Source organism: Mirounga angustirostris, unplaced genomic scaffold (genome assembly GCF_029215605.1).
Source record: "Mirounga angustirostris isolate CCGP_5_RB_7025 unplaced genomic scaffold, mMirAng1.0.hap1 SCAF_3, whole genome shotgun sequence".
Classification (NCBI taxonomy): Eukaryota; Metazoa; Chordata; class Mammalia; order Carnivora; family Phocidae; genus Mirounga; species Mirounga angustirostris.
In genome coordinates this window covers 191,612,128-191,684,216 of record NW_026991711.1, presented here as the reverse complement: position 1 = coordinate 191,684,216, position 72,089 = coordinate 191,612,128, and the positions used below count along the sequence as shown (strand labels likewise).

General features: G+C 44.3%; 3 long non-coding RNA genes across 4 annotated transcripts; all 3 read left to right on the top strand.

Annotated features, from left to right (window-relative positions):
- The first annotated feature begins 2,186 nt into the window (after window positions 1-2,186).
- Window positions 2,187-4,430, top strand: LOC123838270 (uncharacterized). Of its 2 annotated transcripts, XR_006789438.3 has the most exons (3): window positions 2,187-2,832; window positions 2,958-3,122; window positions 3,559-4,430. It is a non-coding gene; the product is annotated as an uncharacterized LOC123838270 (long non-coding RNA). The 2 variants fall into 2 exon arrangements; XR_010410359.1 differs by having other exon boundaries at window positions 2,187-3,122.
- An 8,507-nt stretch (window positions 4,431-12,937) lies between these two features.
- On the top strand, window positions 12,938-14,528 carry LOC135363932 (uncharacterized). Its single transcript, XR_010410360.1, has 3 exons — window positions 12,938-13,019; window positions 13,129-13,259; window positions 13,460-14,528. It is a non-coding gene; the product is annotated as an uncharacterized LOC135363932 (long non-coding RNA).
- A 41,007-nt stretch (window positions 14,529-55,535) lies between these two features.
- Window positions 55,536-70,669, top strand: LOC135363931 (uncharacterized). Its single transcript, XR_010410358.1, has 4 exons — window positions 55,536-57,398; window positions 58,325-58,394; window positions 58,669-58,752; window positions 69,737-70,669. It is a non-coding gene; the product is annotated as an uncharacterized LOC135363931 (long non-coding RNA).
- Window positions 70,670-72,089: the final 1,420 nt, after the last annotated feature.

The window sequence follows — 72,089 nt, the reverse complement described above, 5'->3', positions numbered from 1 at the left end:
AGAGGGGTCTCCCGCTCCAAAGTAAAAAATGCCCTAGCAGAGGGAGCAGGACCCTGTATGCAGAGACAGATTACAAACGCAGTATATGCAACGAGGAAAGGTCCCTTCGGTATTTAAATACACTGCAAAGCAACCGGAAAGCAACGTCACCAGGTTATAGTCAAAGATGGTGCAACAGCAATTTCTGTTCCTTTAACTTGTGCTCTTGAGGGCAGGGGACAAAATCAGTCCTGGCCAGCGTTTGCGCGGTCACCAGGCGCCGCACTGCTGGGCAGCAGGGAGCAGCAGCTTCCTGTGGAGACCACAGTCAACGTGGCTACAACCGGGGGCCCCGCCAGCAGGTGCGATGCAGCGCCGAAAGATCCATCTCCTATCCATCAGCTCGTCTCGCTCCTGGTGGTCAAGCAGGAGCTGAGAACAAAGTGAAGGAATCAAAAATCAAAGGCTAAGCTTTGTAATTTAGTTCAGTAAATAAGCTGGCGGGGTGGGGGGGGCAGTGAATCCGTTTCAACAGAGATGATGAATTTGTCAAATTTGTATTAGTATCCCAACCTCACCTCTAACAACAATTATCTTCTACTTCATACTAAAAATGCATGGAGAAGAGATTCTAGATTCCATTCAGTGTCAGGGCTGATGAGGGTGAGATGCATAGCACCAATCAGTTATTAAAATAATACGGGTAGCAAGCTACTGTTTCCCTAAATACAGAGCAACAACGTGACAGTTTTCCTATTTTTTATTGTACTGAATAGTTGCAGGGAATGAAGGGTGAGTCAAAGGTGTACATTTTCAGATATCTATTTAACCTATAGAATTTTCATGTTCCACTATAAGTTCCTGAAAAAAAATAGGCATTTATTCCATGCATCCAGCTTAATTTAAGTATAAGGGTTTATAACCATGCCCCAATCACCCTGTGGAGGTCAACATTCCAGCTCCCAGAAACAGCCAGGTAAGTCCTGAACAATTTTTAAGTCATCCCATTCTGCACTGTGACTTAGGAAAGCAAATGTGCAGAGTCCCGTCTTCGAAACCGGAGCAGTTCCCCAAGTCCTGCTGTATTCCGGTCCCGAGCCTCACGATACAGGTCACTGTCATTCCCATTGCGGGTGCGGGTGGAGCTGGTGTTTCTGCTCAGGTCACAGCTCTGCTGGGGATGTTAGAGTTCCCAAGGTGAAAGGATGTAAATAGAGGAGTTTCTGTATACTGAGCAGAACTGAACATTCTCTGTGAAAGTGGGAAGCGTGGTGAATAGGTAACAAGAGATCTAGGTAGATGATAGAAGATAATAGGCAGATGGATAGATGATAGACAGGCAGAGGATTGACAGACAGCCCGGGGTCAATTGCAGGAGGAAAGCCAGGTGTCATCACACTTCTGCGAAAATGACTTGTCCCTCGCCTGCCTCCTCAGGGACCTTCGGACTCATGCGCCTGATCAAGTCTCCCCTCCTGCTCCCGGAAAGCCCAGAACCACATCGAATCTCTCCTCCGGCAGGTGTAAGGACCCTCATAGGCTGCATCTCGGGTGCTGACTTCAGTCCTGGATCCCCTCATTTTATTGTTTTTCTTTTCCCTATAGTTTTTGTTTTAATTTAGTCTGCTGTTTATCTTTATGACCTGTGTTTTTAAAAAGGGGGATGGAGTTGGGAGGTGCGGGCGGCAGGTGGGCTAGAACACGGGGCCAAGGAAGATGACAGGGTGAGAGAAAGGTCCCTGTCCAACAGATGTCCCATTTTGCCCAAATCCACACAATCTGTGTTGGAGCTCACCAAATCACGGCAAGTCTGTCACCAGGCCTCTGAGGTGAGCTCAGCGCTCCCCCAGCACATTGCGAGGGATAAAAGGAGTCTCCCTGGCTCTGGCAGGCAGTAAGATCTGAAGGAAAAAGGAACACTCCTTTCTGAGCCTGTTGCTCCCACGGAGCCTTCCATATCCTCTCCATCTCCTCCCAGACATGGGCGAAGCGGGGGTCACAAGCCCAGGCCTGTCAGAGCCCGAGTAGAGGGCCGAGCGTGCTCTCTGCTCTCCCCAGACAGCACACGGTGGCCTCCGGGGAGTCTTCCAGTCGACATCAGGAGGCTAAGTCCTTCCCCCACTTGGAAGCCAACTGCCCAGTATGGAAAAAGAATTCAAACTGTAATTTAGAGTTTTGCAACCAGGCTTTTACAAACAAAAGGGTGATGCACAAGCCACTGGGAACTTAGGAGCCCCCTTCGCCTCTGCTCTTAAGAAAGAAATACTAATATTTACTGAATCCTTTCAAACATAATCCCACGCCATGTTTCCTCAGTGGCTGCATTTGCAGATGCATTAACTAGGATTCTTTCTACATAGATGTGATATTTATTTATTTACTTATTTATTTTTTAAGATTTTTTATTTATTTATTGAGAGAGATAGTGATAGAGAGAGAGCATGAGATGGGGGAGGGTCAGAGAGAGAGGCAGACTCCCCGCTGAGCAGGGAGCCCGATGCGGGACTCGATCCCGGGACTCCAGGATCATGACCTGAGCCGAAGGCAGTCGCTTAACCGACTGAGCCACCCAGGCGCCCCTAGATGTGATATTTATTAGCCATGTGGATAAACGCTACAGTTCAAAGCACCTCATCACACAGTAATTGTGCCCAACCAATTGGTGTTTTTTTATGTATTTATATCCCGCTGCTTGGGGCAGCTGTTCAGTCCAGGCAGCTGGCTTTATTGTTTGACCTGAGGGGCAGGGAGAAGCAGGGAAGAGTGCGGTTTTGGAGCTGACTACATGGGACACCACTGGTTGTCGTCGTCGGAAGCGTGGACATGTTGCCCAACTTCTCTGAGCCTCATCGTGTGAGTAATATGCTGATGGTGCACATTTCAGAGGATTTTTGCAAGAACGAAGAAGGAGTCTGTGAAATGTCTGTGAGTAGGTGCTCAGTGAATGACAGCATCTTTGTTCCTTTCAATGGGTGCAGATTCTGTGCTCAGTGTCCCCTTATCCAGAGAAGTGGTGGGACTTCCCCAGGATTCCATGGCCAGGGAGAGACTGAGGCCTGAGCTGGGCTCCGTGGACCCTGCCCTGCGGACCCAGAATCTGAGCTCTTTGCTTCTTGAGGAGCCCATGCAAACAAGGGGTCTTGGTGAGTTGTGGACTCTCCCCTACAATGTGCTGGGGGAGGGAGACACAGTGTGCCAAGTGCAACGGACAGGGAGGGGATAGAGACCGTGCCCGGAAAGGGAGGCAGGCCTGCCTGTGAGGGTGCCGGGGGTGACGTGGTCCCAGAGGGGCTGAGGAGCGTGGGGAGAGGGGTGGGGAGGCGCGCCCAAGAGTCTGGGGCGTCCACAGCATCCCCCAGGCTCGGCTGCAGGAGCTTCTGGGAGCCAACTGCGTAGTGTGCAAGACCCGTGTGCTCCCTGCACACGCAACAGGCTGTCGGGCCAAAGCTGGATGGCCGGGACAGAGTTGAAGCTATTTCAAGAACTGTCTTTGATATATAAGAGCTGAGGTCTGGAAACTTCTAGAAGAGGCAAACGCCTTGCCCGGTGTGACAGCTTCTGAGTTATTTTCTTTGGCAGCCGATCCTCTGTAGTTGATCCAAACACGCCACCACCCAGCCCTAATGGCTTCCAACCCGAGCACCGACCCAGTGGAGGAATGACGCTGCACTTGGGCAGCCTGAGGGTTCCGTGGAAAAGCCATTCCCATGGCAACAGACCCTTTACCAAAGAAACGGTGTGAGGTCACTTGGGACAGAAATAGAACCGTTTTCACCTTCTTTGCTCCAGGATAAAGGGACTTGGTGTTTCTGTCAGTCGGCAGAAAAATAAGAAAGACTCTCTGCATTTATGAATGAGGATAATTATGTAAAATTCTCACTGCACTTACGTAGCTGAACGTCTTTCCAGAGAAAGTTGTTAATTGTTTATTGCAGAGGAAGTGCAACGACTGAGCATCAAAGAAAAACAGGATTTCTGATCTATCAGCTGAAAAACAATTTAATTGATGGAAATAAAATCTGCAAATCTGAGAACAGCATAATTTGTTTGCCGTAATTATGCAAATGTTGTCTGTCCCTGCCCAAGCTAGTCACTCTGTTTATAAAGCAGTGGAGGCAAAGACTATTTTTAACAATGTTTTTCTTATACAAATAGTAAATATTCTCTGAGGAACTCTGGAAGAACAGAAGAGAGCATAAAGAGAAAATAAACTCTGGCCCAGAGTCCACGGCTGATCCTCAACTCCAGGTGTCATCGTGATATCCCTCCTTTTATTCTGCATTCTGTGTTCTTGGAAAAGTGTAGCCATTTATATGATTCTTCATTTTTCTTCTCTTAAGATGATACCCTGGATATTAATATTATGACTACTCTTCATTCTGTGTTTAAACAAAACTGTAAGAGTTTATACTTCTGAACAAAATTAAAATATGATCATTCTATTACAGTAATTTATAAATTGTGTGCTTTTCTTCAGATAGCATTTCATTAAACTGCTTATAGCCTATCACCCAACCACAGCCAGCATCCATATGTGGTATAAAGTCTTCTAGCGTGTGTCCATGTAAGGATGTGTGGGAAGCACACTGCAACATGACTCATATCATGGTTGCATGCACTTTCATTGCTTGGCTCTGCAGTTATATATTTACTTTGGGGGGCATTCCAGCTTCTCATTATTATAACAGGGAGGTGAGTAAGAACTACATCTGTGTGATGACTGCCCCTTCCCATAATTTCCCGGAAGCCTTCAGAGAGGCCACCGGGCATGTGATCAGATTTTCTACAGACTGAAACCTTGTTACTCTCTCCCAGCAACAGAGATACTTCTCCTCTACATCTCTGCCCACCAGGGGGTTCATGAATCTTCTTTTCATGTTTCACCTAGTAGTTCGGAAATTCTAATCTTAATTATTCTAAATTCAGTCTTTGGTAAATTAAGTTCAAACACTTCTTAATACATTTATTGGCCCCTTGAATTTCTTCTTTGTAATTCCTTAAATATTTCCCCTTTTCTTTATATTTATCCTTTTCTTTATATTTATCCTTATCTTAGTGATTTGTGAATGTTTCAAAACATTAAGAGTATCAAACCTTTGCTGTGTACTTTGGACAATTTCTTCCCACTTGTTATTTGTCTTTAAACTTGATTATGGTGTTTCTAGATATGCAAAGCGTTTTTACTTGATGTAGCAGATTATTCCCTTGATGGTTTTTGCTTCAGGTTTTGCTTAGAGAAGTCTTTGCTACCCTCGGATATTATAAGTCAACGAATTCTTCCTTAGTGATTTATGCTTGTATTTTAATCCATTTAATTTAATTTATTTTAAGGCAGATACAGAAGCAAGGACCTGATCTGTAGGTCTAGCGTGAATGTGGCACCTTTTTTGGCAAACAGTTTTCCTGGTAGTGTCCTTTACTTGTCAGTTCCAAGGACCGCATTTCTCTCTTTTCTGTTTATATGGGAAAAGAATTCGCCCCCAAATCACGGAGCCCGTGTGAACAGAGAGGTGCTGAAGACATGCTGTCTGGTCCCTGCAACCCTGCACGTACATCTTCTGGGGTGCAGGGCGGGAGGCGGAGGCCGATTCGGGGACCCGTGCCAACTCTCGCAGAGATTCGACTCTCACTGCACCTCTGACAAGCTGTGTGGCTTTGGGCAAACTGCCTACTTTTCTCAAGTCCAGTCTCATGGACAAAGACGAGGCGCAGACCACAAAGTTCTCAGGTTCCCCGGGGCCCTATAGACCCTGGACGCTGGACACAGCGGCGCTGCTTTTGTGGGCGAGTGGGGCCTGGCTCTGCATGTGCCAGGCCCCAGGGAGTTAGTTGGTGGATCCTCTGCCCTGTGAGTCAGCTCTGTGGTGTGGACGCCAAAACCAGTAGCTGCAAAAGGCTGGTGTGAAAGTCTGCTCAGAGGATGCGCTGACGGCTGGGCGGGTCCCGCAGGGGAGCGCCACCCCGCTCCAGGGACCCGAGCCTTTGCTTGACCCCAGGCCTTATTCTTCCAGGAAAGGGTCTCAAACAGGGGCCTTCAGGTCCCATCTTGCTCTAAGTTGTATTTATTCTGCCTAGACTTGGTCTGCATGATGGGGAGTTTTGTTGGTTTGGTTTATCATTAAATTAGTTGCCAAGGTTTAAAAATCACAAAAATCTTGATGTCATGTTTCTCTTTAAAAACTCGCAAAGTCCTACACTGAGCCAAGGTTCCAGCACATCCCCAAGGGTTTGGTTAGTGGGACATGGGTGTTCTTTTGCCACAGTCCCCACCATGCTCTACCGCTTCCCAAAGTGCTCAGCTGTCACTGATTGTCATTCATATGCCGCTTCTCTTGTAGTAAAAGGGGGAATGAGGTATTTCTTATATCCTTCCTGTGCCCTATTGAAAATGCAAAAATAAAAACAAGAAGACTGTAGTTTCCAAGAGGAAAAATTAGAGCAAACCAATGGATGTGCAAAGGTGGAAAAAAAATGCTATATGGTTACTTTGCAAACAAAGCACGTCGGTTCCAAATGAATTCAAACTAAGACATTATTATGAAACATAAATATACATAGTAATAAGATCTATGAGCAATATAAGGAAGAGAGGCATGGTGGAAAATTTAGTAAATTATAAAAAGGAAACATTCCCATAGGCCTTTTTTTTCTTTTTAAAAATTTTATTTATTTGACAGAGAGAGACACAGCTGGAGAGGGAACCCAACGGGGGGAGTGGGAGAGGGAGAAGCAGGCTTCCCGCCGAGTAGGGAGCCCGATGTGGGGCTCGATCCCAGGACCCCGGGATCACGACCTGAGCTGAAGGCAGACGCTTAACTGACTGAGCCACCCAGGCACCCTCCCATAGGCCTTTTTAATTTTAATTCAGTAACTGATGTGGCTGAGGAATGCATCTATGAATTAAGTGACAAAATTGACGAGACATGACAGCTCGTCGCTTGTGAGCCATAGAGAATGATACGCTCTGATGGAGAAGGGTCTTTAAAAATGTACGTCTAGGGCGCCTGGGTGGCTCAGTTGGTTGAGCGACTGCCTTCGGCTCAGGTCATGATCCTGGAGTCCCGGGATCGAGTCCCACATCGGGCTCCCTGCCCGGCGGGGAGTCTGCTTCTCCCTCTGCCCCTCCCCCCTCTCATGTGCTCTCTCTCATTCTCTTTCTCTGAAATAAATAAATAAAATCTTAAAAAAAAAAAAATGTACGTCTAACTAGACTTACTGCTCTTCAGCCTATAGCTGTCATAGCCAAGAACTTACAGGCCAAGTTCTAAGGAAAAGTAAAACCAGTTAATCATAGGCAGCATTATCTCCCTGTAAGTGATGAGAGTCCAGGGAGAAATAATGCTCCAGGTGTCTGAGAGAGTCTTTGGGAGGACCAGACTTTTGTCCCTGTTTTGCGAGAAAGCCCAGATATCTGAGAAGTGACTTACTCTGAAATAGTCCGTGAAGTCATCAGGCCTGACATAGACTAGTCAAAATAACATGAGACCACAAGCTAGGTTCCTTCGACAGTTGCTTTAAACGCTAGGCCTGTTGTCCAATCCAAGATGTTCACTCCAAAGTGGCAGCGCATCTCCAGCACGGGACGTGGGTTGTCCGTCGCGTCGCTCTGCAGGATGCACTGTGCTGAAGCAGGACGTGTCGGGAATGAAGAGCTGACTCTGCAAAACTCCCATTCTCCTTTGCTGAGCCTGCTCGCAGCTCCCCCGGGGCCCATGCACTTGGATGTGCTGTGGGAAAAGGTCAGGTGCTCTAGGCTGGGTGTGGTACCAAAAAAAGGTGTTTTAAACGGAAAAGGTAAAGGTCTTACACGGAAAAATCCCTCCTCAGTAACAAACTTGGAATCAAGACAGCTTTCTCATAAATTCAACAATCTCTCTCAGGCTTGGGTTTTTTTTTTTTTTTTCTTTGTCTGCCAAGTTGGTATATTAGTTCATGATTCAGCTCATGTCCAAAATTGTCTTTGGGGAAACTCAGCATGATATGGCCCATTTTCCTGGCTCAGCCTGAATGACAGCCCTCACATTGCAGAGCTGAAAGCTGATATTTATTTATTTATTTTAAAGATTTTATTTATTTATTTGAGAGAGAGAGAATGAGAGACAGAGAGCATGAGAGGGAGGAGGGTCAGAGGGAGAAGCAGACTCCCCGCCCAGCAGGGAGCCCGATGCGGGACTCGATCCCGGGACTCCAGGATCATGACCTGAGCCGAAGGCAGTCGCTTAACCAACTGAGCCACCCAGGCGCCCCTGAAAGCTGATATTTAAAAGAAGATTTTCTGTTGTCAAGCTTTATGAATATTACCTGCCATTCCTCGTTTTGCCTTGCTCTCATTTATATGGCCGTGGGAGTAAGCGCTGTTAATACAAGTTATTGAATTGCCATCCCATTTAGCACAGAGAATCATAGAAAACCTAACCAAACCTAAGATCCCAAAGGATAACTTTGGAGTACCAGAATTCTGTCATTATACTGGTAGAAAAACCACCCTCCATAGGTTACTCCCATGCTCAGAAGCAATGCTAAACACAAGACTGTTATCGACACTTCAGTACAAAAGAAATTCAAGATTTTTATTCCAAATCAAGAAAGGAATACATTTCCAATAAACAATCGGATCAAAGAATGTTCCTCTCTTTCCTTTGGATTTTGTCAATTTCGACTTTAGAATAAAGTCCTTACTGGGAGGTCATTCAGTAACATTAAAGTTTCAATTTGTTCTTCCGCAGTTGGCCTTCCTTCTTCTCAGGTCCCGTTATTTATTTATGTTCCCGTCTGGCCCCTGACACTGGGGGTTATGGCTGCTGGTACGAAGGTTCCTGGAGGAGTGGGGTCGGGGGGCGTTGGTCCTGAGCAGACAGGCTGTGTACTCAGGAGCCCACTATGCTGCTCTGGGCTGGTGTGGTGCCTTGGGAAACCATGGCGGAAGGAATGAGTGTGACCCACGTTTAAACCTAGGGCCCAAGTGAGCATACCCCCAGGGGCCTGGGAAGGGATATGGATGGGCAAGAACATCCCGACCAGCAAAAGCATCACTGAGTGATGCCTGCCAACATCCACCAGCAAAACCTAGGACAGTGAGTGCATTCCAGATACTCACAGACTCTCCAGCTCTTTCCACCTGGGATTTGGAAGCAGGGCTAGGACGGAGCTGACCTCCAGAATCTTGGTCAGTTTGGGGGTGGGGCTCATAAGGGCAAGCACTGATTTTCTGACACTAGGAGTAAAGGTTTGGCAAACAGCTAATTGGAAAGACAAGAGTTATGACCATCCTTGGACCCCTGTCAGATAAAAAAATAGTGTTGATTAGTTTATATTTTTTAAAAGATAAACTTCAATTTTTAGAACAGTCTTAAATTTATAGAGAAGTTGTGAAGATAGTTGTATAAGTCAGTTCAGGCTACCATAACAAACACCACAGACCAGGGGTCTTAAAGGACAAACATTGATTTTCTCACGATTTTGGAGGCTGTAGCCTGAGATCAAGGTGCCACGATTGGATCCAGTGAGAGTTCTTTCTCTAGCTTTTAGATGGCCACCATCTTGCTGTGTCCTTGTGTAGCAGGGAGAGAGAGCAGGAGTTTACCCTCTTCTTCTAAGTCCACAGTCCTTTTGGATTTGGGCCCCAGCTCTGTGACCTCATTTAACTTTAATTATTACCTCCTACAGATACAGTGATACAGGTTAGGGCTCCAACATACAGACTTTAAGGAGATCAGTTCACGGCGACAGCACAGGAGGTCCTGTGTACCTTGTGCCCTATTCCTCCTCAGGTCGGCCTCTTCCATTGGTCTGGGACACTTGTTACAGCTGATGAGCTAATATTACTACCCAGGTATTAACGGAGGTCCACACTTTATTCAGATCTCCTCTGTCTTTCCCTAAAGCCCCTTTTCCCTGTCAGGTTCCCACAGGACATGGGCTCCTCGGGTCTCCCTAGGCTCCTCCTAGCTATGACAGCTTCTCAGACTTCGTCTGTTTTCTTTTGATTCTTTTTGAGGGCCTTGTCAGTTTTGAGGAGTATTGATCAAGTACTTTGTAGGATGTCCCTTGTTTGGAGTTTGTCTGATGTTCTTCTCTTGATTTGACTGGGTTTAACTTGATTTGTTCTGTGTTTTTGAGAAGAAGCAGACAGGAGAACAGTGTGGTCTCATCATATCACATCAAGGGTGTGCACCCTGAACATGACTGATTATTGTTGAAGTTGACCTTGATCACATGGCCGAGGTCGTGTGTGTCAGTAACTGCAAAGTTACTCTTTCCCACCCCCCACCCTTGGCATACTGCCCTCTTTGGAAGGAAGCGACTCTTGCTCATTTATTTGTCCCCCCCCTTTTTTAAAAGATTTTATTTATTTATTTGATAGAGAGAGTGCATGAGACAGGGGAGGGTCAGAGGGAGAAGCAGACTCCCCGCTGAGCAGGGAGCCCGATGTGGGACTCGATCCAGGGACTCCAGGATCATGACCTGAGCCGAAGGCAGTCGCTTAACCAACTGAGCCACCCAGGTGCCCTGTTTTCCCCTTTTTTATTTTTTGGGCATTTCTTTATTTCCTGTCACTACAAGATGATCTAGGCTCATTTTGTGTACTTCCTGCCCCAGTCCTAGAATCTCTCATTTCTCCAAGGAACACTGGTTCCTTTTACTGAAAGGTATATTAAAAACCAAGATTTGGGTACCAGGTGTAAATGTTATGCTTTTAAACTATGGTTTCAAATTTCTGTCCAATATTCTACTCTAGAGATGATAATTCATTTAAACATGTTGAGTCTTCTCCATTTTTCACTGTTATAAACTATGTTCAGTGAATCTCGTAAGCATATGTAATGGAGGAATTTAAGAAGAACTCTCTTTAATCCTTTATTTCACAATAATAACCTCTAAAATGAGTTGCTCTGTCACCTTCCATCTTAGAAACACAGGTGTGTGCAAGTGGGCATCGAATCTGTTGGCCAGGGAAGAGTTCCTCAGCTCCTCCTGTTCCACTCTCCCACCAGAACTACTCACCCTTCCAGGGTTGGAGGGAGATTGCGCCCAGGCGGTTGAATGGCTGTGGTCTGCAGCCACAAGGTGCCCCCTGCCTCTGCTCTTCCTGTCCTCACGTGGTATATATCCGTGTTCACTCAATGGGCAATAAGTAAATCCCGAATTCTCCCTGCCTCCTCCAGCTGGCCTCAGCTTCAAAGGATCCTTGCCCAGAGTAGGAGCAGGTGCCCCATTTGGTCATTGTGTGAAAGATTAAGGGCTCCGTTTATCACTGTGGGACAGAACGGGGAGGGCGCTTATCAGCAAGGTGGGCTCCGCTAACAGGTTGGGTTTGCATCTGTTCTATCCTCTGTCCCTCTGCTGCTGTGTCTCCCCAAACATGGTTTTGGAACAAACTATTGGTGGTTTTCCTTTTTTCTTGCTTTCAAATTCTACAGCACCCCAAACCATACATTTTTTTAAACGTGTTAACCTGTAAGCCATTTCTCTTGGTCCCCAACTTAACCTTATGTTCACTTTTAGTCATTTTATTTCAAGTCCTCCTGGAAGAGCCAGCCATGCTGAACTCTATACCACGTCCATGGAAAGTACGGTGCGGACAGCTGGGTGTGGAGTGGGAGCACCAAGCAAGCAAGCGACCAGCAGACTCATGTGGGCTCTGGTCTCCAGCGGGCCCAAAGCTAGGACTCTACAGCCCCACGGTTCTTAGGAAGTGATCCAGTGTCCTCTGAGAGCAGAGTCTCAGAGGCCTGTGAGCAGATGTGTCTGACAGAGCAAACATGCCTTCCTTCTTCCTCTCTTCCCCCCTCATGACTTCCTCCTCCTTCACCTCTTGGAGAAAATAGAATGAAAAACACTTTTCTCTGGGGGAATTATCAGGCTTTGGAGATCAGATGTCTAAAGGGTCCATGGTGGCTGTGGGAGACTGGCCCACATATGTTTTACCCTAATCCTTGCCAGAAAAACCACTCCCGTGGAAGACAGCTCAGAGACATGGTTGTCAGGAGCACTTGCATGAATCATAAAAAAAAAAATGCTTCCCGAAGTCTGGAGTTGTTAAACTGCATACTAAAATTTGACCTCATTTTTCCTTTGCTTATTTTTTTTTTCAGGTTGTAACATAAATTATGCTTGCAGAAATAGTAAGTTAATTTCAAAGCCTTTAGGATTTCTGCAAACTATGGATGTTAACACTTACCTGCCAGGTGGGATTATGATGATAGAAAAGGATAATAAATGTAGCCTGGCACAGAGTTTCTTTCATCTTTTCCTTTTATAGGCAGTAGTGCTCGGGGCGGCGGGGGGGCATGTTTGAAAATAAATCAACAGTGAGTAAACAACATTATGAATTGGAATCATTCTTGGCTGGTTTATATTCAGTTCCTGGGCATCTTGTTCTGCTTGCAATCCTAAAAGAGCTCCATAACATATTGTTTAAAGGCAGGGCTCTTTCTTACGGGATGCACCACACACTTTGAATCAGAGACCTTATAGCCAAAATGCATGGTCCAAGATCACGTTGCCATCCTGGCACTTGGGTTCCTGCTGGCTTGGAGGTCTTAGATTCCCAGGTGAGAATGGTTCCATCAAGCGACATTACAATTACTTCACTAAACTGGAGGAGATGTCCACTTCCATATGGCCACTGTGAGGGCCTGGCACCACTGGACCCACAGGCAAAAAATCAAGGAAGTCTATTGGCTGCGTTATTGCCTCTGATGACTGAGAGGATATGGGGTTGCTGCTAAACATTGGGGGCACAGAGGACCATGGGGCAGGGACCCAGGGCATTCTCTGAGTGCCTCTTAGCACTTCTATGGAAGAACTAACTAATAGTAGAGTTTAATGGAAAACTAAAGAAATGCACTCCCTGCCCCCCCAAAAAGCAGGATGACAAAGAACTCAGATCCTTTGGGAATGAAGGCGTGGGCTCCTCCACTATATAGAGAACACAGAGTACCCAGGTTCTGGCTGAGGACAAGGGAAACATGAAACAGTGGAAGAAAGAAGCCATAGACACCATCATGACTTCATGACAAATTACAGAAATAAGGATTGTAGGCACTTTGCGTACACTTGGCATATTTTTATTTGCTTATATGTACATAATTTTTCTGTATGCTAACTGTTCTGCACTCTCTTCCCCATGTTTCTTTTATGTATAAGTTGTTGGAAATTAATTTCGAAATCTATGCAAGAAGCTCCAGTGAGACAGTGAATGAATGTAAAGAATGATTAATCCAGCCAACAACCCATGCAGCTGGTGAAGTGCTATGTCTCCTCATCTTGGGGAAAAGGTAAGGACTTTCTCACCTCTAAGACACATGGCTGTATTTTGGTAGGAAGAAGTATAGAGATGTTTTGTTGTTATAGGGTTGTTGGAATTGTGTAGGAGAGTATGTGTACAAAAGGGGTGGACTGTGTCAGCCATTGATTTACGGCCTCTGAGCTCCACATTGACCCTTCATGGTCCCTTTATATATTTCTCCCTTGCCAGCTGCCACAATATTTGTCAGTGAGGCTGCTGGAGAGACGTTGCCAGAGGAGGGGATTTTCCCTCCTGGCCCTGGGGTGTCCTGCTGGCAGGCTCCTGCAGTGGCCAGTATTTACCCAGCACCCCAGCATATCTTCTTAAGAACCACCTTCTCAAGAACCACCTTCTCATGAACCACCTTCTCAAGAACCACCTTCTCATGAACCACCTTCTCAAGAACCATCTTCTCATGAACCACCTTCTCAAGAACCACCTTCTCATGAACCACTCCTGAGAACACATTTCCAGCAAGTTCTAGAGGGCTGACTTCTAGCAAGTTCTATTGATGTGACACCATGGCAACTTGTCTGCCACCTGGTGAGATGTGGCTGTGACGTGTCCCACTGGGCTGAACCCCTCAGCCCTTGGCAGTGGGAGGGGGACTTCCGGGAGTGCTCTATCTCGGTCCTGGGGAGGGGGCTAGGAGAGTGGCTGCTGCTCCATCTCTGCTATGCCACACTCTTGGGAGGTCTTTCATTTCTTCTTAGCCAATCCCATGTAACTCTAACCACCCCCCCATTTTACTCAATTCTGTATAGTAAACTTTCCCTGTCTAAATTACTCTGTGGTTTCTGTCTCCTGATGGATCTGTAATTGAGACAAGACTATAAACTCTTGAGGAGGAAAAAATACAAGTTTGAAAATTTTAAAAATCCATGCTGGAACATATTCTTCATGGGTTTATCCATTTGATTTGTGTGTGTCCTTTGTTCTACCCCTCTTGCTAAAACAGCTTCATAAAATATTATTTAAAGACAGTCCGCATGCTTCATTTTCTCCAGTGTTGATCAGCTTGATGCATAAAATGCCTCCATTTGAGAAAAACCTGCGAGCTGAATCCCTCCAATGCTTGCCAGCCTCAGCTTGGTCAAGCTGGAAACCATCTGGGCCTTTGTGAAATTTAAAATGGGAACATGGAGAATGGAATTTTACCAAATCTAATGCGTGCATGTTTGTGAATTCTTTGTGTCTCTCTCGCTCTCTTTTTTTTTTTTATCTCAAACTGTAATCTCAAATGAAGAAAAAAAAATCCCCAGGACTTCAAAGGAAAATTGCTTTTTAATTTCTTAGTGGAATGGCAGTTAAGAGCAAAGCTCTCACAGCTGTACCGGATATAGATTTGGAAAGTCATTTCTCCTCATGATATCAGGCCTCTTCCATAGAAGCAATCAGAACCAGCCGAGGTTAGGATATCCCCTCTCCAGGGCAGCCAGACTAGGCATGACTGTCTGATTTGGATTTCTGGGACCCGTTTTTCCTCTCAGTAAGGATGGCTCTACTCACCACCCCCCATCTGCTAAATAAAATATTATCTGGCTCACGGGGTTTTAAAATTATTATTTTTAGAGGTAGCTGTGTTTCTTGTTGGAGATACAGAGATTCTGGATTCATGTGCCTGAACCACCCCCGGGTCCTGTCCGTACCTTCAGCTAAAGCCCCTTCCACGCGTGCACCTGAGCGGCAGGAGCAGAAAGCACCACGTGTGGGCACCACGTCTGCCGCCGAGGCTCCTGGGCGGTGCGGGTGGAACTGGAAGTGACCATAATGGAAGGAGACAACATCTTCCCAGGTGAAGGTCAGAAAGCAGCAGCTCCATGTGCATTTCTGCGGTGTTGACGTTCTTCCAAATGAGTCTGGGATTTTTCTGGGAAGAAGAGGGTGTGGTGTTTAAGGAGGAAAATATGAATTTCCGCCCTGGTTAACTCACTGGCCGATCTTGGGAAGCTGCCTCCCCTGCTTTGGGCTGCTTTCATGCTGGCAATGACAGGGGTTTGGGAATCCTTCAAGCTCAGGAATGTCCTTACCTGAAATTTTCTCCTAAATTCCTCGTAAGGAAACCCACCCTGGAAAGACGGTGGCAGCAATAAGGTGCAGACCCCCTGCAGAGGGTGTGCATGGCTCTGCGACATGTGGACCACCCCGTTCACCCACTGTGGCCATGAGAATAAAGAGGACAGAGGCTTTCAAAGAATACTCCACAGATTTAAGTCCCAAGATGGTCTGGAAAAAAGGGGGGCTGTGGTCAAGGTTTTGGAAGCTAAATTGGCAGAAGGCTCCAGGCAGGTCAGGGTGGGGAAAGAAGGAAGCGGATGCGCAGGTGTGAGCCCAGCGTGGGCTGTGCAGGAGGAGGGTGGCAGGTGGGTGGGCGGGTGAATCTCTGCAGCGGCCATGTGGCCAGGCTCAGTTCGCTTGGGATTTGGAGCGTTTAGGGGGTGACCTTGTTGTGCCTCTTTCCTTAGACCCTAAGTGGATATCTTGGAAGCAGTCAGCCTCCTTAGGAGATGGTGAGAGTCCAGTCCCTGGGGAACCCTCACAATTTGGCCAGATCCTGCCATTTTCCAAAAGAAACCCAAACAGGTTATACCACAGGGGGTTGGGGAGATTGGTCTCCTGTCTCCCAGTCACCCAGTCATGCTGGGAGAGCCTGCCCCTCTCTCTGATAGCCCTCCCCATACTCCCCCTTCCAAGCTCTGGACCTAATGAGTGGGAAACACCAGTGTACCCGGAGAGGTGTGGTCCTGGCCAGAGAGCTCCGTTCACTTCAACAAAGCTTTCTCGATCATCTACCCTGTCGCGGGCTCTGTGACTGTGTTTTGTGCTTGTTAGCTCTGTGATCTAGGGTGATCTACTTGCCTTCTTGAACCTTAGCTTGACCATTCGTAAGATGGAGATGCTGCCAGCTTCCCTTATGGCGCTGTAAATATTAACGAAGCGATGCATAGGAGACTGAAGGAATGGCCTTAAAACCCTGAATTATAACATATACCACCAGAGGAACATCATCTATTGATTTCTCCACTGCTTACTGAGCGTTCACTACGGGCCTGATACTGTCCACACGCTGAAGACACAGCAGTGAGAAAAGGAGGACAGGAGACCCACCCTCAAAATCCCACCACACCAGTGACAGGTCACAGAGCAAATGTATCCAAATTCCAGGGTTGCTTGCATGACTTCAAATGGTTTTTAGAGGCAGCACTTTCAGCGCTGGCTCCAGGACTAACCTTCGGGAAAGCAGGATGCTAGAACCCTCAGTATTCTCTTTGTGATTATATGGCTCCTCTCTAGACCAAGAGTTACCAGGCTTACCTCCCTCACTCACAAGGATGTAAGTAGTAGAGAATTTTTAGATGGAAAAGCTTTCTGAAATCCTTGGTGTGCACGCTACTCACAAGGATATTTAATCCTACAGGAATCTACTGTTTTTAAATGTTCGAACACTTAGAAACACAGACCAACCACTTAAGGTCGATTTAGATTCAAACTAAATATAAGGCTTTTTTTTCTCCTACTCTCTGGGGCTCCTGAGGCAATGAGTAGTTTTTGATGTGAAAGGAAAAGGCATCACAGCACAGTTAACAAAACAGACTCAACAGCCAAAATACCAAAGTGACTCACTGGCATCCTGTAAATGTTCCTTCTGTCTGGGACTGTCAGGGCCTCTGACGATCTTGGGACTCCAAGATAACTTAATATATGGCTTAGTCTTTCAATTAAAAGAAAAAAAAAGGTAGATTCAAGAATGCAGTTGGTTTGAAATTTCTTTGGAAGAAAAAAGCCAAAACGTCTTGTTTTGGTGTTTGTGTCTTAGAACCAAGAGCTAGTTTCTAGTCTTAGGGATTCATGGGAATCTTTTTGTAAAAATGGCATGGCAACTCCCATTTAAAGACATAACGCTTCTATATTATTAATCACCAACCCAGTCATGGCATGTGGTTTAAAAACAGTAATGAATGTAATGTGGGTACCTTGGCAACAGACAAGCAGGGCACCCATTAAAAAACATTAAATAAAGATAACAGAATAAATTATTTCTAGTACATTTAGTTCTTTACAAGCAGAGTTCTTGGCACTTGGTCAATAACAATCTGTGAGTTATTCAAATTACAAGATGGTGTGTTTCCAGAGATTCAATTAAGCTAATGTTGGGTGTGGATTTCCAGTGTGGCAAGCTCCAGGACTATTCAGTCTCTTCTAGCGGTCTGCACCCGGGGATGATTTTAGTGGTGGTTGAGGGTCTCATGCCCCTAAGGATAGTGCCTGCCTGTGCCCATGCAGATATTTTTCCTTAAACAATTCTGTCATCCCAATTTGTAATTGGGGAAAATAAGGGAATTTGAATTGTTATTCATAATTTTGTTGCTTCAGTTTTAGTTTGCTCAGAATTGAAATAATGATTTTAAATGGGGCAATAATGAACCCAGCCCGCATCTGTGGGCGCACAGTGAGTGTCTTACGTACTGTCTCATCAGATTCTCACAGCCACCCTGGGACACGCATTCCTAACCTATCCCAGTGGACAATATCCTCAGTGTCCCAGAAAAATTTCCCAGTGTCCCCAGAACAAGAGAACTAGCAAACAGTTTTCAGTAGTTAGGTCTCACCAACACAAGAGTTGTAGCTCTGTGGTAGACACCTGTTGGACTAGACCCTCAAGAGTTCATCATGGGCTCATGCCGTATCTGATAGACATCTCTGTGAATCTTGGAATCCGTCGGTGTCCTTGTGAGTTTGCTGGGGTACCCTGGGGTGGCTTGGTGCATGATTTGGGAACCATGGCCTCATGAGGTAAGTCCTATTAACATCTCAGTTTTACAGATGGGACAACTGAGTTTGAGGAAGGGGAGGTACTTAGCCAAGATGACACACTTGGTAAGAAGCCTTGGGGCCAGGAGTCAAACGTGGGGCCGTTGACTGCAGAGCATATGCCGTTTGCCTCCATACTTGTCACCAAACTTCGGATTATGGGAGAATTTCAGGACTCCAGAGCTGGATGGCATAAGGACAAAGGGCAATTTGGGGTGGATGTCAGAGGCTTGTGTGGCAAAAGGAAGATCTAGAACCAATTCATTCATTTTCTCGTTATCATTTTTCCATATACTTCATTTGTTTGAAAAGCACACATGGCTGGTCCCTGAGCTGTGCCCCACAGAGCTTCCAATCCGGTGGAAGGAATGAGATGATGGGAGCCATACCCATCAGCCGTCTCCGGGGCTGGGAGCACAGAGCGGGGGTCTGTGCCAGGCTGGGTGGGAGGCGGAAGGGCAGGCAGGGTTATGGGGGGCAAGGACAGAATGAGTTGTACAGAGCAAAGCCAGAAAATAACAGAACAGCTTCTGGAAACAGGTGCAGCCCTGCCAAGACTGTCCTTATATTTCAGTACAAACAGCTTGCGCCCGGCTGACTCATCCACATTGTCTTACCTTCATCATGTTGTTGTAATTACACATTTATTAATCGTGAACGTGCATGATCAGCAGCCTTTGGGATGTAAAACTTCCTTGTGTTTAATGGTGGTGAAATTCACACTTGGCTCCATATGAAATTTGAAAATAGAAATTCAGTGCCTTAGCAACTTCGACTTACATTTGCTTGTGTGTGTTTTTCCTTTTTAAAACTAGTAAGTATGTACGACTCCACCCTTTGATCAAATAATGCATGATTTTTCCCTTCATGCCAGGTCACTTTTTCCTTGGAGGAGGCCACATTTTAGAAACGCAGCCATTCCAGGAGCATTTCCTGAGCACCTGTGTGTTAAGAGGACTCAGAAGCAGTCATTTCCTCACCCCAGGCTCAGCCTGGTGGGTGGGTGGAGGGAGCCAAGGGACCCACCCGTACCGAGGACATGCCCAGGGGCTGTGGGCTTGAGCAGACTCTAGGAATAAGTAAGATCAGGGAAGAAGAGGGGCAGGATGCAGCCAGAGGGAGCATCAGGTGCAAGGCTGGAGGCCTGTGGTAGGTGGCCGTCCAGCACACCGTGGCCACCGGGTCATGGAGCAGCAGGTACCCGGAATAGCTGGCTGGCAGGAGCCAATGAGCAAGCACTTGCAAAAAAGGCAGAGGCAGACGGGGGTCTGATTATCAGGAGCTGAGTTACTTTGCTGGGAGACTGGAGTTTTCCTGAAGCCACAGAAGGATTTTAAGCAGATGAGCGTGGTAACCCCAATGACCGGACCCATCAAAGGAGCCACAGCTAAGCAAAGGCAACCCTTAGGACATATCATACAATTTAAAATAAATTTTTACAGTCCTGCTATTTTCCATCATCACTCAACAAATAGTAACGAGGCTTTGACTGTATGCCGGGCACCATGCTGAGGATGGCTTGCGAGGGCGACCTTCTTTCCAGACAGGAGTACCTGAGGAGCACTAGCACTCATACAAGAACCCCATTTGTCCCTCTCATGTCCTGATTGCCCTCTGCCTCCCCTTCCATCTCATTGCAGAGTAGAAAGAAGGAAAAGTAAACTGCCTCAGGATGCTGGATGGTTTTTGTCCAAACTGAAGAGGGTTTCTGTTTGCTTCAGTTGAGAGGGAATCGTCCCCGAGTCACCGGGTCATGCAGGCTGCCTATCTCTGTCCTTGGGCTTTAAGAAGAAAAAGCCCATCTGCTGTATATCATTTTGCAGGGAATAAGAACATTTTTCCTTTTTCCTAAGAAGGGAATAAAGTGATGTCTTTATGCTGCCAGACTCCAGCAGAAAACCATTCTGCTGACACTGGCTTTTCTGCCTTTTTTCTTTAACCTTTTCCTAATTCAAAAGTTCTGATAAGATAGATATCTGTTGTATGCATATGTATGTGTGAGTGCCTGTGTGTGTGTGAGAGAGAGAGAGAAAGAGAGAGAGAGAAAGTTCTAGAGAGTTCTAGAAGCTCAAGAACCTCTTGCTGGCTGTGTGCTGAGGTAGATGAGGTATGCGTGGGATAGCCTCCCCATCCTTCACCCAGGTTCTGTGATCAGGAAGGGGCTGACCTTCATGGTCTACATCTCATGCTCTCTGCCTTCTGGTGGGGTTTGGCCAATGTGAGCCAGGTGAAGAAATCGGAAGAACGGACGCAAGTGAGGTCTGAATATCTATATACACATTGGGTGCCCATCCCATAAGGCTCCCCCTGGTTTGGCTACATCCCTGCGCCAAGCATCCTATTTCCTGTCACACAGTCATCTCAGAACTGTCTTGGGTTCTGGCCTGCAGGGGTGATGGGTCCCGGGGTCCTGTACTACCTGCTGTTGGTTGCCCCCACTCCTCTTCAAATTCCCTGTTGGGAGAGCCATTCCACCAGCTAGGTTTTGCCTGGATCTTCCCTGAAGCAGGCGGGACCGAACCACAGTGACACAGAAGGGGGTTATGAACAGCTTTGCTGCCTGCAGATAGTGACACAGAGTGGGTCTTTCCTCTGAGGAGTGAAGTGCGGAAGGCATGGAAGGAAGTCAGCCCCATACGTGGTTGCGCTGGAAATCACAAGGCACATTTCCTTCACTTAAAAACATTCCAGTATAACTTATATACAGTAAGATAAACCCACTTTCGTGGACAGTTGGGATCATTTTGACAAACACACCTGACCACATACCCACCACCACCATGAAGACACAGAGTGGCCCCATCACCTGCCAAACTTGCCCCACGGCCCTTTGAAGTCGGCAGCCCCATCCATTCCCAGCAGAGCCATAACAGTGCCACTGGTCAGTCTTACTTTAGGCATATTATGTGATGCTATTTTCAAATAACGTTTTTCTGAGAACGAGTTCTGTGAAAAATGAGACTACATTGTAAAAGTATGTTGGATATTTCTCATAATAAAGCTCATACCCGCCTTGTAAGGCAAACTATTCCATTGATGAATAACAATAACAATTGGGGGGGGGATCCTGCCCTGAGTGGTGTTAAAATGTCCCTCTCTACCACTCTTGTTTTTTTAATTGAGATATAATTGACATAACATTGTATCCATTTTAGATGTACGGCATAATGATTTGATGATGCATCTACACACTGTGACATGATCACCCCAACAAATTTCATTAACATCCATCACCGCACATAGCTACAATTTCTTTCTTACAATGAGAACTTTTAAAATCTACTCTTTGAGCAATTTTCAAATATATAGTACAGTATTATTAACGAGAGTCACCACAGTCTACATCACATCCCCAGGACTTATTTATTTTATTACTGCAGATTTGTACATGACTAATTTTTTAAATTTGCAAAAAATTCACCATGCTGAAAGTTTATGGATTTTTACCAATGCATAATGCCATAAATCTACCACTGCAGTTTTATACAGAATAGTTTTACTGCCCTAACGATCCCTTTCTTCCCCTTCTCCCCTGGTAACCACCGATCTTTTTACTGTTCCTACAGTTTTGCCTTTTTCTAGAACATCATATAATTGAAATCACAAAATATGTAGCTTTTCAGACCAATTTCTTTTACTTACCAACATGCATGTAAGGTTCCTTTATGTTTTTTTTCATGGCTTAAGAGCTCATTTCTTTTTATCACCAAATAGTATCACCATAAGCCTTTTCTAGTATCAGAATTCTTTGAGCTTTTCTATATTGACCACCATGCCATCTGTGAACAAAAATATTTTTATGTCTTCCTTTCCAGCGGGATGCCTTTTCTCTCTTTTCATTATAATTGCACTGACTAGGACCTCGGGTATGGTATTAGATTTCTAGAACCCTTACTATATGGCACATGAGGCCATGTGAGGAAGGCTTGGTAGAAAATTTAGTGTATGCTTGTGGCCGTGGCATAGGGTCCTTACACAGGGCACCAGCCTCCCCTTCAATTAGGGAGCTTTGGGACTAGAACTGGGTGAGCTCTGGTTATAAGGTAAGTAAGAACCTGGGATATATTGTGCAACCTCACAACTAGAGCTAATGCTGCTGGGTGGTAGACAGAAAGTTGCTGAGAGAGTAGATCCTAAGAGCTCTCATCATAAAGATATTTTTCTCTTCTTTTTGTATTCTATCTATAGGAGATGATGAAAGTTAACGAAGCCTATTGTGGCAATCATTTCACGATATATGTAAATTAAACCATCATGCTGTACACTTTAACTTAAACAGTGATGTGTGTCAATTATTTCTCAGTAAAACTGGAGGAAAAAGAAGAACTGGGTGAGAGGCCAGGGCTTCCTACTGGGTGACTCAGTCATGTCCCTGCTCACTGGACTCAGAATTTTTCTAGTTATATATATCAAGTAAAACTTTAGTAGGCTTTTCGTGTCTTTCATCCATAGGAAGCACTGGATAAATTAGCCATGACCATAATTCCCTGTAGTATAAAGCACATTACCACCCTGACCCTGAAGCCCCCTTTGATGTGGATGGTTAGGCGCTGCTATCCAGCCTCAGTCGCTCTGGGATTCCATCACCCCTACTGAAATCAGGTCAGAGGGGCTGTTTCACATCTCCCGTTTTATCCTCACTCACAGAGGACGCTGGGGCAAAGGTTTTCAAGGAGGCTGCTTCTCAATTCCTTGTTTGGTGTCCTTTGGGACCACCTGAAGACAAAGTCAAGATGAAAGTGAGTGGGTTCCACATAATAAAGCCTATGTCTTTATCCTCATCTCCCTAAGCATTTGGATTCCTTTCTCCACACTATGCTGCAGGAGTTCTGACATCCTGACCTCGTCGAATGTAGGTCAACAATAAATCCAAGTTTCACTCAATGAACAACGCCAACTAGCAAAGCCATTCCAGCTGTGAGAGCTAGAACACGAAGCCCTGAATCTTGTAAAAGTGTTCCCATATTAGCAAGTTGAGTCTCATCCAGTTACATTTCATCTTGCTTGGTTTGGTACCCTTAAAATCTACATGTACTTCTTGCTCCTGGCAATACAATCCTGGCAGTGTTCTCCATGTATATGCCATCACCTTCTGCAGAAGACCTTGGGTCACCATGGGTCTGAGCTACAGGACCAGAGGCAATGCGAGGTAGTGGGGATGGGCCCAGAGGGGCACAGTCATCCCAACAACTGCCCCATGTGGTGTTCCATAAGCAAGGAAGGGTATCTCCTCAGACACCCAGGAAGGTCTCATTCTTCCAGGCAAGGGAGCTGAAGGAGATCTGTGGCCTCGAGGCTTTCAGATTATTCTAAGTTGACCTAATGTCCCCCTCCCATGTCGCAGTGCTCGGCTTCTTCCAAATTAGTTGCCTTTGTCTTAACATAGGAGTCTTGTCAATGTTGCACATCAGCTTGGTTGGAATTGGTTGAACTCATAACCAGCTTGGTTGAACTCACATAATTAGATTTGTGACTGAATTTCAATTATGTCTGTCATGTGGACACATAAAAATAAATAATTCTTTTAAGTCTACTGGAGAATAATTCATATTCTCTGTGCATGCTTGAGTTGAGTTTAAAACCCTGAGCATATCAGGGCTCTCTATCAGCAACTATCCCACCTCATCCTTTAAAGTTCCAAGTGGCTGGAGAAATGAGAGGCCTTTCAGGAGATTTAGAAATATATCATCTGGAGCAGCAAGGAGTCAGTAATAATGACTTATACCCCAATTATAATAGGCACCAGTGTGACCACTTAAATGGAGCAGTAACCTCATCATTAACTCAGCATACTGTCAAGGTAAAGCTGACAGATTCACCTGCTAAAGAAACAGGGAGACCTTGTTAGATTAAGACAGTTTGTTCCTTACAATGACAGCAAAAGCAAGAATAACAAAGGTGCTCCCTCCCTTTGTCCCTTGTCCCACAGGATGATAGCAAAACAGCAGAAACCAGGCATGGCGACTTGAGTCATTGGCACCCTGCTGGTAAGGACTGAGTTCATGCTGCACCTAGGCAGTTTTATTGGCTGCAGCTGTGCCCTAAAGGTGGGGTTTGGGGATGCAATGGGGTGAGGGAGTTAGAGAGTCTCATACCTCATCAGAACCTGGGAGGTTTAGCTGTATCAGCTATGATGCATGGAGTAGAGAATGAGGACAGGATGCCATGTTCCAGAGAAGGACCTGAATGAAGGAGGCACAATAAGTGATGAAACAAGAAGGTGTATGATGAGGAGGTGGTGGTAAGGCACGAGGAGATGTGAACCAGGAATAACTGGGTGGGGATCGGTGGGGATGTTCTGTATAGTTAGGTTCTGTGTCTCTGGCTCTTATGTCCTCTCATCACCTCCCATCTCTACTGTAGATCGGAGAAGTCTTAACCCTCACCTTTTTTTTTTTTTTAAAGATTTTATTTATTTATTTGACAGAGAGAGACACAGCGAGAGAGGGAACGCAAGCAGGGGGAGGGGGAGAGGGAGAAGCAGACCCCCCGCAGAGCAGGGAGCCCGATGTGGGACTCGATCCCGGGACTCCAGGATCATGACCTGAGCTGAAGGCAGTCGCTTAACCGACTGAGCCACCCAGGCGCCCAACCCTCACCTTTTATGCTTGGGTGAAAGAAGTTTCTGCTCATCCTCTTGGACTTAGGAATGCAGACATCCACCTCTTTATCTAGATCATTGTAGCTTCTGAGATGCTGGTCTTTGGTCTCATCAGTCCTGCTGTCTACCTGATATAAAGTCCTACAGTTTGGGAAACCAGGGCTCACAGAGAGCGTACAGAGCAACGAGGCAGTAAAACCATTCCATGTTCTAGGTGGGTGGTGGTGGACTTGAATGCTCTACAGAAGGATGTGTCCCTTCTTCCTTGATCAGGACTTCCTTGAGCAGTTAATCCTGCAGCTTCTTTCTGATAATTTGCTGGATTGAACACAAGGAGGCTAAGAAATTCCCTATTAGCTTCTGCACAAAGAGGGCGACTCAAGTGCTGCAATGTGCTGTCAAGCTCTTCCTTATCCCCCTCATCAACACAACAGTTTTGAAGTGGTTGGCTACCTCTGGGAAGAAGGTGCGGAGAAAGTGCTGCCTGGAAAATTCATGGAGACTCTAAGAATAGGATCGCTGGTTTGGAGGAAGGGCCCCATCACCCAGCCTCTTTCCTTGTCCATCCCAAGTACCTGCACACTAGACTCTTGAATGAGTAGTCATGGTGGCAGGGTTGGAGGCCTTGTATGGGCCCAATCATATGGGTTCACTCTTACCAAGATTTATCTCCCATTGCCACCACTGAATGCCTAGGCTGTCAACAGCAGGACTCAACACCAAGCCCTCAGTCTGGTACCATCCCTATGAGAAAAGCCAACCAGCTGCTGGCAGTTGATTTTATCATATCCCTCCACCTGTAAGGGCAGTGACTCATCTTTACTGAAATGAACATCTATTCTGGATAAAAGCTTTTTCCCTGCACACAATTCCTTTGACAATGGTGGCATTCTAGAGTTTGCTGAATGTCTGTTTTACTGACACACAATTCTGAAAAAAAAATCTCTTCAGATCAAAGAACCCATTTTATACGTTTATGGGCATTACCATATACCACATCACCATATATCACATCATCATCTGGCTTAGCAGATTAAGGGCTCAGATCTGTTTCATTGGAGGTGTTGTACCCCAAGATGCAATATATGGACTATGCTCATATCTGATGCATGGATCCCATTAGCTGGAATGTGTAGGCTTGGGTGACAAGGGTTTGAAGTAGAACTGCTTCTCATAATGTCACTTTCAATAATCCAGTGTGGAATCTGTGTTTCCCATCCTTCAACATCAGGCTCTTCTATTGTACAGACCCTGATTCCCAGGCAGGGAACTTCCTCCAGGGACACAGAGTTCACTGATTCAGAAGCTGTGAATACAGCTTGTTCACTTTGGACTAGTCATGCTCTGGATCAGTAGGCAAGTAAGGAGGAGGAACTGACACTTGTCACAAGGAGCCAGGGGAGAAGAATTTCTGGAACCTGCAGGATTCACTGGAACATCTTCTAGTGCTTCTAAGCCAGTGATGTCAGTGACAGACAATTGCAGCAATCATGACCTGATAGATGCAAGGGAACAAAGCCTTTAGGGGTGAAGATCTTGGTCATCTGACCAGGCAACCAACCTAGACCAGCTGAAGGTGAGGGAGATCTGGAAAGGATGGTGATGAGGGAGGTGATGAATAGTGATGGAGGCCTCGGAACAACTGTAGCCCTGAGACTTCACCTTGTTCCACTAACCATGTGTGTTAAGTCTTGGAGACTGGATTTTGATTTGATTGGATGTAATTTTAGGGCAGGCGTGGATCTGGGGAGTGTAAGGGATCCATACAGCAGATATTTTGGGGTTTCTCCCTCACCCTCCGGGCCTCACTTAGATTCCATCTGTGACTACAGTGGGAAGCTCTGTGCAGCTTCCACTCACATTTTGCAATCATCTCTGGCCTCAAGCATGAGCCCACATCCTTCACTCCCTGTCTTGGAGCTCCTCCAGTGCTGTGGATATGGTCGGTCCCCACAAGGCACAAATATAGGGACAGCCTAGTAGTGTGGGTATAGTGTGGGAACAACCAATGTGGCATAAGGGCTAATAAATAAATGTGTTCCCTTGTGATCTTTGGGAAAGTCAGTTATAAGAGGCATTCTGTATGATAAGGTCCTGGGTGGGATTGAATACCCGTTGCCCATAGCAGTGACCCTTATAATAGACTTTACTTTTCCTCTTTCCTTTGCTCTTCCTAGTCTTTTATTTCTATTCTCTGAATTCACATCTCTAATAAAATTTCTGCACACAAAAGCTTAGTTCGAACTCTGCTTTCAGGGCAGTGAGTTGGAGTGGAAGCTAGGTTTCGCACTCTCTTTCCCAAGGATTGGCTGACAGCTCTAATTAACTAACCATGTGATGGGGCCAGATAGGACAGCAGAGGTAGGGCAGCCAAGGTTACAATGTGGGTGGTTAACAGGGCCAGACTCTGTGAGACCTGTCTCTGGAACTTCTTGCTCACTTTTACCCCTGTGCCCTCCTGGCATGGTTTCACTCATCCTCATCTCTTTCCTGAGCTCTAGGTGTGAACCGACACAGCCATTTAGGCCCGTTCATGGCCAAAACCAAGTGGGTTACCTCCCAAAGTCATCTATCCCCCCGAGCCTCCATTGCTGTTGCTGCTGTCACACCTTCTCAGGCTCATGATGGTAGACGTCTCCTTGATCACTTCTTTTCCCTACAACCTCCTCAAGGTCTCTCTAACTTACCCTTCCCTTCAGTTCCACTTGTGCCTGTTCCAGGCCAGAACTTCCTCATCTTTCCTGGTGTTTGACCATCATTTCAGAAGCAGTGTGTCTGCCTATATCAGCCACTCCATCACTCAGCAATCAAAATCACTCTTATTACCAAAATTTTTGTTCTACAACCTCTCATTTGTTGGGGGTGGGAGGATGGGGTAACTGGGTGATGGACAGTAAGGAGGGCACGTGATGTAATGAGCACTGGGTATTATGTAAGACGTCTACCTCTGAAACTAATAATACATTATATGTTAATTAATTGAATTTGAATAAAAAAATTTAAAAAACCCAAACCTCTCATTTGTCCATTTAACAAATATTTGTTGACTCCCCATCTTCCAGCAGCAGTGGAAAGAGACAAAATCTGAAGTCCTTGGCTTAGTTTTCTAGAATGTTCACAAGCTGACTCATATTTGTTTCTTTCACATCGTTTCCAACCTTCACATTCTACATTACAACTCCACTGAGCTACGTGGTGACAAGTGGACCTTATCAGCCCAGTCTTTAATTCAGATGGTTAGCCCAAGGAGAGAGAGAAGGAAGATATTTTCTGATCCAGTGCTATTCTTAGACACAAAATGAAAGGCTTCAGTGGTATCCAAACTTGAGGAAGCTGTAAAAGGAAGCTGAGTGAGATGTCTTCCAGCTCTCTAGAACAGTGTGTATAATGGCACTGTGGCAGGCAGGAAGTCTTCTTCTTAGTGATGGCTCTTGGTCGTCAAAGCCCTCAGGCAAGGAGTCAGTCTGAAAGACTCACATCTAGATCTTCATCCATCTGTTCCCTTCTGTAGGATTTGGACCCTGGACCACCCCTCAGTCTGTCCCATCATCTTGCTGTAACTTATTGTTTACTCTTCCAGTGCCCAGACTCGGGCCACACTGAGTTCTGATCTTACTCTTCACGTGGATGGGACTTTGGTCCTTTGCTTACACTCCCCTAGTACCTGGCCACACAACTTACACATCGTTCTTGTTCTTGAATTTCTCAACTTATGTGATGATAACACAGATAAGCCCACCCTACAGTGGGACCAGAAATGACAGTTTGGGGCAAAATGGGAATGAGTGGTGGCACTAGTAAAGCATCTTCTCTGATGAGACAGCATGTGCAGAGGAAGAGCTGTGGGATCCTGGGGGCTGGTGGGACAGGAGCAGCCAGAAGACAGAAACATGACATGAGTAAAGAGTTGAGAAGTGTCAAGACTGGAGGAGATTCAGGAGCAGGTCATATGGCCAAGGTCTGAGCTAGAAGCTTATGTGGATCTTGGCCAGGACAGTTTATGATACCTGTCAAATGATCTAGGTATTACCCACCAGACTACAGCATTGTGGTGGCAGACAGAGCAACCAATAGGGAACCAGAAGCTTGAGTTTTGTTGTGACCTTGTAAATAATCAGTGGAGTAGCTTCCCCCCACCAAATGCTAGCTAATCGCTGGGGTCCCATAGTTGGCTGTTGTCTGGCCATCTAAGGATTGTTGGGGTTTCCTTTGGGAGCACCACTTCTTCCATATAGGACTTGATTCTCCTCAGTGTGCACACCCAGACAAGATTGTCAGTTATTTCTTACTACCTGGATGTTTGGAACTTCCTTGATTCCCCTTTTAAGCCTGGTTTTTCAGCTACTTTCCAATTATGGAAGCCACCCCGTATCCTTCCAATAAATTTATTTTTGGATTGAGGTAGTCAGAGTCAATTTCTGTTGGCTGTAGCCAAAGAATCCAAAATGATACAGACGATTTGTGCCTCTGATCCTCTGTCCTCTGTGATTTCAAGCATCAGGATATCATGAGTTTGGAAGGGGAGCTGTGCTATAGAAAGGCTCTTCACCTGGGAAATGCTCCTGGAGGCGGAAGCCTGACTGGGCTGTGCTCTACCTTCTCTATGCATCCCATCCCAAATGCATGCAGGTGTGGGCTGCCGCTGGTTACTGCCTGCTTCACTGGCCTTTTTGGAGAAAACTATGGTCTTTAGAGCAGTGATTTAGGTGCATTAAATCCAAAGGTGGTACCTCTGTGTTTATTTGGGGAGGGGACTGGGAGACTGATTGGGTCTCCATGACTTTCTGCCACTTAATCAGAATTGCTCCTCCTGATCTGTTTCATATATTTTCTTTATAAAATTTTATTTGAAAATTTTCATTTCCTTACTAAAAAAGAAGCTTAAAAGTCACTGCTTTGACAGACTCAACTCTTGAGAGTTTTCCCAGATGGAAACTCACTGAAAGTCTGGTTCTACTTTGTCATGATCACTGGCTGATGACTCTCCACTGGCAAAATGCACGTAGGCATGGAAGCTGTTTTCTGAAGAATCTGAGCTGAAAGCCCAATTGTACTGACTCTGTACCACTATGTGTTTAAACATGACTCAACTAATGGATTGAGTTAATGGAGTTAATGTGTGTGCAAGGCTATTGCCAAGAGAGCCAATGGTGGGGGGGTCACTTCTAGGACACTCAGAGCAAGCTTGGGGAAGCCCCATATCCCAAGGCTACTGGGTGGTGCATGTGACCTGGGACAACTCACATGAGCCAAGTGACCTATCTCCTGCCAAGGGCACCAGCACACTGGCTGCCCGAGTCACTGTGGCTGGAGCAGCAGACGCACAAAAGTGGGCAGTAGTTTTGGAATGGCTGAGGTGGAGCATGGGCAGAGAGAGATGATGTGTGGCATTTCAGGCTTGTTGAGGCTAAGATGACTGAGCATCTCAATGAATAATCACAGGAAGGGAGGGAGTGGAGAACCTGAGTTGGAATTGTCAGTGCAAAGCAATGGATGAGATGAGAACAGGGGAGCTATTTAGAGCTAACAGACTAACCCAGTGAGGGGAGGATAGTAAACCTTAGTTTTAGAGTGGGTTGTTTTAGGATGGTGGTTTAGGAAAGGTTTGAGAGGGGCTCCTGATTAATGATCCGTAGATACTACAAATAGTAGATACCTTTTTTCATGTATCTATTGGTGCCAGGCCCTCTACTTGGCACCTTACATCCATTATCTTATTTCATTCTTGAAAAAAATTAACAACCACCAGACCACCCAAGATTTAGGTGCTATTAGCTCCATCTGCTGATTTATTTATATTTTCAAAAAAGACTGGGAAACATTCATGACCTGCCCACAGTTGTCTTGTGAGTCAGTGGCAGATGGAATTTGAATTCTGATACTACTGATCAAAGGATCTCATATTTTTACCTATATGATGTGAAATTTTAGAATTATGCAGTATATAAGTGGACTATCTTGAAATTCTCTTAAAATTAATTAAACTTCTAATCCAAAGAAAATTGCAAATAGCAAAAATACACTAGGCAAACAAGTGGAATTTCTACACAAATTATAGACAAGATATGTAGAAACTCTTGACAAATTTTACTCTTCTCATAATTAACCCCAACAAATTGAAAAACACCAATCCCTCTCTCATTTGAACCATAAAAATGGAGTTTTTCTACATCTGAGCACCTCTCAAATCTTTTAGCTTCTCTCCATCCCCACAGACCACCACTCCAGTGGGTACCATGTTCATCTTTTACTTAGATCAGTTAAATCACCTTCTAATTAGTCTTCCTGCATCCCCTCTTGATCCTCCAAATATTTCTCATATCTACAGCCAAAATAGTCTCTGAAGAATGCTAACTCTACTCAGAACTCATCAGTGGTTCCCCACTGCTCATATGGTAAATTCTCAAGGCTCTTCACAATGAGGTTCTTGTTCCCTTTGTCAACTTCCTTTCCTCCTCACTCCTCTCCAGTCTCTCTGCCCTCTCTGCTCAGCCAACCACTCACCTGTATTCTGCTCTCACTTGCCTCCATTTCCTTGAACTTGATGTTTTACTGCCCAACATTCTCCCTTTTCTCCTGTCCCTTCCCAGAAGGAAGTCCTATTCACTGTTTGGGTCTCAGTGGAGAAGTTCCTTTCTTGAGAGAATCCCTCCTTAGTCCCCTAAATTTGGGTATTACAGAATCTGAAAGCACACTGTGCTTCTCCTTGTATCTCATTAATACTTGCAATGAGTTGTTCAATAGTTTTCCCTGTTGTCTGTAAGCCTACCATGATGCTCTGCACACTGTAAGTGCTTAATAAATATTTGTGGAAGGAATGAATACTTGAGGGTCATAACATGGCTTAGCCATGGCTGAATGCTACATTGATCTGTCTTAGCCTATGCTCTTCAGAAAAGGGAGCCTGAGACAAACACATATTAATACTTCCACTGGGAAGTGATCCTGAGAGCAAAACTAAGGGGTAGGAAAAGCCTATCAGGAAAGAAGAGAGACCAGTGTGAGATGTGTTAAGTTGACCACTGCTATAGGAGAGTGAGTGCTCAATGCCATGAAACCTGAGAAGCCACATAAAATGTGAGTCAGAGTCATTATCAGTGCTGTGGGATTGGATGGAAGGAAGTGTTTATTCACTGGACCCTATCTCTCACTGTTCAAAGATTTTCCCAATGGGGCATTAACTACTTCTGTAGATTGAATGTTTGTATCCCTTCCAAAATTCACATGTTAAATCCTAACTTCCAAGGTATGGTATTAACAGTGGGGCCTATGGGAGGTGACAAGTCATGAAGGTGGAGCCCTCATGAATGGAATCAGTGCCCTTATAAAAAGACCCCAGAGAACTCCATCTGCCATTTGAAGACACAATAGGAAGATGGCCATCTGGGAACCAGGAAGCTCTCACTAGACACCAGATCTACCAGCACCATAATCTTGGACTTCCCAGTCTCCAGAACTGTGAGAAATAAATGTTTGTTTTATAAGCCACACAGTCTGTGGCATGTGGTTTTAGCAGCCTGAACAGACCATACCTCTGGGTTGTGCATATGTGGGCGGCTTTCTGCAGCATCCAATTCTCCAGCTTTACCAGAAGGCATGGCTAGTAGCCAAGAGATGTGGTGCGGGCCTGAGGCAAGGTGCTGTCAGGTTGCACCTGGATGAAGCTATGAGAGCCGAGGCATTGCATACACAGTGGGTTGTCACTGAGGTGCTGGAATAGGAGACGGGCGTGTGAGTTGTGTCTGGGTCCACTATTTGTGTCTCCTGTGTCTAGCCATGCTGTACATTATATCTGGCTCCAGTTGTAAAAGTGTTATCTCACTGGTTGTTAGAACAAAGTACCCTCACTCTTTCTTGCTGAGAAGCAAGATCTAGTGTGATCTGTGACTGTTTCCTTAAATGTGGTAGCTAGACCCAATCTCTGTAGATTTAAAACAAGAGGGTTAGTGACACAATGTTGAGTCACTGCAACTGCAGATTGGCAATCCACAATTGATACTTATCTCTCCTTTTTCCACGACTCATTCTATATTTTCCTCACCTACAGAAGCATTTTGTGGATCCACTGCTTGTGTGGGAGGAGAGTTAGCCCTGCATCCCTGAGGAGGCTGAGTCCTTATGCAGACTTTCACTTATCAAGTAATAGTGGCTACAGTTTTCCTCTCACAATTAGCCCTGGTGAGTCCTGGAAGCACCAAGATACACCTGACTGTAGCTCCTTGGTTCATCCCTCCCTTTTTCCATTGTGCAGGAGAGTGGTTCTAAAAGTGTGGTCTGCAAACCTCTGGGAGTTCCCCCAAGACCCTTGCAGTGTTCTGTAAGGCCAAATCTATTTTCAAAATAACATTAAGAACATATAAGAAGCAGGGCAGAGGACCATAGGGGAAGAGAGGGAAAACAGAGTGGGAAGTCATCAGAGAGGGAGATCAACCATGAGAGACTCTTGACTATAGGAAACAAACTGAGGGTTTTTGGAGCGGAGGTGGGGGGATAGGGTAATTGGGTGATGGACATTGGGGAGGGCACGTGGTGTGATGAACACTGGGAGTTATATGCAACTGATGGATGGTTGAATGCTACATCTGAAGCTAGTGATGTACTATAGGTTGGCTAATGGAATTAAAAAAAAAAGAAAGAAAAAAATAACATTAAGAAAATAACTCATTAACTAGTAACTTATGTGGCCACTTCAGCCTCCAAGAGGTGGAGCATAACTCCCTGCTCCTTAAGTGTAGGCTACACATCGTGACCGCCTTCTGAAGAGGACAATGTGGAAAGGAAGGGCAGAAGGAATAACTGTACCGTGGAGAAATCTGAGAAGCACCACCTCAGTCAGGTGACCAAGGTCAACATCAACAGTGATAAGTCATGTTGATAGCATGGACCCTTGATATGGCATTTTGTTTCTGTGGTCTTTCTCTCAAAAAATCCATAAACCCAATCTAGTCAAGAGAAAACATCAGAACTATCCCAATTAAGGGACATTCCACAGAATAGCTAACCAACATTCCTCAAAACTGTCAAGGTCATCAAAACCAAGGAAAATCTGAGAAACAGGTACAGTCAAGCCTAAAGAAGCATGATGACTAATGTCACATGGTATCTTGGCTGGGATCTTGGAATAGAGGAAGGACATTAGGTAAAGACTAAAGAAATCCATATAAAGTTTGCACTTTAGTTAATAATGATATCTCAGACTTGGTTCCTTAGTTGTCACAAGTGTGTCATACTAATGCAAGATGTCAAAAATAAGTGAAAATGGGTGTGGGGTTTGTGAGAATTCTCTGTACTATCTCTGTAATGTTCCTGTAAATCTAAAAGTATTCTAGAATAAAAAGCTTACTTTAAAGAAGACATTTTTCACATTTTCCAGTGTGTTTGACATTTTCCCAGATGGTGTGAAAACATTGGGTCAGCACCTTGCAGGAATCTAGGCAGTGACACCAAACTCTATCAGTGTACCCTGTCCTCTCCATTGTCATACCAGTATAAACTACTGATTTTTAAAATCTTGACCCTTGAGTATCTGTCCTTTGAATATTCTGAGTGACAAAATGAGAAGCACACATAAAGCACCTCAGCATACCAAAATAGAGAGATAGTTTACCTTGAGGAAAAGCCCTTGTGTGATCAAGCTGTAAAATGAACTCATCTGTGTCTCGTGTGTGTGTGTGTGTGAAGCCATTTTTACTCGGAAGAATAATTGACAGACAAATTATGGCTACTCAGACTTATGTAATTGCCAAAGTGTTGCTCAAAAATGAAGGAAGTGAGTTTGTCACTTCAAGGAAAACAATTGACAGTATTTGTGGTCAATGATAAAAGTTGGACTTTCAAGCACAAGTTAGATTATACAATGGTCATTAATCCAAGTGGTACCTTGGAGCTCTGGATCTTTGTTCATGAGCACATTTACTTCTAGAACTTATTTTCAACTTCTTAACTGCCTGTGGTTTTCTAACAAATAAATATCATTGTGTTATTAATATCTGAATGCATCTCTGAAACTACAGTTTATAGAGAGAGCATTTTCTTTTCCCACTCTCCGAGTGTCTTCACCTGGGTTTTGTGAATGCTGATAATAATTCCATTGTAGGGCAGAGAGTAAAGGGACAGTGGCTGTTCCAACAGTCTTGAAGGTCAGAATATTGTCACTGTTTTTACCAATCCAAGCAGAGTATGATTGCCTATGTGGAAGACTCCAGAAGGGCTCAGTGGTCTGTGGGCAGATGAGGGATTACTTGGACAGAGCCTGATCGGTGGAGTCTTGGAAAAGTGATCTATTGAGGGAACACTGTCAGCAGAGGGATTGAGGACAGCAGGGTAAGGCAGGAGAGGTAGTTGAGTAAGGATGTGGTCTTGGCTGGAGCCTGGCTTCTGCCCAACCCTATGGGGAGCCCCACAGTGTAGGTCCCACCAGTCCGTCCAATTTGGGGGCAAGGGTATGGCCTTTTGTACTACTTAAGGATTGGCCCTCAACTGCCTTGTGTGTGGGTGTGACTTTCAGGGCCAGGAAGCTGTTATTGTCCCAAGGGAACTTCTCCAGAAAAGGGCAGCTGTGAGTCCTCAGCAGCCAACACTCACAGCAGCTGGAGGGTGGCGCATCAGCCCAGAGATCTGGCCAGGGCACAGAGAGTGTCCACAGCAAGGTTTCAGTGATCCCTGTTTGCACAGAATCAAAGTCCACAATCCCAGGAGCCAGAATGACCGCAGTAGTGGCCCATGGCATGCTGAACCAATAGGCACATTCTTCCTGGGGGATTCCAGCAAGACTAGCTGAGGCCCTGGCAGCAATTCAAGAATGAATTGGGTCTTGGAACTTTGTCATGAGTCCAACCCATTGGATCTCGAGTTCCTTTTGACCCTTGCCTCTTCAGAGCCATCCTGAAAAATTCTGTGCGTGTATGTGTGTGCCTGCATGAACGGGGTATAGATGTACATGTGAACAATGCATAGGACACAAAAATAAATGGCTTTTAGTCAATTCAAAAAATTCACATGTCTGTTGTGGAGCAGTTCTGTTCTATTTCTTCTGGCAAGATGTGGTCATGCATCCTATGGTAGAACACAATTACTGATTTTTATGTTATTGCAAAGTTTGGACCTACAAGAAAAGACCATTAAGGCTAACAACAGAACCAGGGGATAAAAGGGAATGATGGGGACAAAATCCCCTAACAGAACTCTCTAGCTGTAAATTAATCTAGAAGGAGGGAAATCTTAGGTGGAGGCCAAGAAAAAGGCAAAGGGATTTTTCTGCTTGGATATCTGAGCATAGGACAGTATTTCTCTGGAATGTGCTAGTGCTGGTGTGTAAACACAGAGATCCAGCCCGGGGTTGGTATGCTTTTGGACAGATAAGTTGAGAGCAGGCTCCACACATCTGACTGCACACATCTGGGCAGAGAGTTGCAAAATTAAATGAGCTAATTTCCTACTGTCTCCCAGATTGTTGAGTTTTAGGGGAAACTGAGGAAGAACTAGGACATGGTAGTTCCATGAACAGTTTGTTCTCTGATCAAAACCCAGGTCCCCAAAGAGGCTGCAGGCATTTCAGTTTTGGAACCACAATATTGGGATATTATTGTTTTGGTGAAACTTCTCTGACCATAGATGAACTTTGCCTGGAAGGTTATTTTGTGCCAGGATTCTTATTGTCTGGAGAAAAACTTTACGTAGAATGTTTAATCAATGTTCAGTCAAGCCAATCAGTTTTTCATGAGACAAAAATGCTGTGATAGTAATATTCTGTCTCTGTAGTCTATTATTTTTCTTTACCCAATAAGATAAAAAAAATATTTTCTCCATGAGAGAAACGGTCATTTCCCCAAGTGTATTATAAACAGGAAGTGCACCATCTGCGGTTGATTTTTCTCCTTTCAGTTAGCAAACCACCTGCATCTTTAATTCAACAGGCTGTGCTCGCTGTGATTCTGCCACACGGGCTAAGGGAAAGTAGCTTTCCATAAGGATGTTTTAAGATATGTTGGCAAGCTCACAAGATTCCAATGTCAATACTAAAGAGAAAAAGATTTGTGCCTTTTCAAAGACACTATATAAATTTGACTACATACCAACTTTTCAACTGACTAAAAATTAGGAAAACTAATCTTTATAGTTAACCTTTTCAGGCATTTTACTGGGTTAACTCAGTTAATCTTTAGGAAGTCCCCATGAGTTAGGCACTCCTGTTATTCTTGTTCTCAAGATGAGCAATTAGGACACAGAGGGGTCACCAAGTAGGAAGCAGCAGAACCGGGATTTGAACTCAGGCAAGCTGAGTCCAAGTCCGGTGCCCGTATTTCCTATCCCAGGCCTGGGTTCTGGCCCCTGTGGGAGGAGAAGGAGGCAGTTCCTGGATTCTCCAATCAGGTGGATCTTCTTTCATGGGACACAGCTTTACAGAACCGAGCCCAGGAATCAGAACAAAGTCACACCCTTCCCTTCCACCAACATGGTGGAGGAATGGCCACTGCCCACAGGATGCATCACCTCTTCTTCTGAGTAGAGGTTGGGGAAGGATGGAATCATGCTACCCACCAAATCAGAAGCCTGGTGAAAGGATGTGTAGCTTAGGGAGAATATTGTCCTTCAGCTCATGGGTAGACAAGGGCCACCACTCAAGCTCCACTCTACACCGACCACGTGCCCACTGATCTTCATTTTCTTCAGCTATAGCAAGAGGGGTTTGGTGGATGAAAACAGATGTAGATACAAGTGAAGTTGGAGATAGTCCAACATGTTGAGACTCATCAAAGTACATGATAAAGTCAGCTTCCTTGTAAATTTGGGAAGGAAGGATTGCACATTATATAGTACTGGGCAATTAATAAACTATTTGGAAATGAGTTGTTTTAGGTTCATACCTTATATCAAACACCACAGTAGACTCTAAACATATGAAAGAGCTCCGTGTAAAACAAAAAATTCCCTTAAGAAACAGCAAGAATAATAGGCAAATGTGAATTTCAGAATAAGTACTATTCATAAAAGCAAAAGAAGAAATCACAAAGAAAAAGATTTATAGTAATATCTACCTTTAAAAATTAAACCCTAGAGAAACTTAGGGGAAATATTTCATGGAAATGGCTGAGGTCTTTTGCTAACCTTCCAAAGTCTTACTAAACTGACAGTAGTTTCCAGCTATCTTATTGTTAACTTTATTTGCAGTTCTTTGGTAAGGCATGAAACTGAACGCTTTCAAGTGTTTATTCTTTTCTTAAGTGTTTGTTCATGACCTTATCTATTTTTTATTGATGTGCTCATCTTCTCTTATTGTTAAAAAATTCTTTGTACCTTAAAGAAATTAACTATTTTCTATTATAGTTTTAAAGGTTTTTCCTTGATATATCATTGGTGATGGAAGTATTGTGGAGTTTCCTTTGAACTGTTCTTTTTTGCTAAATAACAATTTTATATATTGGAATCCATTCCTTTTCCTTTATAATTTTTGGTTTTGAAATCACTCTATCTCAATATTATTGATGATTTCATTCAAAATAACTCCTCATTCTTTCATTATTTTATATTTTGTTTTTAAATATTTTATCCATCTGGAACTTATTTTAATATTAAGAATGGGCCAAAGATCCAGCTTTTATTTTTTTAGTATGTTTACTGAAAAATCCATTTTCCATTTGCCAATCCATTCTCCCTACTGATTTGAAATGACATTTTTATTATAAATTACATTCTCACATACTTATTTCTATTTATTGGCTCTCTTTCTATTCCATTGATAGAAAGCACTGTTCCAGTGCTGGTTCTATACTTCTTACTATCAATTTACAATGCATTTGAGAACCTGATAGGGCAGGTCTTATTACTCCCCTTCTTCCCTACCCAGAATTTTCTTAGTTCTTTTCCCATGCTTGTTCCCCTCGTCATGCTAATGTGCCAAATTCCCATTGGAATTTTTATTGCATTACTTTGAATTTATGGATATATTTAGAGATCATTAATATTCATAATAAAGTCTTCTTTTTTAATATTTTATTTATTTACTTGAGAGCAAGAGAGAGAGAGAGCACAGAGGGAGAGGGAGCAGCAGACTCCCCACGGAGCAGGGAGCCTGACATGGGGCTCAATCCCAGGACCCTGGGATCATGACCTGAGCCGGAGGCAGACCCTTAACCGACTGAGCCACCCAGGTGCCCCATAATAGAGTCTTCCATAAAAATGTGGCATGCATCTTATTTTGCACTTTTTAAAAAAAATTTTTAAAAAGTTAAAACAGCACATACATACAAGTTAAAAAGTAAAATGCCGCTACAATATTTACAATGGAAACAGCTGTCCCTTGATGTGTTTACATGTGTGTTCTCTAACAGGATCCGTATTGCCCCACGTACTGTCTTCTCCTTGAGGTAGATGAGCAGTGAGCTACTTCAAGAGAAGCAGAGAAAACATTTCGCAAAATTCAGCACCCATCTATGATTAAAAAAACTAAATAAATCATAGTTTGGCTATCGTGAACATTGCTGCTATGAACAATGGGGTGCATATGGCCCTTCAGATCCCTACATTTGTATCTTTGGGGTAAATACCCAGTAGTGCAATTGATGGATCATAGGGTAGCTCTATTTTCAACTTTTTGAGGAATCTCCATACTGTTTTCCAGAGTGGCTGCACCAGCTTGCATTCCCACCAACAGTGTAGGAGGGTTCCCTTCTCTGCATCCTCGCCAACATCTGTCGTTTCCTGACTTGTTAATTTTAGCCATTCTGACTGGTGTGAGGTGGTACCGCACTGTGGTTTTCATCTGTATTTCCCTGATGCCGAGTGATGTGGAGAACTTTTTCATGTCTGTTGGCTATGTGTATGTCTTCTTTGGAGAAATGTCTGTTCATGTCTTCTGCCCTTTTCTTGACTGGATTATTTGTTTTTGGGTGATGAGTTTGATAAATTCTTTATAGGTCTTGGATACTAACCCTTTATCTGATATGTCATTTGCAAATATCTTCTCCCATTCTGTAGGTTGCATTTCAGTTTTGTTGACTGTTTCCTGCCAAACTATGGAAAGAGCCCAGATGTCCATCAACAGATGAATGGTTAAAGAAGGTGTGGTATATATGATGAATGGATAAAGAAGGTGTGATATATATATATGGATAGTTAGATATATAGTGGAATATTACTCAGCCATCAAATAAGATGAAATCTTACCATATACTGAGCGAAATAAGTCAATCAGAGAAAGACAATTATCATATGGTTTCACTCATATGTGGAATATAAGAAATAGCAGAGAGAATCATAGGGGAAGGGAGGGAAAACTGAATGGGAAGAAATCAGAGAGAGAGATAAACCATGAGAGACTCTTAACTATAGGAAACAAATGGAGGGTTGCTAGAGGGGGGGGAGTGGGGGGATGGGGTAACTGGGTGATGGGCATTAAGGAGGGCATGTGATGTGATGATCACTGGGTGTTATATACAACTGATGAATCATTGAACTCTGTATCTGAAACTATGTACAATATGTTGGCTAATCAAATTTAAATTGAAAAAGAAGAAGAAAAGAAAAGAAAACCAGGCACCTCAGTAAATTAGGAATAGAAGAGGACTTTCTTAATCTAATAAAGGATGTCTAAAAAATTATTTTAGAGATTAGCTAGACCAAGAAAAATAGACAGAAGTCTCAAAATAATAAAATAAAAAATGGGGAACATTACTACCAACCTTACAGAATTTTAAATAAATATAAGGAAATTATTTGACCTAAATGGCATGGACAAAGTCCTAGAAAGACTCAAAGTACTGAAACTAAGTCAAGAAGAAATAGAAATCTGAACAGAGCTGTAGCAAGTAAAGAGTTTGAATTATTTATTTTTTTAAAAGATTTTTTATTTATTTATTTGACAGTGAGAGACAGCTAGAGAGGGAACACAAGCAGGGGGAGTGGGAGAGGGAGAAGCAGGCTTCCCGCCGGGCAGGGAGCCCAATGCGGGGCTCGATCCCAGGACCCGAGTTTGAATTATTAATACAAAATCTTCTCCGCCCCATACACATGTACAAAATCCCAGGAGAAGATGGCCTCCCTGGTAAATTCTACCAAACATTTAAAGAATTTACACCAGTCATTCAAACTCTTCCCCCAAAATAACAAAATATCACAGACCATTATCCAACTAATTCTATAAGATCAGCACTCCTCTGCTACCGAAGCCAAACAAAAACATCACAAGGAAAGAAAACAGACCAATACCCCTCATGAGTATAGACATGAAGGTCCTTAATAGGATACCTCCAACCCAAATCCAACCACACACAGATAGGATTATATACCTTGACCAAGTGGGATTTACTCCAAGAATAGAATGTTGTTATAGCCTTTAATATTTCCATTTGGGTCACTTTATAACCTCTGTTTCTTTTCTAAGACTCTCTATGGCTTTGCATTTATTTTACATTGTTTGTGATTGCTCCCTGAAGCATCTCACTAATGGCTGCTTTACAATCTCTGTCAGATCATTCTAATCTCTGCCACCATAGTGTTGTCATCTACTTTTATTCAGCTTGAAATCTTCCTGGTTCTCTGTAAGATGGGTGATTTTTTGTAGAAATCAGAACGTTTTGGGTATCATTTTATGAGACTCTAGAAGTTGTTTAAACTTTGTTTTAGCTGGCTTCACTGGACACCATTCTGGCAAAGCAAGGTGGGGGGTTCCCACCTTAGTGATACCAGGTGGGGTGGAATACAGTTTCCCTACTCAGCTGCCATTGACACCTGACAGTGGGACTCCTCTTTATTGCTGGGAGAAATAGGGGTGCCCAGTTACCACTGTCCATGTGGCTTCCACTAACAAAATGGAAAGGAGGGTGGTCTCATTACCTCTGGTAAGTATTGAAAGTCCTGACTCTCCTCTAGGCCTCCTCTGACACAACCCCAGTGGGGAAGGGAAAGTGTCTTCTTACTGCCAGTGGAGTTGGAAGTCCCAGATCCCTCCCTGGCCTTCTCTGGCCCTATCCTGCTGGCGTGAGGTTAGGATGCCTCACAGATCCTAGAGAAGGTGGAAGTCTGGGCTCCCCCCTCAGCCTTTGTGCATTGGAGCAGGGCCACACTTCTGTGTGCTGGAAGTGTCTGCCTGGGGCAGTGATTATTGTCTAAAAGTTTTCTGTCTTGCTTGGCTGTCCCATCCCTTCCACTAGGGAGATCAAGATTTTGTGGTAGCTTTTTTTTTTTTTTTGTCCACACCCATTAGAATTTTTGGGTGGCCAGCTTCTCAAGCACCCAGTTGGATATGTGAAGCATTAAAAAAAAATTCTAGAGAACTCACTGCCATATAATTTTTCTAGTCCCAAAGTGCCAAGCCAATCTGCCTCTTTCTTTCTACCTTTCAAAGTTCTTACGTTCACTTATATATAATATCCAGGGTTTTTTGTTGGACTTAGAGGAAGTCAAGGGGGAAGTCATCCCCTTCTCTTGTTTTAACTGAGCATTTTATTTGATTCAATTTTATGTCCTCTTGTAGTTTATCATTTATACTTCCTTTAAAAACTTTTTAGTGGTTGTCTTAGGGCTTCCAATATATATTTTAAGCAACCTATAACCATCTTTAAATAACACTGTACCATTTCACGTGTAGAGCAGGAACCTTGTGACAGAGTATGGCCAATCCCTCTCTCCTATAGCTGTCATTTGTTTCTTTTTTTTTTTTTTTTAAAGATTTTATTTATTTATTTGAGACAGAGAGAATGAGAGAGAGAGAGCACATGAGAGGGGAGAGGGTCAGAGGGAGAAGCAGACTCCCCGCCGAGCAGGGAGCCCGATGCGGGACTCGATCCCGGGACTCCAGGATCATGACCTGAGCCGAAGGCAGTCGCTTAACCAACTGAGCCACCCAGGCGCCCTCATTTGTTTCTTTTAACTGTACATTATAAAAACCCAATGCATTGTCACCATTATTGCTTTAACAAAAAAATATCATTTAGATTAATTAAGGAGAGGAGAGCTGAAGATGTTATTTTGCCTTCATTTATTCCTTCTCCAACACTCTTTTTCTGTACATGTTTCCTAGTTTCTTTTTTTTTTTTTTAAGATTTTATTTATTTATTTGACAGAGAGAGACAGTGAGAGAGGGAACACAAGCAAGTGGAGTGGGAGAGGGAGAAGCAGGCTCCCCGCTGAGCAGGGAGCCCGATGTGGGGCTCTTGATCCCAGGACCCTGAGATTATGACCTGAGCCGAAGGCAGTCACTTAACCGACTGAACCACCCAGGCGCCCCTGTTTCCAAGTTTCTGACCATGGTTAGCATTTCTTGTAGGGCAGGACCTACTGGTCATTAATTCCCTGTTTTTGCTTGCCTGAGAAAGTCTTTATTTGCCCTTCACTTTTGCTGCTGTGATCATAAGTGGTTAGTACGCTGCGTTGTGTGTCCTTCACTTTTGAAGGATAATCTTGCTGGGTATGGAATTCTAGACTAGTATTTTTCTTTCTTTCAACATTTTCAAGATTTCCCAAGTATAGACTCCCACATGGTCCAGAGTGGAATTACTGAACCATAGGGTCTACACATCGTGAACGAAGACCTGCGTTGCACATAAAAGATTTCACGTTCATGAGTTCCACTTCTGCATACACCACCAAAATTTATTCAGAATGATGAATTTTGGTATCTGATGGGAAGAAATTATAACCCATTGACCTAATTAGCATTTCCTCTAATTATAGGAAGTTTGGAAATTTTTTCATATATCTATTGATCATTTATTTTTCCTTTTTCTCATGAGTTGCTTGTTCACCTCTGTAGGGCATTTTCAGGTCATTTTAGGTTGCTTATCTTTTCCTTGTTGATTTATAAGGTATCTTTATACATTTAGGCAATCAATCTTCTGTTATTTGCATTGCAAATATCTTTTTCCAATTTGAAACGCCTTTTTTCTTGGTTTTGGTGCCTTTCCCTTGGTTTGGGTGTCTGTCATTGTACAGTGTTTTTCACTTTCATGAAGTCCAATTTAATCTTTATCCTTCGTGGCTTATGCTTTACACCTCTTTTAAGAAATTATTTTTTCTATAATGTATTGATTATAACATCTATCATTGTTGAATTTTATCAGCTTAGTTGTTATTTTGCTACATTTTGAGTTTTATGCTTAATTTAATTTTATTCTTATCTTTAGCAAAAGATGCTTAGAAGGATTTTTAAAAATTTCCAAGTGACAAGGCTTTCTGTGTTTTTCTTTCTTTCTTTTTCTACTTAGCTTACTACCTTAATTTTATTGCATTATAGTCAGAGAATCTCGTCTGTGTTTTTTATGTCTTTCTTTAGCCTCAACCTAAAGCATAGGATCTCCACATTTGTCTGCCAAGCATATGGTAGAAGACACAAAGGCATACACAGTATGTATGTGTATGCTTGTATGGAGAGAGAATGTGTATCTCCAGGCCCTAAGGAGAGTCCAACACAATTTGGAGATTCTGCTGTATGACATAGGAAGGTGTCACATATATATTTGACCTCCTAATTCACAGTGATCCCTGACTGCCCTAAAACTGAATCTGTGTCTGAAATTTAACTGATCAGTTTAGCAAATAGCCCCTCAACATTCCCTCCCCACATATCCATTTTTTTGTACTACCAGCCAGAACAACCCAGAGCAATCCAGGTTTGCCCTGAGAAACCCCTGCACAGGAGAAAATAGGACATTAATTTAGTGACAACCATGCCCCCTCTATTCCACACCCAATTTTATTCCCTACCTAGTTTGTTGTTTGGTCTTACTTGCAAGAAGGTCATGCAATGAGCACCACCACCACATGGTAGACTCTAAATAACCGTAAGGCCAAAAAATAAAAAATGCCTCTAATTTTAATAATGTGACCTTCTTCAATTATTAAATTTCCCTAGAGAAATTAAAACCTCGGTCACATATTCTCCCTCCCCACTGGGAAATGAATGTCCTCAAATGTGATGCCCCTTGCCCATGATGCCAAAGTTATGAAGGTCTCTCCACAAATCACCTCTCTCTTTTCCTTTTCTGTTCAGTCCCAGGCAGGTGGCCAAGCCATTGCCACCTCCCAGGGGAGTGCACAGCACCTCTCATTCAACCTCAGACCAGAAGGTTCCAGGCCGTCAGCACAGAGGAAGAAGAGGTGCAGATGACACAGATCTGCCTTGAGTCATTCTTTGTGTTAATGCTGTCTCTAGGATACCATATTTTCCCAAGGTCCTGAACCCTGCAGAGTGATACATATCTTGTTACTTAATACATATTTATTGGAAATTAATGATGATAAGCCACTGCTTTCTATGTCTGCCAAGTGGTACATTTTCATAATTCTCTTCTAGTCTGAAAAGCAGTTGATTCATCTAAGAAAGACATCCAAATGAAAGATATTGGAGCTAAGTTTCCCTTCGTGTTGTAAAACCCTTATGTTGAAACCTCCTCTAGTTTCTCCCGCTTTAACTCTGTCCTAACACAGCCCCAGACTGCAATTATGGACCCCACAGATCTGTATTCAGTAATGAAGGCTTTGGAAAGACATTTACTTTTTTGAAAGTAGATAAGAGGAAAGAGTTACACTGTATCCCTTAAATCAAAATTTCAGCAAATATTTCCTTGTAATACCTCTATCCTTTATCCAAGGGCTACATGCTCCTTTTATTTACTCCTCTTCAAACACACACACACACATGCATGTGCATACATATGCACACGCATGCACACACACACGCACAGGTTCCCCTGGCCTACCAGATATTCCAGACTCTTCTCCCCATCCCCAACACTAGATCTAAATCTTCTCTGCTTTCAGCCTCACTCAGAAAAACAAAATCTTGGGGCACCTGGATGGCTCAGGTGGTTAAGCGTCTGCCTTCGGCCCAGGTCATGATCCCAGGGTCCTGGGATCAAGTCCCACATTGGGCTCCCTGCTCAACAGGGAACCTGCTTCTCCCTCTCCCTCTCCCTGCCACTCCCCTTGCTTGTGCTCTTTCTCTCTCTCTGTCAAATAAGGGAAAATAAAATCTTGGCATGTATTAAGCCCTGATCAATGTGTGGAATCACATTGGTGAGGATTAGGTTCTAATTACCTTACAAAAATCCATAAGCATAGTAAATCGTATCTCTGTGCCTCACTGAAGTCCAATACACTTTTTCCAGTGGGCTCACTCAACATGGTCACTTATTTTTCTAATGCTGAGCATCAGATGAAGTGGTCAATGACATAAAAGGGCATGCAGCTTCAAAACTATGTCACCAAACATGGGCGTCCCAGTGCAGTGAGATGCTTACACTCTGGTACTGGGATTGAGATGTCATCCTGGGGATGGAGACCAACTGAGGGGACCACAGCTTGGTGACTCTCATTTCACCCTCAGGAGTGACTATGCCATCATGCTGTCATGGGGAAGGGCAGGCAGACTCCTTCTGAGACTGTTTCTTCATCCACCTGTTTTCATATGATTGCAATGGCTTGATTTAAATGCATTTAGGATTAGGCTCTGCCATCTTTTACTCAGCTATGATAACTGTGTTTACCAAAATAAACTGCTTATTTTGGCACAAATATAAAATGCATATTTAAGAAAATATTTTCATCAAATGATGCCCCTGCTGTAAATAATCTAATAAAAATGACACATTAAAAAAAAAAAAAAAACAACAACCCAGGACATCAGGTATTATCAAAGATCTCAATAAATTGATAGACTAGAATATAGAGAAATGCATTCAAAGTGCATGGCCTGGTGTCTGCAGGCTGCATAGGAATGAATTTTTATCCCAAGGGGTTGTGCTGCTGAGGGAAGGATCTCCTGATTCAGCCAGGTTTCCACACTAATTGAAATTGAACCTGGATGTCCGAGATAGATGCAAGTTTCCTCAAAAGCAGAAGAACAGAACATAGTTGCTATTTGGGACATAATGAGATGGGGTGAGTGCAAGTAGTCTTGTCAATGGAGAAAGAGAAGATCCTTGACTACAGACATTGAGTTGGGCGGGGGAGCCTTCATGTACAATTCTGTTTCAGGGAAACAGAGCAGAATACAAAATGAATGCAGAGTTCACAGGACATAAAATGTGTACTGGGGGTGCCTGGGTGACTCAGTCAGTTCAGCATCTGACTCTTGGTTTCAGCTCAGGTCAGGATCTCAGGGTCGTGGGATGGAGCTCTGAGTCAGGCTCCAAGCTCAGTGGGGAGTCTGCTTGTCCCTCTGCCTCCGCCCCTCCCTCCCCCCTCTCTCTCTCATGGATAAATAAATCCTTAAAAAATGTACACTGAATACAATATTTATCTGAGAGAAACAAAAAGCAGGATGGTGAGTACAGGTACAGTGTTTACATCTAGCTCTTTTATATTCTATTTCTATTGTGGATAAATTCTTCCTCCTTTTATTTTCAAGACTGCTACTGACGACATATGGGAAAGCTATTGGGGGTGTTATTATTATTTTTGGTATATGTGTGTGTGGTATATGTGTGTGGTGTGTGTGTGGCATGTTGTGGTATAAGTGTGGTGTGTGTGGAGTTTGTATTTGTAGTATATGTGTGGTTTGTGTGTGGTGTGTTGTTCTATAAATGTGGTATGTTGTATGCAGCATGTGTGTAGTTTCTGTGTTTGGCATATGTGTGGTGTATGCATCGTTTGTTTTTGGTGTGTGTGTTGTGTATGTGTGATGGTGTGTGGTGTGTGGTTTATGTTTGTTGTTTTTGTGGGGTATGTTTGGTCTGTGTGTGGTGTATGTGAGGTGTGTTTGTGTGTACATGGTGGATGTTTTAGATGTGTGTTGTGTGTGTGGGGGTTATTTTTTAACTTGACACCTTACTAAAACTATTTGTTGATTCTAATTCATTTTTAGTTCTTGATTTACTCTACAGTAATTCTATAACAATTGACTACAGTGGAACTGTTTGTACTCCATTCTAATATTTACATCTTTTCTTCATTTACTTTTTTTATGCAAGGGGCTAGAACACCCAATGTGATATTAGTTAGTAGTGAGAGGTGGCAGTTTTCACTAATTCCTGACTGTAGGCAACGCTGGGATGATGGCCTCTGTCTTCTAAGGCCTCCTGCAGTTATGGATGGTAGTATTTATGTGGTTTTGTGTAGTATTTGTGTGGTATAAGTGTATGTGTGTGGTTTATGTAGGTTGCATCCATGTGGGTGGTGTATCCCACAACAAGCACCTGTGGCCCTCTTCTCTTTCTGTCCTGTGCTCTGGGAGTTTGCTTGGCTGTGTGCAGAACCAGCAGGGGAGGCCACTGGGAATAGCCATGAACAAATGGGGGAGGTGGGAATGGATAGATAAATGCCCTCTCCTCCTCAACCCCTGCTGGGACAATTCTGAGGAAGCCATTCCACCTGTATGTATTTACCTCTTCTTCTGTGATCTTTAAACCTTTTATTTCTTTTTCTTGCCTTGTTGCAATGGCTGAGACCGTCAACACAATTCCCAATAGACATGATGAAAGTGGGCATCTTTGCCTTGCTCTTCAAGGTTTTGTATGGTTTTGTTTTTTTGTATGTCACCCCTTCATTGAAACTTTTCCTGACCGACTTCTGTAGAGTCCATCCTTGTTTAGCCTCAAGTTCCAGATAGGCTTGTGAAGAGCTCTTTCCCGAGTACCAAGATTTTCTCTCTTACTTTTGTAGTGTATTTTTAATATATGCCCTTCTTTTCCTGGACTGTGACCTTACTCTTCAGAGTAAGAGGAGACTGGTGGATTGAAAGACAATAAACTGATCTAGATTAAAACTTCATTTACTACTTATTACTTATACAAATTATTTAATCTATCTCAGCTTCAGATATGCCTTTTATAAAAGCAGGATTATAATACACATTTTGAAGAATATCATTAAAATTTACCATCAGAGAAGCAGATGTCTGGGGAATGATCCCATCAGGCACAAAAGCCTAAGGATTTGCCATGGGAAGGGATGTTGGCAAAAGCTGGCATCCCCTGATCCTGCTACGCTGTCACAATGCTTGTGCTTTCATGCCCAGAGCTGAGAACTGACGGTGAACAATGAAACATGATCCTCATTTCCTCTCTGCCTCCCTGACCAGTGTCCTCAGCTTCACCAGCTTTCTTCTCTTCCTAGATGAAGCCAGGTTCACTCTTGCCTCAGGGCCTATGCACTGGCTGTTCTCTCTGCCTGGAAAGCTCTTTCCTCAGCCATATTTGCAGGACAAGCCCCCTCAATTTCTTCATGCCCCTACTTAAGACCCTTCACCCCTTCCTCTCCAAACCTTTGTCTCCCATCCCTACTGCATTTTCTGCCTTAATATTTTCTACTCCTGATTTATTTATTTATTTATTTATTTATTTATTTATTTATTTATTTATATTTTAAATATTTTATTTATTTATTTGAGAGAGGGGAGGGGGAAGCACAAGCGGCGGGAGGGAGAGGGAGAAACAGACTCCCCATTGCACAGGGATCCTGACACAGGACTTGATCCTGGGACCCTAGGATCATGACCTAAGCTGAAGGCAGAAACTTAACCAACTAAGCCACCCAGGCGCCCCTCTTCTCCTGATTTAATTAGAAGTAATTTATAACTTACTTTATTCTTTTCCATCTCTATGCCTGGAAAGAGGACAGAAGAATTTTTGTCTGTTTTGTTCACGGGTGTAACCCCAGAAACAAGAATAGTGCCTCACACATAGTCAGTTTCTCATTAATGTTTGTTGAATGAATGAACACAACTTTGGAGCCCAACCATGGGCAAAGCCTGGACCATCAAGAGGGTCATGCTTGTGGCTGTGCACAGGCAATTTCAGCTGTCAGATAAGACACATCTGCTCCCAGTGATCACCCTTGTGTGCAAGTGGAATGAGAGATTCCATGTATTTTTCCACTGAGCCTGTGGACTCAAGCCTAAAGCCTCCTTGGACTGAAATTTGGGATAAAATAGGAGAGGGAAGGGTGTATCGAGTATGTAGTAGGAAAGATGATGATCTGAGCAATTAATAGGAAACATAAAGGAAAAAGGCCCCGTGTGTATCTTGGGAAAGTAGGGCAGGTTATGCCAGTTTCATTCCTCTCCTTGAATGGATGCCCATTGGTGCCGGCATAATACCTGGCACTTGGAACCACTTCCTAATGAAGAATGACTGACACAGAAGGTTCAGTGTGCCATTAATTATATTGTTTGACCACCCATGACAATGCAACAACCTTGCATTTCCTCTACTTATCAGCATTTGGATCTAATTCCACTGATGCTACAGATTTTAATCAGCACATTATTCAAATTACTTGTATCTTCTGTGACTGCAGATCAAGATTCATTATGTAGAGATGCCCTTGATTAACTCTCACAGTTGGCACAGAACCTGGTGTCACCACTTCCGCACATGGAGGGCACCATTCTCCTCTCTTAACTTGGTTTTAGGAGGCCTTCCTGCAGAGACTCTTCTGTCCCTCTTCACTGCTCTTCCATGCAAGTCCACTGCTGTCTGCCATTTTCTCATTATCATATTCTGAAAGATGTCTCCCTCAGAAGTTATTTTTTCTTTGATTCTTCTTCTTTTAAAAAAGTTTTTATTTATTTATTTGACGGAGAGAGAGAGAGAGAACACAAGCAGGGGGAGCGGCAGGCAGAGGGAGAGGGAGAAGCAGGCTCTCCACTGAGCGGGGAGCTGGACGTGGGGCTCGATCCCAGGACCCGAGGATCATGACCTGAGCGGAAGGCATACGCTTAACTGACTGAGCCACCCAGGTGACCCTCACTGCTTCTTCTAAAAGAAAAGGAGCTGTATTTAATGGTTTAGTATAGGTCAAAGAAAAGAGGGTCAAGAATGGTGGTGAGGAAGGAATCATCATTCTCTGGAAGGAATCACCCTAAAACTCAGCAAGCATTCTCCTAGAGCCACTCTCTGGGGAGCACCTTCGAAGGGTGCCTTCATCATTGCTGTGGGGCACACCAAGAAATCCCCTCCATGCCAGGGCCATCTTCGTGTCAAATACTGTAGTGTCCGCAAATTGTCTTTAGGAATTAGGAATATGCAATCTCACCCTCCTTGTGTCCTGTCCCTCTTGGGCTGTCAAGATTTGAGCACACTGATTCCTCAGCTGCTCTCATGGGGGTATGTGTATGGAGGGCCTGTTGAGAAGGCAGAGGAGGGCCTTTGCCAAGGGGAGATGGGGACATGAAGGAGACTGGGCTTGGGGCCAGCCTGCTGTCCCAAGAACCCAGCAGTCAGGAGTCTCTGCTCCCTTCCATCCCCCCTTGCCAGCTCTGCTGTGGGGCCGCCAGAAAAACAAAGACAAACCATCTCCAGGCTGGACACTACAATTTTTCCAGTTCCATAAAGGGAAAATAAAATCAAAAGCCGCAGATGACATTAGGTTTGGAGCATGTGTGTGCCCGCTAATCAAAGCCATGTGAATGTGGAGCATGATTACAACTGAAAAAGAAAAGAAAAGAATGGAAAGGAAAGAAGAAAGAAAGAAAGAAAGAAAGAAAGAAAGAAAGAAAGAAAGAAAGAAAGAAAGAAAGAAGGAAAGAAAGAAAGAAAGAAAGAAAGAAAGAAAGAAAGAAAGAAAGAAAGAAAGAAAGAAAGAAAGAAAGAAAGAAAGAAAGAAAGAAAAGGAAACAACATTCAATTTGTTTGAAGCTGCAAGGAGACGTCGGTGCTCCTGTGGGTCCTACGGACATAGCTGAGGGGCCTGGTGAGAGTTTGTGGTGGGGACAGCCCCCCTGTGTGCAGACAGATATATTATTGGTCTCGTCAGCATATGTTTGCAGTTTTCAGAGATCATTTCCTCTGTTTGGGTGGGGAGGGGCGTTGTTGTAAGCACTGCCTCTGATGTTTCTCTGACATGGGCTGTGTCTAGACCCTAGCAAGGGATAAAACCCAAAACCTCTAGATCAGAGTCTTTGGATTCTTCTGAGCATGCCAGACACTGTATCCCAGTGTTGCGGACGGAGCATCGCTTCCTGCTCAGGTCACTGCGAATTCGCTGCTGTCACTGCATCGGGAAAGGGGGGTGCATATCATGATGCTCTCATTGTCCTCCTCCTGTGGCCCATGGTATGCCCAGGTCTGATATTACACCAACAAGGGGGTTTTTCCCTAGTGGTAGACTTTATTTTGTGAGCACTCCTGGAAAGATCTGTACTACAAGCTTCCGTGAGCATAAGGAAGCCTATAACCACGTTGAAGCAACCGGTGTGTGAGGCAGACATGTCTGCATGGGGAGGAACAACAAGCCCTCTGGATGCCAGGCTAGGCGGCGTTCGGGGTTTTAGGATCAGTTAGATGTTGCCGGAAGAGATATGCTCCATGTCATATCTAGAAAATCCAACATGCACCAAGTGTTTCTCAGGGAATGTGCCGTGTGGACACCCCACGATCCTCCCCACCTCCTCTCTGCTCTCATATAGGAAAGGTGTCTCCTGGAGTTCTCCTGATGTCTGTGGTCATACGTGCTCATGGTACAGCACATAGGAATCATTGAAATCGCTGCAATATGTTAGTGATATAATATATAGAGATTGCAGGTAATTGGATGAATGAAATCACCTCTTCTCTCCTCCCAAAAAAGAGAGATCATTCAAGCCTAATAAGGAGATAGTTCATAGGCAACGTGCAAGGAGTTTTATGTCATTCTACTATGGACTGGAGGGCCCGCAGCTCCAGCCATGAGCTGCACTGGGTCTGGATGCATCAATCCCATAGTTGCGGCACTGCGTCCTGCCTGGCGGTGACATCTCCTGTCCGGTGACCTCGCTCCTTGGCCTGAGGTCCCATAGCTTACAGGAAACCCAACGTGCACTTTTCTATTGGACTATAAAACACACTTTAAAATGAGTGTGCATATAGCATTTTCTAAAAATGGAGCAGGATTTTACATGCTGTTCTGTGATCCTTTTAATTCCAATGAATATTTTACAAATTTCTCTCCATATGGAAAGTATGCTTCAACCCCATCACATTCAACGACCATCCTCGATCCCACTGTGAGGCTACACTGATCACTCATTTCAGCCAAATGGGGTTTATAGACAGCTTACCGGGACTTCTCACTCCACACATCTTCCAAGGCCCTATTCTTACTTCTGTATTCCTAATTTTATCTTGCTTTTCTTAAATAGGGCTCCCTAAAACATATTAGCTTCGTGCCCCACAGAAGTGTTCTTAGGGCCATTTTTGTTTGTTTAATTGGACCCCTTATCCTCCTTCACTCCTTATCCTTGCTACCTTCCCTGCCTCCAGGAAGCAAGCACCTGCTGGTCTTGACTGGACATCAGGAACATTTTATGAGAGCCCTTCTGTGGTGAACTGAATGTTGTGTCCCCCTCCAAATTCCAATGTTGAAATCTTAACTCCCAAGTTGAAGGTATTGGGAGGTGGAGCCTTTGGGAGGTGATTAGGTCATGAGCGTGGATCCTTCATATGTGGGACTCATGCCCTTATAAAAGAGATCCTAGAGACCTCTCTTGCCCCCTCCACCACATGAAGACATAGCAGAAAATCAGCCGTCTGTGAACCAGACAGAGACCCTCAACAGAACCGAATCTGCCTTCACCTTGATCTTGGACTTCTAGGCTCCCTAACTGTGAGAAGTAAATGTTTGTTGTTTGAGCCACCAGTCTATGGTATTTTTGTTACAGCAACCCTAACCGACTAAGACCCCATCTTTAGTCAAATACTCTTTTAGGATAAGGAAACAACCAGCACCTGCCCACACGCACCAGGACAGTCCCTAGTCCAGTTCAGGCCCTGCTGACAATGTGGTGCCAAGGATAACATAGGGATCCTATGTGTCCTTGTCCAAGGTAAGTAAAACCATATATCTCTAATAGGAAAAAGCCACCGACTTCAAGGCTAAAGAAGGAGAGTCCCAGGACCAGTGGTTCTTGAAGATCATGGCTCCCCTTGAAGATCACCCAAAGAGCTTTCAAAAATCTCATACCACGCCCCAGACCAAGTTAACTAGAAATGCTGGGGTGGAGCTCAGGCCTCAGCAATATTGAAACTCCCCAGATGATTCCAGCAGGTCACCAAGGCTAGGAATCATCTGTAGATGGAGACTCCACCAGCTGCAGGGGAGATGGTGTTCAGAGCCAGGCCATGAGACACTGTCCCAGGACAGGGGTTAAAGGGACAAAGGCTGTGGTTCCAGAGCTGAATAATCCCCTTCTAAGTCTTCCCAAAGCTTTCTGAAAGGAAACCAAAGGAGCAACTTTGTGGCTAGGAGGAGAGAAACAAAGACTTTTGCTCGTATTTTATGTACACAGACCACAGTCTCCTGTGTATTGCTGCAAAGTTTAGGATTTTTTTTTTAAAGATTTTTTATTTATTTATTTGAGAGAGAGAATGAGAGACAGAGAGCACGAGAGGGAGGAGGGTCAGAGGGAGAAGCAGACTCCCTGCCGAGCAGGGAGCCCGATGCGGGACTCGATCCCGGGACTCCAGGATCATGACCTGAGCCGAAGGCAGACGCTTAACCAACTGAGCCACCCAGGCGCCCAAGTTTAGGATTTTGATAGGTGTTATCACTGGTTCTTTACAATGAAGACAGCCATGTTCCTGCCTATGGAGTTGCAAAGTCTAGCCAACCTCAGAAAGCTCAGCCAATTCAAACAGATTTCACTTTAAAATAGCATGAAACATTCTCCTTCCCCACCCAGATTTATGGGTTTCTTCTCTTTGGTACAACCAATTATCTAAACAGCTTCTGATTTGTTTCAATCCCCAGTGGGTCTGAAGCTGCTAGGTTGGCCACCATTCTTGGCCTGTCCATGAGGATAATCATGAAGCCCACGTCATGCTGGGCAAAGTCTGTCGGGTGATTCCCTTCCTCCTTCTTCGTTACCACTCTGTTGTAATTGTAATTTAGTTATTGGCGGTGGATCTATGCTCTACAAATTAAATATGTTACTCAACACTTTGATTTATTTTAGGATCATCAAAAATTAAATCAGAGAGAAAATAAATAGGCAAAAGAAAATAGAATTCTTTCAAATACAAATCCTCTAGGTATCTGTTTTGATTTTTAAAGTAGAATGTGGAATGGTGCTTTCAGTCCCTGGGGCCCATCTGTGGGTCCCACAACACCGCTTTGCAGTAAATGCCCACAGGCGAGTGGAGGGCAAAGCTCTGGGTTGCGAGTGCTCTAGCCACAGAGGCCAACCGTGGAAGACTAGCCATGTTTCCTGCAAAGCTCCATCTGAATTGAAAGCATATGTGATAATGACTACTTTTCAGCACTGTGGGTTTGGCGATTTTTCCAGTGAGGAGCTGGTTTGTGGTGGGTTCTGTGAGCAACGAATCTGGAGTTAGGAACAAGGAGTAGGTGAAGTCTGACATCCAGCATTTGGTCACGTTCATGCAGAGTTGCAGGAACAATCAAAATGAGATGTTAGATTCTTGCTAAAGACAAGAGAAAGCTGGTCCTCACAACGCCAATGAGGTGAGGCCACAGCTTCGCTGGCCTTCCCTTCATCATGTAAATTCAATCTTCTGCCCCCCTCCACGGCAGCTGCTGTTCCCTCATGCTAAGCTCCCAGGAGTCACATAGAACCGTCCAGTTTCTCTGCAGCCCTGGGACCTCTCCCGAGCCTGCACTGATACGCACAAACCCCTTCCCCGCGGAATACCTCATTTCCTGGTTAGTGGCTGAAGGCCCAGATGCTACCCAGCACGTCCGAGCGCTGACCCACGTGCACGGTACCTGGCTGAGTGCTCCTGGCGAGGGTCCCACGATCCGGGGAGATGTGTCTTCACAGTGTGCATGTGACGCCCGTCTGGCTGGAGACCAGCCATAGCATGGGGCTTCCTGATGTCCCTCACCCCACCGACACCGAGACTCTATTCTGGGGGTGAGTTATGTTTTTACTGCTGCCTCTGATCTTTTGTTCCTCCGGTGCCTTTGGTCACGTCTTATACGGAGCGTGTTGTTGCTCCTAGTGAGAAGACCCCCTCCAGAGATGCCAGAGCAAGGAAATGAATCCATGTGAAGATGCTCAGACAGAGCAGACCCTGCAGACCGTTCCAGCTGCCTGGACCACTGCAATGACAACTGGAAAGACAAAACAAGCAAACAGGGCATGCAGAGCAAGCAGGCTTGCCCGACGCCCCCAATCCCTGGGATACTCCCCAAACTTTCCACTGTGGTCAGGCCCTTCTCACTGAGTGAGCACAAACTGACCTGCCCCAGGGACAAAGCAAGACCTTGCCTGGTCCTCTTGGCACCAGGGCTCAAAATTAGACCTTGAATACAAGGGCAGAGAGGGAGCGGTCTACACAGAGCCCTTCCCTCCGTTCCCCGGCCCCGGGGATGGGAAGTGCTGTTGTTAGAAATCTAGACCTCCAGCTCAATATAAAGGCCAGGGTTGAAGCTGTACATCTGAAGTTTGAGAAAAGCTGAAATTGATTCTCCAAAAGATAGTCACATTATAACCCCAAGGACCTGTGCGTTTCTATATGCAAAAAAAAAAAAAAAAAAAAGTAATGATTACATTAAGAATCTTGAGGCAGGGAGATTAGCCTGGATTGTGCAGGTGGGCCCGAGATGCAAGCACCCGTATCCCCAGAAGAGGGAGGCAGACAGAGATTTGATCACAGAAGAGAAGGCCAGGTGGCCACGGAGGCTGAGTTTGGAGGGATGTGGCCACAAGCCGAGGACAGCGACAGGCACCAGAAATTGGAAGGTTTAAGGAACTGATGATTCTCCCCAGAGCCCCCAGGGAGGGTGCAGCCTGCAGACACCTTGATTTCGGCCCAGTGATGCCGGCTTTGGGCTGCTGATCTCCAGAACTATAAGAAAATAAGTGTGTGCTTATCTGTAAGGTTGCTTATGCCCCAAATAGGTCTCGCGAGTCCTTATTATAAGCCGGGTGAGCGGCTAAAAGCATTAAGGGAACGAACACTACCTCTTCCTCCGTCTTGTGACGTGGATGCGGTGAAGTGGTTTGCAGGTGACTGAGCAGGTTGTGGTGCTGATGGCCTGATCCTTAAGGAGCAGGAGTGATGGCTGGGAAGCGGTGTGGGAAGAGGGGTCACTAAAGCCACCTCACCTACAACCCTTCCCAGAAAATTCTACGCATTCTTCCACATGCCTCAAACCTTGAAATTGGGAAGTAGAGATGTCAGCTGTCCCCTAAAAGACCTGTATGGGCCAAAGTTTCTGCCTAACGGAGCTAACATTTCTCAGCAGGCCACTAAATGTGCCTCGGGCTGATACTGCCCCAAAAGGAACTGCCTTGGGTCTGGCATTTTCCGTTACGGCTCTCAGCCTTCTTACAGCAAGATGCAGCTTACTGCTTATCAACAGCACGGCAAGGAGGGATGGGAGTGAGGGGTAAGGCCTGGCTGAGAATTTCGGGGAACCCACGGCATTGCTGGTCTTTGGATATCTCAGAAGTGGTCAGGGTCCAAGGCTATGGGATGGGGCTTCCCTTCTGAGGCCTGCGAGCTAAAGACATCCCACCGAATCCCCGAGACTCATGGACGGTTCATGGACAAATACTTTCCCCTACCCCAAAGGCAAAGACCCCCAAGTCTACTGCCTCAACTTTCTCCCTTCCCTGAAACTCAGACAACCACTCTTTGTCCCTTTGTCCCCCAGCGCTGCATTTCTTGGAAGCCTTCAACAACGGGGCTGAGAAAATCCTGTCTGATTCCCAGAGTTAATGGAATAACCTATCATGTTCCCAGAAGACCACTCAGCTCTGAACTCAGATGCCAACAATATAAATACTTCCATTTTCCGGGTTGGGAATCTTCAAAAGCCAAAAGAGCTATGCCTGAGGTCAGCAGTCTTAGTTTGTGGTTGCAGCCCCCAGTGGGAAGTTCCAGTCACTTGTGGAGTGGGACGTGGGTAGAAAATTAGGAACAAATGTCCTAGTCGTGTGGACTGCCAGATCTCTGGAGGGACCAAGGTATCCATGGGATTTGGAATTTGACTCATTCCAGAGGCAGCGACAATGGCTGAACGCCTGTGGCCAAGAGGCAGCAAATGGAATGACTCAGCCTTAGGGCTCCCCTCTGCCTTGGGGGTCTGTCCCTACCCACCGCTTCCTGATTATGAGGCGCCCACACAGACCGAGATGGGGCCACCAAATTGCATTTCCTACAGTTCAAACAAAATACCCAAGTTCCAGAATTAGAGCCGGGCAAAATGGATGAGGGTTTTCTGATGCTTTTTTTTTTTTTTTTTTTTTAACCGAAAAAAAATTGAATGCTTAAAAGTTGTGAGCTCAGGCTTGGCCAAATTAATCCAGATCAGTGAGAATGGAAAAATCGTGACTGCATTTAAAAGTTAAGAGCCAAATAAACCTTGGATGTAACAGCCTTGTGAGGTCTGTGCAGAAAGGCAGATCATGGAACTTTCTAGAAACGTGAATGATTGTCACTGAAGCTACAGTAAGGACAAGGCTTCCACTGAACCAGGATGGGCAGATCCCCCTGGCGAGTTCTCAGGTCCCAGCTGCCTCACTGGGGGTGTGTTCTTCTGGGGTGGAAGGGGTGTTCTGGGCCCCCTGGTCCCTCCACACACCCATGAGCATGCTCAGGGAGATGTCAGGCCCCAGTGTGGTCAGCTCAACTCTCTGAATTTCCCCAGGCTGAGTCCTACCCCCAAATCTGGACTTGTGTGGAAAAGAAGAGAAAAAGGGGAAGCAAGTAACTGGGAGAAAGATGAGTTCAGTCTTGCTCACCTTCCCCTTCTCCCCTTAGTGTGTCTCCCGCCGCCACGTTGAACACTTCCCAAGGCCAGGTTGTGCAGAAGGCCTTGCTAGCTAGTGAGGTAAGCACAGACCCGGGAGACGGGGCATTCCGGGTGCTAGAAGGATCCAAGGGCATCTGGGAGAGGCATGGGTAGTGTCACCCACAGAGTTCAGAGTTCGGAGCTGCTCTCGGCGGAGGTGGGGAAGAGCTCTGTCCTGGGGTGCAGGCAGGACGCGGGAAGGACAGCGGGCAGGCCAGCTGCTTGCCCCCCTGGCTCCCAGGGATTCTCTGCTCACATACAGACCTCCAGGTGAGGTTGATGAATGCTCACTTACTTTTCTCTACGTCCTCAGAGACCTGAGATGACAAGAGCCTGCAGCAGCTCCAACATTTCTCCGATGCCCCCGAGTACTTATGGAGCGCCTACTGTGTGTCAGGTATGGTTCTAGGCCCTGAGGGACAGCAGCGAAGACCACCCAACCCACCAACCAAGCTGCCTGAACCCTGCCATCATAGAGCTTGCGTGTCTCTTGTCAGAGCAGACCCATAATTATAATACAAAAATAACATGATGAAGAAGTGAATTCCATCTGTCTGCCTGTCTTTGTGAAACGTCACGTGATTTCTTTCGACTCCTGTGTGTCCAGCTGACTCAGCGTGTGAACCCAGCTCATGGCGGGAAAGAACCCAGTGGTGCCTCTCATGAGCTCAGCACAGAGCAGGAGGAACGTCCAGTCCCCAGCTAGCTGCTGAGCGTGCACGGGGTGCCAGTCACAGGAGATCGAGGCCTGCCTGAGCGTGTGCATGCAGCTGCAACTCCTGCCAGGGGCACAGATAATAAACGGGAGGAATATGGCCTGGCACTGGACTCCCCAGTATGGAAGGCAGCTCTGGGGGTGGGGGTGACTGGGCTTGGGGCACAGTCCCCATTAGAACTTACCGTTCTGACATCACTGTTGCCAGTGGCCCAGCTCATCCAAGGGGGAGGTGACAGTGGCAGCAACCGCAGAGGTGACCTTAGCATGGAGAGAAGCGAAGGGAGGCAAGGTTTTGGACCTCAAACTACAGGATGTGCTAATGCGTTGGATGTCCAGGATAGAGGAGAAAGCATAATCGCTAGGTCTGTGTCTTGAACAATCCTAAATTATAATTACATGAATAACAGTGGTGTCACAAGTTGTTAGAGAAAGTGCTAAGAGGTTAATTTTTAGTTTTGATCATTAGTCTTTGCCAAGTCATTGATGATTCACCAGAGCTGCCACTGACCCCGGTCCCCTGTCGGGAAAAATGCGTTATGAGAAGTATCCATCATTATAAAAACATATGTCTCTATGATAATGTACCTAATCATGAGCAGTTCCTTTACTGAAAGGCAAACACAGAAGGAAAGAGTAAAATCTGCAAACTTCCACTGCTACTGTTTAACTTCTTTAGCTTGAATTCCCCCTTCCTAAACATCAAAAGTTTCAGTGTGATTTCTAAGGGAAAGGAAAATGGATGGGGTGTCACACACATGCCTCCCCAAGATAAGCTAGTAAAAGAACCCCAAACTGAACACTGAAGGAGAGGGTGGAGACACACTTCACAGAGTCCAGGGCGAGTGACAGACAGTTGGTCTGAACTTGATGCTTATTGCCCACCTGCCTGGAAAGCAAGCTTCCTCTCCAGGCTGAACAGGGGTGCGTCCCTCCTACTGAGGACAAGGAAGGAGTCTGGAAGGATGCAGCCTGGAGCTGTGGAAGATGCATGGGATCTGGAGCCAGATACACTGGGTTCAATCCGAGACCACCACTTACTACTTACATGTCTTTGGGAAAGTAACATAACTTTTCTGGGTCTCATCTGCAAATGCACATTACGCAGCAGACCTCAGGGCTGTCATGGGGACTCACACCTATGTGTGTGTACAGAGTGCCCAGCACAGTGCCTGTCATGTAGGGATAGCCAGCAAACATGAACAGTCCACTGTGGTCTCCCCAAAGAACTGCATCTTGATGATCAAAATTCAGACATCGCAGAGCACAGGAGTGATTTCTTGTTTATATCTTTGATGGAGAAACCTCTTTTTCTTAAGTTTATAGGATGCTTAAAAATATGCACACAAAGCGTTTCCCAATGGAATAAAAAAAATCAAAGTAAAAATGAAGGGACATCTGTTTTTCTACCATGATTCAAGAGCTTTATGTAAAAAAAAAAGGGGAGTATTTAAAAAATTTTTTCCCCTTGTAACAATAAATTCCTGTTCTTGATAAAGAGGATGGAAATTTTAAGACTTTTTAAAAATCACATAGTTTCTGTTGATTTAATGCTTCCCTAACTTTCTTCTTTAATTCACTGTATTTCCTTAATTTACGTCATGAGCAGAGGAGAGAGGAGCAAAGCCCAGCAAAAGGACGAAAATGCAAATACAAACAAATCAGCTTTGCACCTCAGCTTAATAAATACTCTTAACACTCAGCCGTTCCCTACCTCCACACCATTGGTTCCACGTGACATCATGAAAAGGCCGCAGGATTTAGAGTCTGTCAAACATGGCTCCTGGTAGCAGAATGGAGAGATTTTATATGATAACTGTATTTTGTCATTTCTTTACTTCTGTAAAAATATTACTATTTTCATGCTTAAGCTAGTGTGTTTTATTGTACAATGTTGAGAACAAGTATTTCAGCTAAGTTTAAACACAGGGAGATCTGCATTTCAACATGTTTTAGGTTCACAGATGAAGCTCATGAATTAGCAAGGGTGTTATTTTTTAAGTTGGGTGAGCCAAAAAATTCATGTGGAATATCTTCTGGGAACAGAAATCTAGGTCAACAAACTACTCTCCTGAATGAGCTCCTGTGTAATGTTCATCTTTTGTCTTTGAACCTTCTGGATGCTTCAGTAGTAAGCTATACTGTAGAGGGGACTGTTGCCCAAATTTTCCCTGATTTCCCACCTCCACACTGTTCTACATGGTACATTTAAAAGAGCATTGGATTTGGAGATGGGCAAATCTGAATGCTTGGAATCAAACCCCTTTCTGTATCAGCTAGCTATTGCCAGAGTAATGCTGCATAACAAGCCATTCCCAAACTCAATGGCATATTAAAAGGACTTACTCTCATGCTTATGAACCTCCATGTCAATGCAGTGGAGCCATTCAGCCCTGCGCCCAGTGGTCGGCTCTGTTTCCAGCTGTGGGTCAGCTGGGTTTGGCTCTGGGCTTTGGGCAAAACCTAAGTCTGCTGTGCTATTTTGTTCTGGGGTTCAGGTTGAAGAGGCAGCCTGGGAAGCTCTTTTAAATGGCAAATCTCAGTGCTTAAGAGTCAAGCCAAACTGCGCAAGCACATTGAAGTCTTGTGCTCATTTCACATCTGCTCATATTCTTGGCCAAATCATATCCCCTGGCCAAGCCCCATGTCAGTGTGATGAGCGAATGCACTCCTGCCCTGGGGCTGCTTGGGAGGAGAGGTGAGTGAATATCTGTGAACAATCATCCAACCATCAGACTGCCCAAAGCCCATCTGTAGAACTAGATTTAATGCTTCCCACCTCACTGGGCTGCTATGTGTGTTTATGTGGGTTTGACAGATGTGTCTATCCAGCAGGTGAAGTCAGTTTGTCCTGGTTCATTGTCCAAACACAGGGATGATTAATCAACTGGACCAACACACAAAGCTCTGGTTTCCTCACTCCCCCATGGCCCCACAGAGGCATCACCCACAGCAGTGCTTTGGGGGTGCTCCTCGGGGCTGAGCCCATCTGCCTGGCTCTCTTGCTCAAGTTCTCCCTCCCGACCAGCCTGCATGACCCTCTACCGGCAGAGGTGGTTGGTAGCTGAAGTGGCTTTTTGACTTTTTCTTTCTAGGAGTGATAGAAACCAGGGCAGAGGTTGCTTCCTTCTGGCACTTTATTTCCTCTCCTAAACTCACCCCAAGTACAATGCTTATCCAAAGCACATCTCTGATAATCTCATGTGAGTTTGGCACCGGAAGAGGATTCTTAGGGAATTTGTCATCATCCTGATAATGGAATATTCCACATCGAGTCCCTTAGAACGTGTCAGTTTAACTCAGAGTGGTTTGGGAATAGAGCTGCTTTTGAAACGGGCCAGCTCGTGATCAGCAGCTGCACCTATGAGCTACTGTAGCCTGGGAATATGTGAAATCTGGTTTGTGAGGATGGTCGCCTTGTTTAAGGGACAACGAATGGCTATAAAATTGTTGGTGAGCCAATTGTGAAGGACCTAAGAGCCTCGTGGTGGTTGACAATTATATGTGCAAAGAAATAGAAGCTTTGTTTTTGATGCTGCATTTCTTACATCAGAGCCCGTAAGTTCCAATTCATCCCAACATGGAGGCACCGAAGGCTTTGTTTGAAGCTGTGGTTGGACAACAATTTTGGAAAATCTACAATCAGGAATAGACCCTGTCTGTTAAGTGCACTGTCACAGTGGAGATGCTGCTCCATTGGAGCACGGAGAGCTGGGCCTACTTGGCTCCACCAAAGAATGGAAGTTTAGGTGTCATAATGGTCACATGGCAAATAACAAGGTCTTTGTGCCTCAAAGACTCAAATCCTGGCTCCATTACAGGGTGGTTTGACTACAGTGAGGTTGTGGCTGGCAGACGCACTCATTCTACTAATATTTTCTTTCCTTTTTTTTTTTTTTAAAGGTTTTATTTATTTGACAGAGAGAGCACAAGCAGAGGGAGAGAGAGGGAGAAGCAGGTTCCCCGCTGAGCAAGGAGCCAGTGTCAAACACTATTCAGTGTTTGACAGCTGTAGACTTGGGCTGCCCTAGTCACTTTGGGATTGTGTCTTTGAAATGACTCCATGATTGGACCAGTTGGAGACCAGATTTTTTTTTTTTTAGTTAAATCACAAGCAGAACTTAAAGATACCTCCTAAACGCTTGTTACCATTCTGCTGTGCAGAAGGAGGAAGACAAAATGGGGAGGCTTGATCTCCAAGCATGCATCTGATCATTGGAAGGCTAAGCCTATGGTGGGTGGAGGCATAAGAAAAAGAAGACGTGTCACATGGTGGGGATAAGTTTCTCCTTCACAGTCTTCCCACAGGCTGATCTCAATCACAGAGAAGGCCAGCAGACCTTGAAAAGGAGAGCCTGCAATCCTGTGAGCCAGGTGGGACACCTGCCAATTGTGGTGATGGGGCCACAGTGGAGCCCTGCTGCTCCTGCACCTCAGCTGTCTTCACCCTGAGTTTTATCCAGTGAATTAGAAAAACAGATGCATTTTCCACAGCAGGACCTATCACGTGAATTTTTAGTATCTTGCAACATGGACCATTTCCTCTAGTTAAATAATGAACTCATGAGCCTTTAGCTGAACTTAAATGGCTTGGTTTGCAGGCTTAGATATATGTCTAAGAATATTTATTTATGAGGTCCGGCCCGCTGGACTTGCCAAGAAATCCTCAGGGCTAGATTTGCAGGAGCCTCTCTGTCCCTGTCATCAGCAAGGTCATCAGTGACCAGACTTCTGCCTCTCCTGTGCGTAAACATGGGTCTCCAAACTTCTTATTTCCAGAGATTCTGTCATAATTACAGATTTTATTCTTAAAACATATGACATTAAATTTTCCCAATGTGTCTAACACCTTGAAACACAAAAGTGAAGTTAGATACAGAGGTAACACTGAAGATGTTGAGGTAGCTACAGTCTCGGGCTTGCAGAGGGCAGAGAGGCAAGTCTGCTGGGGTTGGGGGGCAGCGAGGGCTCAGAGCAGAATTTACTTCTCAGGGGTGGGTCTGCCTCTCCCACTCATCATCCAGCCTGGAATATTCGCTCCAGTTCCCAGGAAGCAGTGCTACCAACCTGGCTTCCAGAGCCAGGGTAACACCCTGGCTGACCCACCAGCTGACCCTACCTTCCAGATGGGAAATCACATTCTGCCCAGGACTCCACACATTTGCTATTTCTGAAACTGGGGAAGATTGGGGAACTTTATGTTCTGATCTGGAGAAGGGTAAAATGTGGGATTCTATACCTGGAAGAAGAAGCTCCAGGTGAAACCCAAGATGGCCCCGGATAGGCTGAGGTCACAAATGCTTCTGTGCTCCCCACAAAGATGGATCCAGACAGATAACTAGGGCGGGTCACGCTCCCACCTGGCCAAGACAGAGCTGGAGGAAGTGCCTGAGGCTCTTTTGTGAATAAAATCTCAGTGCACCCATCCCTAGATAGGCAATGTTCACTGGGTACCTACAGAGAGCCAGAGGGGTCTCCTCTTCTCAGAGATGATTCTCACCTCCTCCTCCCAAGAGAGACTTTTTGTCCACCAGGCTCCAGGATTTCATCAACAAGGAGAAATTCTTACCCTATCTCAGCCACCTGGGGGAGTTCCAGGGGATTCCATGACACCGTCCCTGCCCTCTGGGCATTTAGAATCTAGATTTCCAATGTGATGAAAAACTCCCAGGCCCAATGTTCATCGTCTATAGACAGTACACAAACACGACCTTCTGGATCTTTACAACCTCTGTGGAGAGATGACCCTGAAAGTGCAGTTTGGCTTCTCTAAAAAGGGCAAGATAGTGAGGACACAGACAGTGTGATCTGCCTACAATAATACAGTGAATCACAGAGAAAACGGGAAAGGAAACATAATCCCTAGGCTTGCAGCCCATAAAACTGGTTTCCTTTTCTTGCTAAAAGAAGGGCATGAATTAAAACGAATGCACATAATACTATAAAGCCTTACTTCATGGAAAATATTGCTCTAGAAAAAAACATGAAGTGTTGTGTCTAGCACAGAACTTGCTAATTTTAAACACAATTATATAAGTGAAATAAGACCGATTTTATAAGTGGAGAAAAGGTTTTGTGCCCTTAGAGACCGATTAATTTTTATTTATCTGCATAGAAATATTTTCAACTTCCTACAAAATATCACATGCATAAACGAATGCAATTCCTTGTGCTCGCTTTGGCAGCACATATACGAATACAATTCCTTTCCCAAATTGTTAACATTAACCTTCTAAAGGGCCCTCACAGATGTTAGCCATGAATGGAAGAGGGAAGAGATATAAACAAAATCATGAATGAAAAAAGGAAAACAACTATTTTTAAAAAGCCCACTTTAATAATAAGACTATTTTTTGCACAACTCCATGCAAATAAATTGAGGTTAACACAAAGTTTTGACCTTGGGAACTTTCTGACCCTGAGGATGTTGTGCATAGAAACATCCTCATCCATTACAAGAGCACCCATGACTTTACTGTGAAACAATTTTTTTCTGGAGCGAATTCTAGTAGAACAAATATAATTTGTGTTCAACTTTCTAGACATCAAAATTAAAAATTTTTAACTTGTTTCCATTTTCATTTTACTGAGCCTATTTCCTTCAGAATTGATGCTCTTCATCTTTTTGGAACAGCTTATAATGAAGATCAGTATCTGAATCCTTGGTTAGTGTAATTTTAACAGGCATAGCTTCTGTCAACGTCAGTTTTTCTTTTGTGGTCATTACCCATTATTTCTACCCAGTCCAATGCTCCTGTCAAATTCTGAACATCTACACTTAGGTAGGAAGACTCATTTTTTTAATTGTTAAATTCAATTAGACAATATATTGTATACATCATTAGTTTCAGATGTAGATTTCAGTTATTCATCAGTTGCATATAACACCCAGTGTTCATCATATCATGTGCCCTCCTTAATGTCCATCACCCAGTTACCCCACCCCACACCCACCTCCCCTCTAGCAACCCTCAGTTTGTTTCCTATACTTAAGAGTCTCTCATGGTTTGTCTCCCTCTCTGATTTCTTCCATTCAGTTTTCCCTCCTTTCCCCTATGATCCTCTGTGCTGTTTCTCATATTCCACATATGGGTGAAACCATATGATAATTATTTTTCTCTGATTGACTTATTTCACTCAGCATAATACCTTTTAGTTCCATCCACGTCGATCAACACCAAGGAAATACAAACAATTATGAGAACATATTACAAGAAACTATATACCAACAAATTAGGCAATCTGGAAGAAATGGATGCATTCCTAGAAACATATAAACTACCAAAACTGAAACAGGAAGAAATAGAAAACCTGGACAGACCCATAACCAGCAAGGATATTGAAACAGTAATAAAAAATCTCCCAACAAACAAGAGTCCAGGGCTGGATAGCTTCCCAGGGGGAATTCTACAAGACATTTAAAGAAGAATCAATACCTATTCTTCTGAAGCTGTTTCAAAAAATAGAAATGGAAGGAAAACTTCCAAACTCATTCTATGAGGCCAGCATTACCTGATTCCCCAAACCAGACAAAGACCCCATCAAAAAGGAGAATTACAGACCAGTATCCCTGATGAACATGGATGTCAAAATTCTCACCAAGATACTAGCCAATAGGATCCAACAGTACACTAAAAAGATTATTCACCACAACCAGTGGGATTTATTCCTGGGCTGCAAGGGTGGTTCAACATCCACAAATCAATCAACACGATACATCACATTAATAAAAGAAAGGACAAGAACCATATGATCCTCTCAATTGGTGCAGAAAAAGCATTTGACAAAGTACAAGATCCTTTCTTGATTAAAACTCTCTGAAGTGTAGGGATAGAGGGAACATACCTCAGTATCATAAAAGCCATATACAAAAAGCCCACAGTGAATATCATTCTCAATGGGGAAAAACTGAGAGCTTTTTCCCTAAGGTCAGGAACATGACAGGGATGTCCACTCTCACCACTTTAGTTCAGCATAGTACCTGAAGTCCTAACCTCAGCAATCAGACAACAAAAAGAAGTAAAAGGCATTCAAACTGGCAAAGAAGAAGTCAAACTCTCACTCTTCACAGATGACATGATATTCTATGTGGAAAACCCAAAAGCTTCCACCTCAAAATTGCTAGAACCCATACAGGAATTCAGCAGAGTGGCAGGATATAAAATCAATGCACAGAAATCAGTTGCATTTCTGTACACTAACAATGAGACAGAAGAAAGAGAAATTAAGGAATCTGTCCCATTTACAATTGCACCAAAAACTCCATAAGATAGTTAGGAATAAACCTAACCCAAGAGGTAAAGGGTCTGTACTCTAAAAACTATAGAACACTTATGAAAGATATTGAGGAAGACACAAAGAAATGGAAAAACATTCCATGCTCATGGATTGGAAGAACAAATATTGTTAAAATGTCTATGCTACCCAGAGCAATCTACACATTGAATGCAATCCTTATTAAAACACCATTGACATTCTTCACAGAGACATGAAAGAACCCCACCCCTCCCAATTGTATCCTGATCAAATTGCTCAAAACCATGGTTTAAAAATATTCAGAAGCAGGGCACCTGGGTGGCTCAGTCGTTAAGCGTCTGCCTTCGGCTCAGGTCATGATCCCAGGGTCCTGAGACCAAGCTCTGCATCGGGTTCCCTGTTTCTCCCTCTCCCACTCCCCTGCTTGTGTTCCCTCTCTCACTGTCTCTCTCTCTCTGTCAAATAAATAATCTCTCATGGTTCGTCTCTCCCTCCGATTTCCCATGAACCATGAGAGACTATGGACTCTGAGAAACAAACTGAGGGTTTTAGAGGGGAGGGGGGCAGGGGGTTGGGTTAGCCTGGTGATGGGTATTAAGGAGGGCATGTACTGCATGGAGCACCGGGTGTTATATGAAAACAATGAATTGTGGATCACCACATCAAAAACTAATGATGTATTGTATAGTGACTAATATAACATAATAAAATAAAATAAAATAAAATAAATAAATAAATAAAATCTTTAAAAAAAATGTTCAGAAGCAGCCAGCTTTTCTTGGCAGCCACAATTATTTTATTTTTCTCCACTCTTCCAGGATCCCAATTAAAATGTACCCAACATAAATAAACAGCACACTTGCCCCAATAGTATTCATAATTGTGTTTTAAATAAATAACAATGTACCTTGGAAACATAGGAAGGTAAGTGTCCCCTGAAGGTGTGCACTGCGGTGTGTGTGTGTTGGGGGGGTGGTTCTTGAGAGAATCAACAGTGAAAAACTAGGGAAGAGACAGGAACCATCCCGCTTCCATGCTGATTCTTGCATTCTAGTGAGAAACAACAGAGAAATAGCTTTAGTCCTTACTTTTTAATAGTCAAAAGTGCTGCATATGAACGTCTTTGAGTTTCATCAACAGTGTGAATTGAAGTTGTGTGTCTTGAATATCAGGTGACATATGGGGCTGTCACAACTTTCTACCATGGGCTGCATTGGCCAAGAGCGTGCCAGCCAGGGTGCACCCTGGGAGCATGTCTAAAGCAAGGATACATGGGAAGTGGGTGTCCAACAGCCCAGACTCCCTCTCCAAGGTGATTTGGGTGCAGTTCCCCAGAGGGACTGAGCCTCAACTGCCCACCATGGGAACATGCTCATTAGTGAGCCTTGCCATTGCTTCCTTCTCTTCCCAGGGCCCAGGGCAGGTTCTCAAGTCCACCCATTGCATTCCTTCCTTACTCTGCTGGACTTCCTGGGCCAGGCCAGTGAATGGACATGAAGGACTTTGCTAAGGCAGACATTTCTCTTGCAGATCCTTCCTGACTACTGGCCTGCTCGCCCTGCCCACCTGTTGCCATGGTTATTGCACAGGATCACCTGCTAGACCAGGGGTGTGGTGATGTTGTAAGCTTTTTTTTTTTTTTTTTGACATCTTTGGCCTGAGGAGTTACCCACTTATTGCTGCCCTTGAGTGACCTCAAGCAAGATGCAAACCTGTGTGACACAAAAGCTGTCACACAGCTCCCAGGGCTTTGCTCCCTGGTTTGCTCCCAGGGCTCCCTTACACCTTCATTAGAACTTGCAAGGATTTCCCTTTAGTGTCATAGAGGTCTTTAGCAGTGAGTCATCAGCGATGTGAATCCTCTGACCTCCTACTGCATTTGGGGCACTTCCTCCCACATGTCCCTGGAAGACCGTTATTGACCCTGAACCCGGAGCTGCTCAGACCACTGCGGGCAGCTCTTCCCAGCTTGGTGCTGTCCTGCACGGACATCCTATCTCCAGCGGTAGAGACCAGCACCTGTTTGCAGCACCCAGAAATTAAAGACCTTTCCCCTATACCTTATGTTTTCTAATACCACTTGGCAAACACCCACATAGTAGCATTTCAGTCTAAACACTCTTTAATCCTTAATAATTGATTGTAAATCCCATCATCAACAAAATGTACTCCTTCTCCTTTCACTTACAGGATTACACTCACATGAGCTACTCATCACAGGGGTCCAAGAAAGTGTTTTCAAGGATCTGCATATTCTAATTTTTTTAATTTGAAGATTTTGCTTTTATGACTTTGATAGGTTAAAAGAATATATGGTTGCAAAGTTTTGCAGCCTCTCCCATTAAGAGGTAATTCTATTTCTCCACACCCTTAGTCTAAGCTTCATGATGCCACGTGTTTTGGCCCGTAGGTCACCAACAAATATGACGCGAGCAGAAGCTTGAAAAGTGCTTGTCCATTAGGATTTGTCTTCTCTTGCTGCCTTTGGAACCCACAGCTACGCGAAGAAGATGGTGCTGGCCAGCTAGTTGTTGGCCATGTGGGGCTCACGTGTCACCCCCAACCGAGTGCCCAACATGTGAGTGAGGCCATCTAGGGCCCAGTGATGCTCACCTGATCTTCCAACTGACTGCAGCTGCATGAGAAAGCCAAGGCAAGACCAGTAGAAGAACCACTCGCCTGAACTCAGTTCAAATGATCAGTCCACAGAATTATGAGCTATAAATAAGTGCTGTTTTGGGGGGTAATTGTTACTCAGTTAAAACCTGACTCAGTGACAATATAATGAAATTAACGTATACACATATCCTGGAATGTGAGTAAAGGACATCATTCTGCTACTGTCATGTGATTGCCACTTTTGGATTATTATTTACAATCTTACTAGTTGTATTTAATTTATTTATAAACTCATGAGAAAAGAACAGTGTAAATAATTATTCATTCCACGTGAAGGCGAATGAGATTCTGGCCCTTTGTACAAATGGGAAAAGGGGAGAAATGAGGGAATGGGGAGATTTGGCAGAGAACGGAATCATAACCAGGCATGACCCCCTTTCAACAAATCGTAAATCCATCATATTGATATAATTCTGTCAATGTGCTTTTATAGTGGAATTTGAGTTGTAAACATTAGGAATTTGGACCCATACTTACCTTTTTTTGTATATTCATATGCTTAAATAACATGATGATAAATGTATATTTAAATAACGTTAAAATATAGATAATTTAATTCTTCCTGGAAATCGGCAGGCATTTTTCCTTTATTTTTTATTTTATTATTATTATTTTTTATTTTATTATGTTATGTTAGTCACCATACAATACATCATTAGTTTTTGATGTGATCCACGATCCATTGTTTTCATATAACACCCAGTGCTCCATGCAGTATGTGCCCTCCTTAATACCCATCACTGGGCTAACCAATTCCCCCTCCCCCCTCCCCTCTAAAACCCTGTTTGTCTCTCAAAGTCCATAGTCTCTCATGGTTCATCTCTCCCTCCAATTCCCCCCCCCTCATTTTCCCCTTCCTTCTCCTAATATCCTCCATGTTATTCCTTATGTTCCACAAATAAGTGAAACCATATGATAATTGACTTTCTCTGCTTGACTTATTTCACTTAGCATAATCTCCAGTCCCATCCATGTTGATGTAAAAGTTGGGCATTCATCCTTTCTGATGGCTGAGTAATATTCCATCGTATATATGGACCACATCTTTTTTATCCATTCATCTGTTGAAGGGCATCTTGGCTCTTTCCACAGTTTGGCTATTGCAGACATTGCTGCTATGAACATTGGGGTGCATATGACCCTTCTTTTCACTACATCTGTGTCTTTGGGATAAATACCCAGAAGTGCAAAAAGCTGCCAAGCCTGAAAGAGGAAGAAATTGACAACCTGAATAGGCCAATAACCAGTAACGAGATTGAAGCGGTGATCAAAAACCTCCCAAAAAACAAGAGTCCAGGGCCTGATGGATTCCCTGGGGAATTCTACCAAACATTCAAAGATGAAATAATACCTATTCTACTGAAGCTGTTCCAAAAAATAGAAACAGAAGGAAAACTTCCAAACTCGTTCTATGAGGCCAGCATTACCTTAATCCCCAAACCAGGCAAAGACCCCAACAAAAAGGAGAATTTCAGACTGATATCCCTGATAAATATGGATTCCAAAATCCTCAACAAAATCCTAGCTAATAGGATCCAACAGTACATTAAAAGGATCATCCACCACGACCAAGTGGGATTTATCCCCGGGATGCAAGGGTGGTTCAACATTCGCAAATCAATGTGATAGAACACATTAACAAGAGGAGGGAGAAGAACCATATGGTCCTCTCAATTGATGCAGAAAAAGTATTTGACAAAATACAGCATCCTTTCCTGATTAAAACTCTCCAGAGTATAGGGATAGAGGGAACTTTTCTCAAGTTCATAAAATCCATCTATGAAAAACCCACAGCTAATATCATCCTCAATGGGGAAAAGCTGAGAGCCTTTCCCTTAAGATCAGGAACACGTCAAGGGTGCCCACTCTCACCACTGTTGTTCAACATAGTACTAGAAGTCCTAGCAACAGCAATCAGACAACAAAAAGAAATAAAAGGTATTCAAATTGGCAAAGAAGTCAAACTCTCTCTTTTCGCAGACGACATGTTACTTTATGTGGAAAACCCAAAAGACTCCACCCCCAAATTACTAGAACTCATCCAGCAATTCAGTAATGTGGCAGGATACAAAATCAATGCACAG